Source organism: Oryza glaberrima, chromosome 5 (assembly GCF_000147395.1).
Source record: "Oryza glaberrima chromosome 5, OglaRS2, whole genome shotgun sequence".
Lineage (NCBI taxonomy): Eukaryota > Viridiplantae > Streptophyta > Magnoliopsida > Poales > Poaceae > Oryza > Oryza glaberrima.
This window is the reverse complement of record NC_068330.1, coordinates 17,657,756-17,713,732: the sequence shown is the minus strand read 5'-3', so window position 1 is coordinate 17,713,732 and position 55,977 is coordinate 17,657,756. Positions and strand designations below refer to the sequence as shown.

The 55,977-nt window shown below is 42.8% G+C and overlaps 3 protein-coding genes, 2 long non-coding RNA genes and 1 pseudogene across 7 annotated transcripts; 3 read left to right on the top strand and 3 right to left on the bottom strand.

The window, feature by feature from the left end:
- Positions 1–20,661: 20,661 nt before the first annotated feature.
- Positions 20,662–26,373, bottom strand: LOC127774225 (obtusifoliol 14-alpha demethylase-like; annotated as a pseudogene).
- Positions 26,374–33,472: 7,099 nt separating this feature from the next.
- LOC127773122 (obtusifoliol 14-alpha demethylase-like) lies at positions 33,473–36,603 on the bottom strand. The gene is made up of 4 exons (XM_052299149.1): positions 36,458–36,603; positions 35,537–36,052; positions 34,746–35,086; positions 33,473–34,453 (listed from the first exon to the last, which is right to left on the bottom strand). The coding sequence occupies exons 2-4, from the start codon at positions 36,038–36,040 to the stop codon at positions 33,754–33,756; spliced, it is 1,545 nt and encodes a 514-aa protein (XP_052155109.1). The 5' UTR covers positions 36,041–36,052; positions 36,458–36,603; the 3' UTR covers positions 33,473–33,753.
- A 3,554-nt stretch (positions 36,604–40,157) lies between these two features.
- Positions 40,158–41,823, top strand: LOC127773126 (uncharacterized). 2 transcript variants are annotated; one of them, XR_008017513.1, is made up of 3 exons: positions 40,158–40,570; positions 41,403–41,583; positions 41,688–41,814. It is a non-coding gene; the product is annotated as an uncharacterized LOC127773126 (long non-coding RNA). The 2 variants fall into 2 exon arrangements; XR_008017512.1 differs by having other exon boundaries at positions 40,271–40,570; positions 41,403–41,573; positions 41,688–41,823.
- LOC127773119 (beta-hexosaminidase 3-like) lies at positions 41,055–46,189 on the bottom strand. Of its 2 annotated transcripts, none has more exons than XM_052299144.1 (15): positions 45,860–46,189; positions 45,699–45,773; positions 45,464–45,499; positions 45,246–45,357; positions 44,506–44,576; positions 44,247–44,377; positions 43,880–43,945; positions 43,560–43,660; positions 43,296–43,355; positions 43,170–43,203; positions 42,716–42,814; positions 42,588–42,647; positions 41,682–41,932; positions 41,368–41,559; positions 41,055–41,334 (listed from the first exon to the last, which is right to left on the bottom strand). In XM_052299144.1, the coding sequence occupies exons 1-14, from the start codon at positions 46,187–46,189 to the stop codon at positions 41,387–41,389; spliced, it is 1,599 nt and encodes a 532-aa protein (XP_052155104.1). In that variant the 3' UTR covers positions 41,055–41,334; positions 41,368–41,386. The 2 variants fall into 2 exon arrangements, with proteins under 2 accessions (XP_052155104.1, XP_052155103.1); XM_052299143.1 differs by having other exon boundaries at positions 41,055–41,281; positions 41,391–41,559.
- LOC127773125 (uncharacterized) lies at positions 44,371–45,861 on the top strand. The gene is made up of 4 exons (XR_008017511.1): positions 44,371–45,018; positions 45,234–45,325; positions 45,432–45,520; positions 45,728–45,861. It is a non-coding gene; the product is annotated as an uncharacterized LOC127773125 (long non-coding RNA).
- A 6,956-nt stretch (positions 46,190–53,145) lies between the features above and the next one.
- LOC127773124 (NAC domain-containing protein 67-like) lies at positions 53,146–54,585 on the top strand. Its single transcript, XM_052299152.1, has 3 exons — positions 53,146–53,314; positions 53,422–53,735; positions 54,050–54,585. Exons 1-3 carry the CDS (start codon positions 53,146–53,148, stop codon positions 54,491–54,493), a joined length of 927 nt encoding a protein of 308 aa, XP_052155112.1. The 3' UTR covers positions 54,494–54,585.
- Positions 54,586–55,977: the final 1,392 nt, after the last annotated feature.

Below are 55,977 nucleotides of genomic sequence, written 5' to 3'. Positions count from 1 at the left end.
TTTCTGTGCTTCATCTGAACCCCAATTCCATAGCCTTCCTTAGCATTTTTTTCACACCTCTGTGAGGCCTACATTAGGGTAGAGCCGTTTCTTGACCTCTTCCGTTTCTACTACGAGTTGCGCTGGATGGAACCTAAAAAGGTATCCGGGTGTGTTGGTTTCCGACTTCGGGATGGCCTGAAGTCGCGATACATCCCCTTCCAGTGCCCCTCTTCTCATAGTAAATGGCGGGCGAGGTGGTTCTATCTTCAAATAGAGAATTCGGATCCAGTCTTCGTTGTCCCTGAGGAACAACCAGACAAGATTCTGTCTTGGACCGCCAAACCCGCCTTGACCCCATCCCTTCAGTCTTTTATCGATATCATCGATGACCTCCGAGTACGAGGGTTGTCGGGGTATGAAGTCGCTACCGACTTCGTTGGTAGACGGACCCAGCCGCTCCAAGCTCGAGCCCATCCCGCCTTTGACTACTCTGGGCCAGAGGATGTGACCCGAGTTTCTCCTCGGGGTATTTTTCTTGCATTCTGGGTTCCCTCCCTTACCCGCACATTCCTCCTGACTTATCGAAATCTGGTTCCCGATCTACAGGTTTGAACAGCGAGACCATGGAGCACCGTGTCGGCCAGGTGATGGTCAGCGGCCCCACGACAGCGAGCAACGTCCCCGCCCCTCTTTGTGAGAAAGGGGCGGCTGAGCGCGAAGCTGCAATCAACGTGAGTGTAATCAATGACCCTTTATCTTTTTCTTCCTAGATCGCATCATAACTCATGTGGTGCAGGCTCTCCCTCTGACTGACGTCATTGGGCCGCTCATGGACCACCAGGCTACGGCTTTGTTGAAAGAGGGCGTCGCCCAGGAGGTATCCGACGTGGCCATTGCCGCCGCTGCTGCCACGACCAGTTGCGGCAATGTTCCGAGGAAAGGGAGGAAGTTTTCCTCCGTGCTCGGCAACCGCCAGAAAACGCCCACCCCATCGGTAAGCCTCTTTGGTTATCGATTGCGTAGTCGGAAGATGTCGTCCTCACATCGTACTCGGTTTACTTAGGCCTCGGATGTGTCTCCCCCGCCTCCGCGACGGCAAAGGCTGGTGACACTTGGCGAGAAGTAAGTGGACGAAATTTGAGGTACTTCACTTAATCAAATTCTGGCAGCTCGTTTTGATGGCCAACATGGCAATCTTTCATAGGGCAGCGCAGGCGAAGGCGGCACAAGATGGGTCCGGAGGAAACTCCAGCGTTTCTCCTGCGATGGCCTCGACAGATGTCGTAGTCGTGCCCAGGAGCCGTGAGGTAACGCCCAGCAGCCCTGCCAGCGATCTTGTGCCCGCTCGAGGTCCGCCTGCTGACGTCCTTACCTGGGTGGAGCTCCAAGTTGAGATGGGGCGCATCCTCGAGGCCAGCGCTCGCGGCATAGGTCGCGAGATTGCGGAGGCGAGGGCAGTGGTGGCGTCATCGGCGAAAGAACGCGCCGACAAGCTGGCACGTGACTTGGCGGAGGTTCGCAAGGACCTCCAGAAAATGAGGGAGCTGGTGGCCGGCAACGAGCGGCAACGGCAGGGGCTCGAGAACCCCATGTCAGGAACTCGAGAACAACCTGTCGGAGATCCGTGGTTCGCTGTGGGTCACCTACACCGGCCTACCACCAGCTCGCCGGGGAGTGTGGTGTTACCCCGACGAGTTCTCGCTGACGACTTCGCTCGCGGAACTGGCGACGGCGATGGAGGCGATCTCTAGGCATGCGGCCAGAATCGGGGAGGAGAACTCCAACGGGATCTACACCGGGACGTGCCACGTCCTCGCGTGCGTAAGGTTGGCGCACCCTAAACTCGATCACCAGAGGATCTAAGATCAGGGGGCTGCTAACAACGTGCGTAAGGACGTGATGTAGGAAGTCGGTGATCTGGGAGAGTCTGTTCTTCCACTTTTCGAAGAGTAGGACTTCAGTTCGCTTGTACTCTTTAACCAATCATGCTCTGTAAAACTTTCGTCGGTTCCAACTGCCTTTGTGTGTGCAGTTATCACCTTAGTTTTCTTTAGCATTTTGATTCCGAGTACTTTGCTATTGTGTGTAGAGATGTCGATGTCGAGGATGTCCAGCAGCGCGGGCAGCCTGAGTTGCCTGTACTCGTGCCGGCACTTGCGCTTGAGCTGTATGTGCCACAGGACGACGTGGACCAGAATCTGCCCGTGGAAACTGGCATGGCGACGACTTCCTTAGGTTGGTCCTTTTTGTTTCCACCCCCTTCGCTCTTCTATCTGGATTGACTTAGTTTACCATGTTCTCGAGAGAGGCAGACATCTTGAATTAGTCGTTTCCATGCTGAGCAGACCTCGAGAGTGCGCTTGCCGACCGAGATCGTCGCATCCAATACTGAAGGACGAAGTTTGAGGTGGCAGAACTCGAGAGGACTATGTTAGAAGTGAAGAAGGATCGGGCCGTGGAAGCACTTCGAGGTCGCGAGGTGTGGTTCAACTTGTACCTCCGGAGTTGTTGTAAAGTCATGGCGGGAGTTTGCAAGGAACTCCGAATACCTCGCGGGTATCCCGAGGAATCTGTGGCCGGATACATCTCGTGGCTGAATGGGGCCTGCGCCCAGCTTGAAGGTATCGGCAAGCATATCGACGAGGCCTTGAAGCAGGACTGTCGTCGGTCGAGCCGATATGCGGGAGGGCACGTGCTAGCCTGTATACGAGATCATCATCCGCAGCTGCACCTCGAGTTCCTCCACGAAGGGTTTGCACGTTCTCGGAGAACTCCCGCGGAGATAGACCAGCTGGCGAAGTCGATGGCGCCGCTTGTGGAGAAAGTCTTCCAGTCGATGGACTAGCGTTAGCCTTCTTGGTAGACTCCGTATCCTGTGACAAGTATCTCAGGGTAGAGTGTAATATATTTTGAATTTTTTGTGGGCTATAAGAAATACTTGTGAAATAGAAAAGAAATCTATCTAACTAAGCTTTCTTACTCTAGATGGAGTGTGTACGAGTGTCTTCTCACTTCGCGACTTCGATCAGTCACTTGAGTCATAAACTCTCCCTAGCCCCTAGCCTTATCATCGGAGAATTCTTCTCGGAAGATAAGGCTCTTGGACCTTTAACCTGCCTTAGTTGAACGAGCACTGATCCTAGCCCCCAGCCGTGAAGTTGGAAAGTCCATTTCCGATTAGACGGCTTGATTAATACGCATGGCGAGAACTCTTACACAACCAGGTCTTACATGGTCTTTCGTCTCTACAGGATCCGACAAGGCCTTATCAGCTCTGGGCGTCCCCAGCCGAAGTTCCCTTAAGTTCCTCGGAGGCCTTGTCAAGACGGCGTAAAGGGATATGAGGATAGGTTTCAACGCTAGGTTTCATCTGGGTAAGGGATCATCGGGAAGGGACACTTTGATTGAAATATATACCTAAAAATAGGCTTTATTGAAGTTGTAAGATGTCTTACAAGTATGGATACTATTGACTTATACATAGAATTTGCGCAATTGGTCAATGTTCCAAGAATTTGCTAACTCGCGACCATCGCCGTCTGCAATCTTGAATGCGCCTGGCTGCAAGACTTGTGTGATCGTGTACGGTCCTTCCCATTTGGGTGAGAGTTTGTTTCGCCATGCTTGGCTTTGAACTCGCCGGAGGACGTAGTCGCTGATCGAAAGTATACGTGCTCGGATGCGCTTCTCGTGATACCGGCGAAGGGCCTGTTGGTAGCTAGCTGCCCTGACGGCAACTCGTTCTCGGTGTTCCTCGAGTAGGTTCACGTCGTCGTTTCGCTGTTAATCTTGATCCTCGTCGGAGTACTTCTGTACTCGTATACTCTGATATCGTAGCTCGGTGGGGAGCATGGCCTCTGAGCCGTACATGAGGAAGAAGGGTGTCTCCTTGTTGGACGTTGTCGGTATGGTACGCACGGCCCATAGTACCGATGGGAGTTATTCGACCCATTTCTTAACATGTGACATAAGCCTGTCGTATACACGGGTTTTGATTCCTTGTAGTACTATGTCGTTTGCTCTCTCGACCTGTCCATTGCTCTAAGGGTGAGAAACTAAGGCGAAGCAGATCTTGACTCCCAGCCTGATGCAGTAATCCTGGAAGTCGGCACTGATGAACTGGGAGCTATTGTCTGTTATGATGCGGTGAGGCAATCCGTATCTGCAGAATATCCCTTTAATGAATTTGATGGCGTTTTCGGACTTGATCTCCCTCGTGGGTGTCGCTTCGATCCACTTAGTGAATTTGTCGATCGCCACGAATAGGAACCTGTAGCCGCCCTGTCCTCGTGGGAATGGTCCGAGTATGTCAAGCCCCTAGCACGAGAACAGCCAAGTAAGAGGGATAGTCTGGAGCGCTTGCGCTGGTAGCTTTGTGTGTTTACTATGAAATTGACAGGCTTCACACCGCTGAACCATGTCGCAAACGTCTTTAAGGGCGGTTGGCCAGAAAAACCCTTGTCGAAAAGCTTTTCCGACCAATGTATGGCCGGCGGCATATGACCCGCATATCCCTTCATGTATGTTGAGAAGGAGATGTCTGCCATCGTCGGACGAGACGTATTTGAGAAGTACCCCGTTTGGCGCCTTCTTGTATAGATCGTCGCCGATCATACAGTAGATTTTTGCTTGACGGGTTATTTTCTCGGCTTCTGTATCCTCCTCGGGCAACTCGTCGCTGCTTATGAATTTAATGAGTGGGGTCCGCCAGTCGTCCGTGGTCTCGATGTTGGCAACGGCGCGCTCTACCTCTGTAGCCCCCGAGCTGATGTCGGGGCCGACTGGGCTATCTTCGTCATTTGCCTCTTTCATTGATGGCTTTGTCAGGATGTCCAGAAAGGTGCTGGGTTCGAGTGGCTCTCGTCTGGACGCACGCCGTGCTAGATCGTCCGGCTCGATGTTGTCCTTGCGATATACGTGTCGGACCTCGATCCTATCAAATCTTTTTTCTAGCTTCCTGACTTCTGCGAGATACTTGGACAACTCGGGGCTAGAGCACTTATAGTCTTTGTGCACCTGGTTTGTGACTAGTTCGGAATCCCCTTTTACGATCAGTCGCTTGACTCCAAGTGCAGCTGCAGCTCTTATCCCAGCTAGTAGTCCTTCGTACTCGGCTGTGTTGTTGGTCGCCCTGAAGTTAAGGTGAATTGCATGCTTGAACTGATCTCCCGAAGGTGATGTCAAGATGAACCCCGCACTTGCTCCTTGGTTGTTGAGTACACCATCGAACGCCATTGTCCATGTTTCGTTGTCGGTTTGATTGTCTAACCTGTTTTCAGGCATAGTCCAATCGGCTACGAAGTCGGCAAGAACCTTGGACTTGATGGCTGTTCGTGATAAAAAGTGGACATCAAACTGGCTTAGCTCGACTACCCATTTCGCAATGCGGCCGACAATGTCTTTGTTTCTCACGACTTCGCCAAGAGGGAAGGAGGAGACAACTGTGACCCTGTGGGCTTGGAAGTAGTGGCGTAGCTTTCTTGATGTCATGATTACTGCATAGAGCAGTTTTTGGATCTGTAGGTATCTTATCTTCGCGTCGTGGAGAGCTTCGTTGACGTAGTAGACTAGTCTTTGCACCTTTTCTCTCTCGACAACAATGACAGTACTCACAGAATAGGGCGTGGCGGCAATATAGAGGAATAATTCTTCATTAGGTTGGGGAGAAACAAGTACAGGGGGATTTGACAGGTAGCGCTTGAGTGCGATAAACGCCTCTTCTGCTTCCTGTGTCCATACATATTTGTCTTGTTATTTCAGTAGAGCGAGGAAAGGCTGTCCTCGTTCTCCCATCCTAGCGATGAACCTGCTTAGTGCCGCCATGCATCTGGTTAGCTTCTGTACTTCCTTGAGTCTTGTGGGCGACTTCATGTTCTCGATTGCCTTGATCTTCTCGGGGTTTGCTTCAGTTCCTCTGCTAGAGACGAGGAACCCGAGCAGCTTGCCCGATGGTACTCCGAACGTGCACTTCTCAGGATTGAGCATGAGGCGATATCGTCGGAGGTTGTCGAAGGTTTCCCATAGATCGTCAATCAATGAGTCGCCTGTCTTGGTATTGACAACAATGTCATCGACGTAGGCCTCGACATTGTTTCCAAGCTGATCGTTAAGTGCCCCTTGGACCGTGCGCTGGAAAGTGTTTCTTGCGATTATCAGTCCAAACGGCATCTTAACGTAGCAGAATACACTGAACGGCGTGATGAATGTTGTCTTCTCCTCATCCTCTTTTGCCATGCTGATTTGGTGGTAGCCGGAGTAAGCGTCAAGGAAGTTTAACAACTCGCAACCAGCTGTTGAGTCCACCAGTTGGTCTATTCGAGGGAGAGGGAAGTGATCCTTGGGGCACGCCTTGTTGAGGCACATCCTCCACTTCCCGTTGGCCTTCTGCACCATGACTGGGTTGGCTAGCCACTCTAGATGGAGTACCTCTCTGATGAAACCAGCTTTGAGAAGTTTGTCGAGCTCTTCTCGTATGGCATGTTTCCGATCTGGTGCAAATCTCCACAGTTTTTGTTTTACTGGCTTGGCATCGGGTTGCACCATGAGTTTGTGCTCAATCACCTCCCTGGGGACCCCCGGCATGTCGGACGGCTGCCAAGCGAATACGTCAGCATTGTCGCGGAGGAAGGTGATGAGCGTGAGTTCCTATTTCTCATTCAGTGATGCCCCGATCTTGACTGTCTTGACGGGGTTGGCACTGGAGAGTAGAACGATTTTGATTGCGCCGTCTGGTTTCGGCGTCTTGGTTGTTTTGCTCACTTTCTTGGGTGGCTCGGCTGTGGCGGGTGGGCTAGGAGTGTGCTCGACCATGTCGAGGCTCCGCTTGTCGCATTGGACCGCCAGCTTTGCATTCCCTTGAATAGTGACTGTTCCCTTCGGCCCGGGCATCTTGAGCACTTGATACGCGTAGTGAGATGCGGCCATGAACTTCGCGAGTGCAGTTCTCCCGATGATGGCATTATATGCTGTGTCAAACTCAGCAACATCAAATGTGATCTGCTCTGTTCGGAAGTTGCTTGCTTGGCCGAAAGTCACAGGAAGCGTGATCTTGCCCAATGGCTTGGACGATGACTGAGGAGTGATTCCGTGGAAGGGTTAATCGGTGGGTGTCAACTCGCTTCGTGGAATCCCCATTGCGTCCAAGGTGCTGGCGAAGAGAAGATTGATGGAGCTGCCTCCATCAACGAGAACTCGCGCTACCTTGATATTCCGAATAGTGGGTTCGACCACGATCGGATATCGTCCTGGGATAACAGCAGCCTTGGGGTGGTCCTCATCTGAAAACTCGATCTTCTGTTCAGACCACTTCATCTTGGGTGCAGCCCCCTGCCATGTCGAACAAACTTCACGCTGAACGCGCTGATGAAGCCTAGAGGGGGGGGGGTGAATAGGCTGTCCCTGAAAGCTTAAAAACAAATCGTAGCGGTAAAATTCAAACAGACCCGGAACTTCCTGGTAAGGAACTCCGGAACTTCCGGCCTCCCAGGCCCGGAACTTCCGGTATTCTAAGACAGGAACTTCCGGGTAACAGAACAGAGATGAAATTCAAATTTCAAAACAAGAGACTAAGCCAATCTTCACAAGATGGTGCACAGGTATTCTAAGCAGAGGATATATCACAGAATCATCCACAGAAACATCACAGAAAGTGACAAGTGTGATTTTTTCCCGAAGTTTGAATCTTGCGATCCTACTCTCCGTTGAGGAGCTCCAAAGAGCTCGGTCTTGATTAACCCGTTGCCTCACTTGTGCAAAAGCCCCAGAGAAAATCCACAGCCTTCAACACCAAACACCCCTAGGCAAATTTCTAGAATTGAGTGACCACCAAGATCCAACTCAACCTACTTCTAGAAATCCACCACAAGTGTGGGTTGCTCTACTTGGAAAGCCTTTAGAATCTCAGCACAAGAACTTCACTAACTTACCTTGTTCCCTTTCGGAAGAGAGGAAATCCTTCACAAACTTACCCGGGACATCCACAATATGCAACGGATTCTCGCGGGCGACACCTAACTGTCTAGGAGATCATCTCCAAGAGTAATAGGCACCGAGATGACAGCCCACGAGATATTCCGAGTGCTCACCCAAGATCCTAGTCTTCACACATCTCCAAATCTTCTTCTCTCCCTCTCAATCTCTCTTTCTCACAAGAATTAGGCTCTAGATTGAGTGGAGAAGGCAAGAAAAACTTGGGAGAGGCTAGCAATAGCTCTAGGTTTGAAAAGTGAAAGTGGAATGGCCAAGGAACGAGCTGGAAACTAGCTGTATATGTATAACGGCTAGGTGACGTCATCTAGCCGTTACTCACAATTTGAACTGGAAACTAGACAGGAAGTTCCGGACCTGGAAGACCGGAACTTCCGAACTACACTTAGGAAAATCTTTTTCACAAGACCGGAACTTCCGGACCTGGAAGACAGGAAGTTCCGGACTTGCATTTTTGGACAGATGGAGTATTTGCAAAAATGACTCCTAGGGAAACTTGACACTTGGTTCACACTAAGAGCACTTGATATATCTCAGAGCATCACCTGGAACCCCTCTTAATAGTACGGTTTTTCCTAAAAACTCGATTTCAAAAGATAAACTATCCTATGCACTTCTCGAGTTCCGGTCCGCTTTGATTTTGTACCTTTTGGGGGTCTCCAAGCGTCCATCTTCCACACCTTGGACTAATGCACCTAAAAGTCACTCAAGGAACTCATTAGTCCCTTAACCACATTTGTCATTAATCACCAAAACCCACTAGGGGGATTAATGCACTTTCACACGCTCCACTTTCTTCTATTCTCGCTTTGAGGAGTACGCCGTGGAACCTCCAAAGATGTGCGAGACATGAAGATCGGAATCTGGGTACGCCGAGTCCGAGTCCTGAGTGGTTACTTCAGCGGCCTTCTCGACTACACGTACTCACTTGCCCTTCTCCAATGCCAGTTGCTTTTCCAGCGACTTTTTGAAGATGAGGCAATCCTTTAGAGAATGTATGTCCGACTTGTGTATGGGGCACCATATTCTCTTCGTGTCGCTGCCTTGTGGGTCTGGGTGTTTGGGAGGGCGCTCGTATTCTGACGCGAGGACTTCCGCTTGAGCTTTCCTTTTCCCACTATTGTCACTTTTCTTCTTGCTTGGTTCAGGTGCATCCTTGGTTGGTTTCTTCTCTCCCCCTGTCTTCAGCTTGTCATTCTTGCGTCTTAGTGCGTCGTCCGCGTGAGCGCATCGATCGACGACCTCGAACAATCTTCGAGTAGTTGTGATTCGTCTTGTTGCCAACTCCTGGGTAGTATAGCGATCTCTGACACCGGTTTTGAAAGCGCGAATCACAGAGGCGTCCCTCAAAGATTCGCCCGGATTCTATGTTAACGCGTGTAGATCGTCTTCGATCGCGTGGCGCTTGTAAGTTCCTTGGAAGTTGGCGATGAATTGCTGCCACAGATCTGCCCATGAAGAAATCAAGTAGGGCGGGAGGTGCATCAGCCACGAACGCGCAGAACCTTTCAACGCCGTCGGCAAATAGTTTGCTAATGCGTTGTCATCTGCTCCGGCAGCGTATAGTACCATGGAGTAGACCTGAAGGAATTCTTCTGGGTCGGTACTCCCATCATACTTCTCTATTGCCCCGGGTCGGAATCTCTCAGGCCATCGGACATCACGTAGCGAACGGTTGAAAGCTCTACACCCGGCGCTAGGGGCGGTGGGTTGTCGGCGATCGAACGTCCTCTGTGGATGTCTATCGGATGGTGAGGATGAAGAGGAAGATGACGATGACGATGGTTCACCCGGCTCCAGTGTCCGATTCCGAGGACAACGTTCGGGTTCTCGAGAGTCCTGTCATCATCCACCATTGTCGTCCCGGCGCCGATCTCCATTATCATCACCGTCATGTCGGTGTCCTCGACCAGTATCGTCCGGCGTCCGCTGTTCGCGATCATCGCGGTCGTGGCGGTTGTGACGATTATCATGGCGTCGGTTTTCGCTCGAGCAGCCTCCTCGCTCTTCGTTCTCGCGACGTCATGAAGAGACACGATGTCGGGAACGATTCTCGTTGTCTCGCGCGCGTCGTGCTTCTCGGCGGCCATTCAGATGGTCGCGGAGATCGCCGGTGCCGCGAGGTGGAGGGGTAGCTCGTCGAGGCGACGTCAGTTGTTCCGGTGGTTCGCAGTCTGCACCGCCAGCTGTCGGTTGTTCTGGTTGCGCTCTGGTAGCGGCCTCCTCGAACGCGTTACTGAGATTGGCTACCGATTCCCGTAGTCGTTCTGTCCACCGTGCGAGGTCATCGTTAAGTACGGGATCATAGGAGGTTTCTCTCAGTATTGCGTTGATGGTGCCGAAGTGCTGGGCCGGCGTGACCGCTTGATTCTCCGCCTCTGCGTTAGCGTGTGCAGACGTGCTGGTCCCACCGATGGCAAATACGTCGCGTGGTGTACTGGAGGATGATGAGCCATAGTCTTTGAGCAAGTGTAGGACTGACGGCTCGTGGGGATCGATGTCGATCACCCCAACAAATCGATCCGAGATCAGCGTCGCTCCTTGTTCCTTGTCTGCATCCCTAAGAGAGATTCGTGACTGCTGGACCTTAGAAAGTGGCGTCTTCATGGCGCGGAGAAGGACCTTACAGCTTGAGAAGTCGTGATTCTTCGTCTTGTGAATAGGACAATAGACATCACGAGTTGGAGAAGTACGCTGGATTCCACGCTCTTTGCAGGCACGAATCTCAGCTTGTACGTTGAGAAAAACCCAGCAAGCTTGCAAGGTGTGTTTCCTGGTCTTGTGGATAGGACACCAGGGCTTTGTTACCTCGGAAGTTGTCCTTGTCGGCTCGTGGTTCTTGTCGGAAGGACAAGGTTTGGCCGCACTAGGATCCTTCTCGGGCTCGTATGACATCGACGTTCCGTTCTCCGCTACGGCGGGAGGATCCTTCGACATGGAGTCGTCCGGGGTTATAGCCACGGCGTTCTCGCTTCCGGTCATTGATGGACCAGCCGAGATCGGTACCGTGGTATAAATCGGGAAGACGATTTCGCCGACTTGAGTCCACACCAGCATTTTTAAAGTAGGGACTCCTTGGATGAGGCCGGTGTTGACGCTGTTGTCAGCGAAACTTGATGTCATAGTAGTAGAACCTTGAGCACCAAGGCCCCCCTACCTGGCGCACCACTGTCGACAGGGGATACCCGTAGACCGGATATAGAGGGTATTGGGGTACGCTGGTATGAGGATCTACGTAGTACGATGTCACGCCCGGAATTTCTATCCAAAATTCCAAACGCTTACATGTGCGCGAACCCTCGTCCAGGAATCAGCCGAGGCACACAATAACAAATTGATAATAGAGTACAATTATTACTCTAATTAATAAGCGAATAAAATGTCATTACAGAGGTAGATAGTTCCTCTCAATCAATAAAGATCTAAGCAGCGGAAAAATAAGATAAACGGCGCAGACGATTCCACTCCACAGGCAGCTTGATCAGGGCTACACCTAATCCTCCACACCATCAGCATCACTGTAGAACTCCTCCTCTGATGAATGATTGCAAGGTGAGTATATGACATACTCAGCAAGCCACGCAGCAAATATGCAAGTGCACAGGATAACAAAGGATGGCATAATAGGGTTTCATTTGCATAAACAGCATTTAATAAACATTTCAGAATTTAGTAAAACAGTTGAGTAATAATTAAACAATATTAATCCAACGCTATACAACATACCCTGTTGCATAGGCCCAACCATTCTGAACAACCAATCCCGGCTGCACAGTTCTATCTCCAAACCAGGAATATTCCATTCCAAACCAGGAGCTAATCAAATTATTACCAGTCATAGTATCTTTTATTATGATGAGAGGTGTGAGACTAATCACGAAAGACATTGTTAGACCCGCCCATAACCGCGGGCACGGCTATTCGAATAGTTTTACTCTGGCCAGAGGTGTACCACTGTACCCACAAGACACAGCCCCACGACATGTCACCATGCGCCTTGATACCACCACGGTACCTCAGAAAGGAGCTGTGACAGTACCCCTCGCACAACACAATCCACCACAGCGCACCGTTCCTGGATCATAATCACCCCCTTATAAACAAGGCATGGACTCCCCAGCGACCCCCGTGGGCTTATCTCCGCCACTTCTTAGTCTGGTGCCCCGCAATGAACTATGCTATACAAAAGGTAAAGCCGTTGCCCACGCTGGCTTGTGGTTGGCACGGTTAATGTTTCACAACCGAAACTCGTGAACCGGTCCTTAATTGTCATGAGCACGACCATCAAAACCATGTGCTCACAACCCACCATTAACAGGTTTTAGTTGGCAAATTAATTAATTAACCAATCATGATTAACCATCATGAGTTATCATTAAGCCATCATTAAATAATAGTGAGTCATAAGTTATCCCAATAGTGTGCTAATGTTTCTAAGCATGGCTAAGCAATCACATCTAATATCTAGCTGAACCAATATATAAAGCTCAACTAGTCAATTTATAAGAACCCAAGGTATCGAGGAATAAAGTAATCAAGAACAAAAGGGCTATAACAAACAATAGGTTAATTCCACCCAATGACATTCGAAAATAAATGCAATAGTTGAATAGAAACAATAGCTTTAAATGGGATCAACATGCTCAAAGGGGTTGTTTGGGATCTGTGTGACTTGCCTTGCTGGCCTTGGAACTCTTCAAATTCTTCTCCTGCGAAAACGGACTCTCCGGAAACGTCGGAATCTAAACAGAAAGGAGCAAAACACCAAAACAGCACATAAACAAGCATGAACAGTACATGTGGATATTTTTAACATGTAGATCTCAATTTTAGAAAAATTTAGAGACTTGAACCAACTAAATCCGAGCTAAGATGAATTAGTTATGAATTTTTAAAGATTAAATCGAATTAAAACACTTATATGGATTTTAATTGAATTATGACGCAATAATGAATTATTTTTGAAAAGGAAAAGAGGATTTATTGCGTCAGCGGCTAGGGTTAGCGGTGGACCGGGTGCACGGCGACGGTTCACGAGAACGGACGGCCGAGATCGATTCATCCAAAACGAACGGCCGAGATCAACCGGTCCACGGCCGGACCACGGCGGACGGCATCGATGGCGTCAGCGGTGACGTCACCTCCGGCGGCGACCGAACCGCGCGAGCTCGCCGGCGAACGACGGCGCGGCGGCGCGAACGGAAAGCCTCTACGGGTTGCGGGCGACACGGCGAACTCACCGGCGACCAAAACGACGGCGGACGATGACCGGACGACGTCGGCGACGAGGAAGAAGCGGCGGCAACCTTCGGCTTGACGACGGCGACGGAGTTCCGGCGGTCGACAGCGACGACGGAGGGGCGGACGAGGACGGCGACGCAACGGCGACCACGACGGCGGCCTTCCCGAGCGACGGCGACGACTGGAGCGACGGCGGCGCACGGCTGGAGCGGCGGCGACGACGGCGGCGCGAGGGCTCACGGCGCTAGGGCTCTACGGACGACGAGAGGCGAAGGCGAGGGTGGCGACGGGTAGCGGAGACACCGGGGATCCTTTTATAGGGGCAAGAACACGGCGGCGAAGGCCCACGGCGGCCGGCGACGAGAAGGAAAGTCTAGGGTTCGGAGGAGAGAGACCGATCCGATTCGAGATCGAATCCACGGATTTCCAAAGCGATTAAGACGATGATTCCAAAAGAGAAAAGATAGAGGAGATCGAGAAGATCATTTCCCCTCTATCGATTTCATCGGAAACGGAAAGGATCGGCCGGATTTGGAAAGAGACGGCGGCGGCGCGACGCTAGGGTTTCGGGCGGCGGCGGCGCGAGGAAGACGACGACCCTGACAGGCGGGCCCCACCTGTCAGCGAGCGGACGCGCGCGCGAGCGGCGGCTGCGGACTGGGCCGACTTGGGCCGAGGAGGAGAGAGAGGGTTTTGGGCCGACTTTCGGCCCAAAGCCAAAAGAGGCTTTTTAAAACTTTTTCCAATTTAAATTATTCATGAAATGCAATTCCATTTATTGAAAATACTTCCTTAGCTCAAATAAATCCCAGAAAAATCTAGGAATTATAGAATTAAGCAAAGTATTTAATAAAATTTTATCTGGCCCCATTTTATATTGGAATTTATTATTTAAAATTAGATCTTCTCTTCTAGGCTTTTAAAATCAATTCTAATAATTCCAATTAAACAACAATTTATATATTTGAAATTCTTAGGGTGTGACATACGACATCAAGCAAACAGGAAACATGGATTATACTGGTTCAGGCCCCTTGATAGGTAATAGCCCTAATCCAGTTGGTATGGGATTATATAGTGGAAACCACAAGTTACAAAAGGAATAACAGAACTCGATGACACCGACGAGATCGTAGTCGAGTTGGTTCGACTAGATCACCCGGCAACTTGGCTCCTGTAGGCTCCGGCTTCGTAGGCTGTGGTGGTTGTCTTGGCTATGAGATTCGATGCCTTAGGTCCTCCCGGAGGGTCCCTTTTATATCGCAAGCCAGGTAGTTTCCAATTAGAACTCGGAGACATCGGACCTTGCACAGTATAGTGACGACCCAGTCCTATACGGGTAGGAATCTTTCCATCGGTGGACTTCGTGATGAATTTCCTTAGCGTATACAGAGAACGTCCGTACACGCGCAGATATACCATATTGCCGCATAGCGTATATCCAAAGATAGAGGGTATGCTGTCACAGCCTGAATTTTCGTTTTAGGATTTATAAATTATTTAATAAATTATTAATAGATTTTATATTAAATGTTCATTAATTTACAAGTGAAGTTAAATGTGGGAAATAAAATTTCCTAAATATAAAGCATGGATGAATTTAATTTTTATTAAATTCTCTATGATTAAGTATACTCTCTGAAATTTTCTCGGATTTTTCAGAGCTCAATTCTTAAATGATACAAAGAATATTTCAGTAATTAGTTAATCAATGAATTAATCAATTAATGATCTAATTATAATTATGTTAAATGTTTTGCTTGCTTAAAAATCCTGAAGTTATAAATTGTTGTTTAAAAGGAATTATTAGAAATAATCTTAAAAACCTAAAAGAGAAGATTTTTTTTAATTTGTTAAATCTCAATATAAAAGTGGGCTAGATAAAATTTTGTTAAATACTTCTCTTGTTTCTATAGTTCGTAGATTTTTTTGGGATTTATTTGAGCCAAGGAAGTATTTTTAATAAATGGAATTGCATTTCACGAATAATTTAAATTGAAAAAGGTTTTAAAAATCTCCCTTTTGGCTTTGGGCCGAAAGTCGGCCCAAGTCTCTCTCTCCCTCTCCCCGGCCTGCGCGTGCTCGGCCCAAGCCGGCCCAGTCCGCCGCCCCTCCCTCCTCTCTCTCTCGGTGCCGCTGACAGGTGGGGCCCACCTGTCAGGACCTTCTTCCTCCTCGCGCCGTCGCCCGGCCGAGCCCTAGCCGAGCCGCGCCGCCGATCTCCTTCCAAATCCGGCCGCCCCTTTCCTTCTCCGGTCAAATCATTTGAGGGGAAATAATCCCCTTGATCTCCTCTATCTTTTCCTCTATAGAAACTTCGGCTAATTTCGTTTGGAAATCGTCGGATTCAATGCCGATTCGGTTAGCTTCTCTTTCCAACCCTAAAACTTTCCTTCTCACCGCCGGTCGCCATGGGCCTCCGTCGCCACCTCCTAGCCCCTATAAAAGGATCTCCGGGGCCTCCTCTCTCCGCCGCCACCTTTGCCTTAGCCCGCCGTCGCGTGTAGTGCCGCCTCCGTGTAGCCCTAGCCGCCGCCGTCGTTGTTGTCAGTTCAGCCGTGCCGCGCCGCCGTTCCAGTCGCTCGGGAAGGCCGTCATCAGCATCGCGAGGTCGCCGTCGTCCTCGTCCCGTCCTCCGTTGCCGCTGTTTCCCGCCGGAGCATCGCCGTCACCGTCGACCCGAAGACCGCCGCTGCTTCAACCTCGCCGCCGTCGTCATCCGTCGTCGTTTGCCGTCGTCCAAGTGCTCGGTGAGTTCGCCGCGTCACCCTCTACGCATTGGTGTCTTCCGTTTGCGCCGCCTCGCCGTCGTTCGCCATCGAGCTTGAGGTGCCGAGCCGCCGCCGGCGATGACGTCATCGTCGATGTCAGCGCTTCGTGAGCCGTAGACCGGCGGTAGATCGATTCGATCTCGACCGTCCGTTTTGGATAGGATCGATCTCGGCCGTTCGTTTCCTTAGACCGTCCCGTGTACCCGGTCCACCATGAACCCGACCCGCTGACGCAATAATTCCCTTTTTCCTTTTCAAAAATAATTCATTATTGCGTCATAATTCAATTAAAATCCATATAAATGCTTTAATCCGGTTTAATCTTTAAGAATTCATAACTAATTCATTGTAACTCGGTTTAATGTGGTTCAAGTTGTAAAAGTTGTATAAAATAAAGATCTACATATTAAAATTATCCATAAATTGAATTAAATTTATTATTCTTTTTTTAAATGGGCTTTAATTAGATTTAATCTTGTAAAATTCGTAATAAATTCATATGAAGTCAGATTGAGGCCGTTCAAGTCTCATAATTCATCTAAAATTATGATCTACATGTTTGTTTACTTTATATGTATTGTTTATTTGGTTTTTATTAGTCCTTTTCCTCGTTTTGCGTGTTAGCTTGTCGTTTCCGTCGTTTCGAAGGTTCGCGAGTGCGCCGGAAGTGTTCAAGAAGATTAATTGAAAACCCGTTATTGCAAGGCAAGTCACACAGATCCCAAACACAGTTCCTTTGAGCATGTTGATCCTATATTTAAATTCTCTATTTATTTCAACTGTGCATTTATTTTCGAATGTCACCGGGTGGTGTGAACCTGTTCCTTTGTTATAGCCTGTTTGCATTGATTACTCTATTCCTTGATACCTTGGGTTATTATAATTTGACTAGTTGAGCTTTATATATTGGTTCAGCTAGATGTTAGACATAATTGCTTAGCCATGCTTAGAAACATTAGCACACAATTGGGATAACTAATGTTTCACTATTCCTTAATGATGGATATTTAATGATAGCTCACGATGGTCAATCGTGATTGGTTAATTAATGTGCCAACTAAAACTTGATAATGGTGGGTTGTGAGCACATGGTTTTGATGGTAGTGCTCATGACAATTAAGGACCGGTTCACAATTTTCGGTTGTGAAACATTTACCGTGCCAACCACAAGCCAGAATGGGCAACGGCTGGACACTTTGTATAACAAGGCTCACTGCGGAGCACCAGACTGAGAAGTGGCGGAGATAAGCCCACGGGGGTCGCTGGGGAGTCCATGCCTTGTTTATAAGGGGATGATTATGATCCAGGAACGGTGCACTGCTTTGGGTTGAGTTATGCGAGGGGTCTTGTCACAATCACTCGTCATGGTGACGTGTCTGCGCGGACACGGTGACATGACGGTGGGTTGTGTCTTGTGGGTACAGTGGTACACCTCTGGCCAGAGTAAAACTATTCGAATAGCCGTGCCCGCGGTTATGGGCGGGTCGAACAATGTCTTTCGTGATTAGTCCCACACTCCTCATTAAAAATAATGTGGTAATTGATGGTAATTAATTTAGCTCCTGGTTTGGAATGGTACATTCCTGGTTTGGAGATAGATCTGTGCAGCCGGGTATGGTTGTTCAGAATGGTTGGACCTGTGCAGCATGGGTGTGCTATTCAGTGTTGATTAATATTGATGATTAATTACTCTACTGTTTTACAATTCTCAAATATTTGCTAAATGCTGCTTTTGCAAATGAGCCCTATATTATGCCATCCTTTGGTATCCTTGTGCACTTGCATATTTGCTGTGTGGCTTGCTGAGTATGTCATATGCTCACCTTGCAATAATCAATCAAACCTCAGTTGAAGACAAGTTGCGAAGGAGAAGACGTTTGGCTTATACCCCAGTTGAGCTGCCTGTGGGAGTGGAGCCGGAGCTTCGCTAGATTTTATTTTCCGCTGCAGTTTTCTTCATGGTGAGGACTAAGTGCCTCTTAAGTAAGTATTTATCGTTTTAGTTAATTTGATGAATCTGTATATTAAATTGTCAGTTTGTGTACCTCGGCTGATTCCTGGACGAGGATTTTATGCACAAATAAGTTCGGAAATTACTAGTGAATTTATTTCTGGGCGTGACATATGCCTTATCCATAACCCTAACACATATAATAGAGCATATGTTTTCTCAATGTATTATTTAAATATATTAAAATAACAATATAATTTTAAATTTTGTACTAACTTTACAAAACTACTAATGTGTAATATTCATATTGAATTTTATATAAGTGTTAGTCATTAATTATTTTTAATATCAAATTTTAGTTATTTGTAAATTATATTCCTATATAGACTCTAGACTCGTCTTTCAATATTTCTGCTTTTTAATTCCGAGTTTTTGTTATTTGTATTTCTATATAGACTCTAGGCTCTTCTTGCAATATTATTTATTTTTAATTCTGAATTTTTATTATTTTTAATTATATTTCTATATGGACTCTAAACTCATCTTTCAATATTCTTTAATTTTTAATTTCGAATTTCACTTACTTCTAAATTGTATTCCTATATTGACTTTAGACTCTTCTGTTCATGTTTTTTCTAATTTCGAATTTTAGTTATTTGTAAATTGTATTTTTATACGGACTCTAAACTCTACTTTTAATTTTATTATGTTTATTGCGAATTTTAGTTAGTTTTGAATTCCTATATATATTCTATACTCTACTTTTAATATTCCTTGTTTTTAATTCCGAATTTCTATTATTTCTTAATTGTATTTCTATATGGACTCTATACTCTACTTCTAATATTCCTTATTTTTTTAATTCCGAATTTCAGTTATTTATAAATTGTATTTCTATATGGATTCCAATATTACTTAGTTTTTAATTCCGAATATCAACTATTTCTAAATTGTATTTTTATATGGACTCTGTTTTTATTTTTCTCCGATTAATATGAGAATTTCTAGGCCGTGAGAACGAACGTGGAGGCTCATTTTTCTATTCCTTTAATAAGTTAATAGATGTTTTAAAGAAATGCAACATTCAACAAAATTAATTGCGACACCAATATGCAATATGTGAAACATCGAAGAAACACTACTATAACACTGTGAAACATCAAAGAAATGCAATATAACATTAAGAAAAATTATTGCCTATGCACACCAACAACAAGGCAGTGCACACCAAGCAAGCATGACATCCAGTCAAATAGGGTAAGACACACAAACACAGTAAAGTGCAACAAAATAAGCTAGGATTTTGAAAAAAAACATCCTCAAAAGACCTCCAGCAGAGTTCTCATAGGCCCCAAGACTCGGCAATGCAGCCGCACAAGGTTCTACGTCTGCCGCTGGAACTCACACCCCTGTATCTACTACAGCTATGTATCCATCGGAGCTCACTGTTGCCTCGCTCATCGCCGACAGATCGTGTGTTGGTGTCTCATGGGGAGGATGGTTCCGGTGCTGGTGATGCAACCGGATGGTAGATCTGAAGTGGAAATGAGAAGGGAGGATGAAGCGAACACCCACCATGTGCAAGGAGGGAAGATGCGGTGCTGGACGAATGATGGCCAAGGGGGATTGAGATCCTCTGCATTGAAGAAGAAAATGAAAATGTAGAGGCGCTACAATATCTTGCATTGACTCATGTTTTGATTCGTTGGGTCTTCATCGAATGGTACAAACTGTTCTTTTTTTAAGAATGCGGTACAAACGGTTTGCTACAATACTTTTCCTTGTATTATAGATGTAATTTACATCCTATGTTCAATAGGGGATGGATGGATGGTATGCTTTGTGTGTAGAAACGTAATAATGTTTTGATTTGAGAATTTGGATTTCATTTGAGACAACTAATTTTCTTTCCAGTTGTAACTAAGTATGGTTTTTTTTCCCTTCCTTGGGTGAGTTCATGCATACTTCTACGGGAGAATAGGTGGGACCGTGGGAGGACTAATAGTTTTTATTTCCAATGATAAATAATATATGTTTTTTAGTTAGTATACGTACACAGAAGTTTGTTTTCCCATTTTTCTACTATTTACAGATATTTTTGTATTCGGTGGGAAGTTAGGTGGGAGGCATTATTTTTTATTAGTAGATCTAATCTAATGGTTTAAAATAATGGATCACCAATTTAATTGAAAATTCAGGGCTGGATGTTTTTCTTTTTTCTCACAATTTCTAAAATTTTCTCTGATTTATTAGAATGTCATGTGGCAATCTAGAAGCGTTTGTAGCAGTGCCACGTGGAGCGTTTGTAGGAAGTTTTATTGACTAGTATATAATAGATCAACATCCGAACTATAACGGTATGCATGCTAACATCTTTTATTTTGTTTACCGACATATACATATGTACACATTATTCAAATGATACAATATTATGTTTGTAATATAACACAAACACATCCATAAAAGATTTACTTTTAGCATTTGAGTCTGCATAGAGCACACCAACACTATCACTAACACCATCCATAATCCAAACATATCAATGAGAACTGAGCATTGCTCAGTTTATGTGCTGGGGGGATGTTCACCCAGCCAGCCAACCTAGCTATAGCTAGGTTCAGGTAGCCTCTACTTGGGTTCAAATCCCGAACTTATGTGTGTTTCTCATGGGGATTTTGTGTGCCCCGTTCTTCTTAATTCACAGATAGCCAGCTGCGCTCCTCCTGGCTATTAACATTTTTCCAGCAAAGTGGTAGGAAGCAATTGCCTTCTCTTGTAACTTACCATCAGTTCCCCATGGGGCTCAGGCACAAACTTGGTAAAGTCAGATTTAGGCAATGGAGACAACAATCTGAGCTCAAAGTTTCTCAGCAAATGACTCCAAATCGCTTTAATCTGCATGTAAGCATAGCCCTCACCAACACAACCGGTCCTCCCGCCGCCAAAAGAAGCGTAAGAGAATTTCCCGCCAACCTTGTCCTCCTCTCTCCCTGCAGGACCAAACCTGTCTGGATCATACAGATGACCATCCTTGTAGATATAAGGTACCTGGTTGCTGATCACTATAGGGCTTGCAATGGTGTGCCCTGCAGGGACAGCATACTCATGGCCTTCTCTCGTCCGGACGGTGAACTGCTTGTGCGCCGTCCTGACTAGCATGGGTACAGGAGGGTGCAGCCGTAGGGTCTCCCTAATGCAGCTGTGCAGCGTGCGCATCTCCATCAAAGAACCGTAGCGATCATCCGTGATTCTGCCGCCGCCGTTGATGTTGCTGTGTTCTCTGGCGATCTTATCCTGCTCGTCGACAGCCGCGGTGAGGAACCTCTCGTGGCTGAGCAGGCGAGCACCGGTCCACACGCTGGTGTAGGCGCTCGTGTGCTTCGCGGCGAAGAGCAGGCAGATCATGAGCGCGGCGACCTACGCCTCCGTCGTGGCGCGACCGTCCGCCTTGTACCTAGAGTCGATCAGGCTTTGGAGCACGTCCTTGTCGACATTGTCTCCCTCCCGCTGCTTGCGAGATCTCACTATGTCGGAGAAGATGGCGTGGAGCCTCTTGCGCGCCATGTCGCGGCGGCGGTTGGAAGGGATGAGTGAGGTGTAGGGGAAGAAGACGCTCATCAGGTTCACGCCGCCCTCGATATCGCGGAACAGGTTGCAGACCTCGTCGAACATCGTCCCCATCACCTCCTTGCCGAGGAGGCATCTGCCAGAGATCAACAGGAGTAGTTGCTCCAGTTCACGTCTTAGGTCAACGGTGCCATGTTGCCCCCATTTCGCAAAGTAATCCTGTACAATGCATAGATGATGCCATATTGTAAGTTACTCAAGTTTCTGATGACTGGGTGCTGTATTTTTAGATGTTGGTATAATTAATCATCTCAAAAGTATCACCCAATAAGATATTACTCCTTCTCGTTCAATGGTTCAATGATTCTTGATATTTTGGATAACGACATGGTTTATATAATATATTTTCACTATGATTTTCTATTACAATATATAAAAAGTAAATATTTATCTAAAAAAACTTTTTAAGACTAATCTATACATCATGTTCTAGTGTCCTTAAGTTAAATATATGTATAGTCTCTTTAAATAAATATTTTAAAAGTTATAAATAGTCAAAATTCTAACTATTTGATCCCAATCTTATCCAAAACGTTAAGAATTAAAAACCGGAGAGAGTATGAAGTACTCACTCCAACCTTTAGATTAACTTTTCAAAAGTATCATTTTAGAATCCATGCCATTAACCTAAGTTAGCATCATTATTGTTTAGAATATAGTAGATTTGGGCCTTCAAAGATGACATAATCAGATTCATTACAATAAAACTAGGAAGGTAGCACGCGCATTCACGCGGGCATGCGTCGAACGCTAAGTTTGAGACACGTTTGCCACGATTTCTCCATAATTTTTTCATCGGTATTAATTAATTGTTTTTATAATTTTCTAACCTATTAGCTTTATATTATATCATATTTAAGTAATATTTATAATCAATTATTTACAATCTTCTTCATCATTTGAAAAGAAGGTAGACTTACTTTCTTTAGAAAACATGTCAACGAAAGTAAAAGTAAGGTATTTTTTTAATTGCATATATATTATCATAGTTTATTATGGGATGAATTGGGGACTATTAGGAGGACGGTGAGAAGAGTTAGGGAGACAAAGGGAAGATAGGGAAGAACAAAAGAATATATGGGATTCGTGAGGGTATCATTGCGCGGAAGTTTTAAGTCTATTTTTTATTTAGTGGAGACACATTTTTTATTAAGTAATTGGTACACTTAAATTATAGTATCAAATTTTAGTTGTATATATACATTTTCATCTTTTAAATTTGATGCGTGTAGTTGGTTATTTGACACTACATAAAAAATTATAGACACCATGAAAATACGTAGAGCATCGTCATCATTGTTATCATGGATCTAATTTAGCTACATGATGTGTAGAAAATTAGCTCATGTGGCATATCATTTCTATAGTCAAAATATAGTTAACATGGGTCTTAAATTATTAATTTAATCACAAATAATATAAATATACAAACCAGTTGGAAATTAGATGCACAGTTATTTTGAAGTAGTTAACCACGATATACTCTTGCACTATGTAAGTACACTTTATTTGTTGACTAACTTACGTACGTACACTGAGAGAGTACACTGAGAGAGAGAATGTTCGTTATTTCTATATCGCTCCAAGGCCGAACATAGGCATGTTATTTTACAAATCTAATCTTACTGTGCGACATACATACTGGATCCAACAGCTTTAGTTGAAATCGACGAACAGATCTTTTTATTTTTTTTCTGATAACTTGAGAGTTATGATCTATCTAATTAATAATTTCTATAAAAAACCGACATATACGACCCTAATTCTATGGAAATATTATTTTTGAATGTTTTCACATTATGTATCATGTATGCTTATCGCTCCTCAAATACCATCCAAATAATTTTGAATCATCCAAAACAAATTGTGAGAATATACATGAAATTTAAATTTAATTTGATAAGCATGAAAAACATAACTAAATTTCATTGTTTTCATTTATATATATATATATATATATATATATATATATATATAGATTCAAATTAGCGTTGAATATTTGTCCAGTGATATTTGACACCATACAAATATAAAATATGATGTGAAATTATTTAAAAATATCATAACATCATTTATTACATGTCGACGCATATGTCATGATGTATTTAGCACTATAGTAAAGCCATTATGAGTCATTTAATTAAAGGAATACAACATGATGGTAAATTGTTCAGTAAAAAAAACATGATGGTAAATTGCATGTATAATTTAAAAGTTATGAACGTTTCAAGACCGGTGATATATTATGTCATAATCTATGTCGTCAAGTTTGCTACTTTTATTTGCATAACATGTAAAATGTTAGAACATAGTTCCATGTGCAACTTTTTTAATAAAAGCATAGTTCTTAACATATTTTCTTAAGAGAAATTATCTGGCACTCTTTTCAATCATATTGATGAAATTAATTACAATCTGCCTAAAAATTAACAGACTCAATGGTAGCGAGAAACACATGGAAAAAATTCACTCGAGTAATAATCTCACTAACATGAGTTAGTGGGTTTTGATATTATTATGGATCTAATAATTTTTAGATACTTTTTGCTATTTATATCGTAACCCCGCACTATATTAAGAAAATGTAAAGATAAGCTATATCAAAGAATACTCACGGCGTGTGTCACGTGGTTATTATAGATCTAATTTAGCAATACATGTTGGTGAGCAAATGGTTGTCAATACTAATTGATGCGTGAGAAGGACATGCAAAAGGATATAATGTGACATTTTTTATTAGAATATAGGCTATTTCACTAAGAAAGGCTATAATAAAATATTTCGACAGCGAATATGACGCACATGTAGGTGCACTTTCAATAGGATTATATAAACGTGTGTTAGAAGGTGCATTTGCAGGGATGTGAGTGTGAAGTTGCGTATGTAGTGGTGTGTGTGTGCGTGTTCGTCTACTTTATAAAATAAATAAATACAATATTCCATATGTGAACATTTTTTAATTAAAATGCAGTTAGTATAAAAATATAGTTAATATAGGATGCAATATATTTTCTTCTGTTTTATATTGAAGATAGATCCTATTTTAAATAGTGAATTATGGTTTAAATAATCACTATGGTAGAAAATAAAGAGAGTAAAAGAAACCATAGAGGAGGGTGCGGACCATGAATTGATCATGTGTATGTATACAAACATATTACAGGTTTGAATCTAAAATTACGAGGGAAGGATGGATTTACTTTTTCCCAACTGTATCTACAAGTTTTATTTTCTGCTTTTTTTCAGCGTATAGTGAGTACCACGTATACTTATGTTACTTATGTTTGGAAGGACAGATGGTAGATACGCATACAAACATAACAACTTTTGGCTATGTTCACAGGTCTAGGTTCTAATCCTCGCTTCCCACACATACGATTTCCGCTACTACTAAACGGTGTATTTTGTTTGCAAAAAATTTTTATAGAAATGTGGCTGTAAAAAGTGTTTTTTAAACTAATACTTAGGCTGTGTTTAGATTCCAACTTTTTTCTTCAAACTTCCAACTTTTCTGTCACATCAAATATTTGGACACATGTATGGAGCATCAAATGTGGACAAAAAGAAAAACTAATTGCACAGTCCGACTATAAATCGCGAGATTACATTTAAAGAAATAATTAATCCGTCATTAGCATATGTGGGTTACTGTAGCACTTATGGCTAATCATGACGTAATTAGGCTCAGAAGATTCGTCTCGCAGTTTACGGTCGGAATCTGTAATTTTTTTTGTTATTAGTCTATATTTAATACTTCAAATATGTGTCCGTATATGTCAAAAAAAAAATTGGCCAAACTTTTACAGCATCGAAACATGGCCTTATTTTTTTTAAAAAAAAAGCTAATTAATACTTAGCATCGAAACATGTGCATAATAATAAGTAACCCCGTATTCCATATTAGGACGGAAGGATTAACATTTTTTTTCCTAATCGTACACGTGTACAGAGGTAGTATGTATGTTTATTTCCTACTTTCGTCCAGTGAACAGTGCGTATATACGTATTTTCCTTGACGTATATCTGCTGATGACATTTTTGACCGGCACAATACCCTCGCACCTGTCATACATAGGCGGAAGAGAAGGGGTGGGTTATTTTTTAAAATCTAATCTAATGGTCCACAATAACGGGTCCACCAATTTAAATGAGAATTAAGGGTTGGATGTATTTCTATCACGTGGTGGTTTAGGAGCGTTTTTAGATTGTCACGTGGCGGCCTAAGAGCGTTTGTAGGAAGTTTAATAGACTTTTAGTATATAATAGATATTTCATAAACATTACAATCGTACACCTGTTGTTTTTTTGGATTTATGCAAAAGTAGTCAAAATCTAGTGCTTGCTCACCTCAACTTCTTGAACCATGGGATCAACATGGATCCTCAGCCTGGCTGGCTTCAGAGCATCAACAAAGAAGCGAGCCTGTTCATTCCTGGTGGCGCTGTCTACTCCATGGGCGATCTCTTTGCCAAACATAGGCACCGTGAACTCCAACAGGTTGCCATGGCTGATCTCTGATTCCAAACCTTGGAAGAAATGGGCTGAGACCTCTGGTCCGACCAAGAAGGTCATCTTCAGTAATCCAGCCAAATTTATGGTGAACACGCTGCCAAACTTCGTGTACAGTTCATGCAATATGGCTGGCAAACCACTCCTGAAAAGAGTAGGCAAGAGTCGTAGGAGGGCAATTGAATTCACAACAGGTGGAGGAGGTGGTATTTTGCAGGTAGGATCAGTGGCACTTCTTCTCCTTCCTCCTCTTGCAATCTTGGTGACGGCTGCAGTGATGGCCAGAATAATAGCCATGGCGAGCCACGTGACGCAGTGGATGGGATTACGAGAGAACCATTAGCAGTTTGAAAAACGTCCGTGCGGAAAATAAGATAATGGAAGTTAGGAACTTGCCCTACCAAATGAACTCTAACTGTAGTTACTACCTCCGTCCTAAGACTCTATTTCTGGGGCACGCATGGTTAGCAATAAACACTTTTTATATAGTAGCTTCTAACATTGTGAATGGCGAGGATGGGAGGCTTAACCATACACAAACTTTTTGTTAGACCGATAATTTCACACTTTATTCTTGTCTTATGGATCCGCGGTCTATCCTCCCTACCTTTCTATAGCCTACAAACAGGTTATATGAATAAGGAAGGTGCAGCGTCTATATTTATATTTACTCATGTGTTAGACTTATGATTTCATCCTTTATTCATATCTATCTCGTTCCAATTCTGTTTTTTAAGTCGGTTGTACGGATAAGGATGTAAAGTCCTTTGCATGGATAAGAATGTTGTGCCTATATATATTTATGCTTTGGTATCAATCTACTATCACATTAAGTCAATCCATTAAGTTAATCTTTGCTTTCACTTTTTTGAAATAATAGAAATGGTTCATATCTCTTGCCTGTGCTAATAAGGCACAAGAGCTGTGCCCAAAAAAAGCAACAATTGGTTCTTCCACGGGGAAAAAATATTCTAACCCATATCTATGCATTATGCTATATTTCAGTTCATCTTGCCAACGAATTCATGGGATAGAAATCCATGCTGCATACTCACACATTCAAAAGGAACACAAAACTGATGTTACCTAATTCTCACGATCAATGGAACAACGGATGCAGATAGAGATCACTCAAATATATATTTCAGTAACCATTAGTAAAGCTATTAACCAATGAATTAGCTCCTCTAGTTAGCTCAATTAAGAATAGAGCATACCTGAATACAAAGTCATTCTTCTCCTCGCAGAACTGTACACTGCATATGTGTAAGCAGAAATAGCCTCCTCTCAACTATATATACTGCCCCTCCAGTTTCCAGGATGCATATCCTAAAAGAAAGAAAAGAAAAGTTTCCAGGATGTATGCATCAACCTAAGTCAACAGCAACCAAACTATTAGCTTGCATGTGCCACGCGATCGCCTAAATAAAACAGGCTACAATAGCTCGAATTTTTTTAAAAAACAAAAAATTAAACATGCTGTAGTATTGATGATTCAGATCTGTTATCTAGTCCCCGACGAAGAACCAAACTATTCGCTTGCCAAAAACATGTTTACATAAATAAAACAAGCTGCAGTATCGTTTAAATTTTTTTTAAGAATGAAGTGTATCGGCGCGCGATCCTTGCATGTGTGTATTACTTAGGTCTCAAACTTTCAAAATGTATTTTTGATTCTCGAACTCGTTCTGGGTGCCCTAAGGTTCAAATGGGTTTAAACCCATTTTGTGTACTGATGTGGTAGGTAGTACCCACTTTGATTCTTTTTGTTTTTCTCTCTTCTCCTTCTATCCTTTTTTCGCTTTCTTTTCTTTTTTCCTACAAGCTCGAGCAGGAGTCTGGAGCAGGGTTTTCAATTTTGATTTCGGCCATTTCGGTTCTACCAAATTTTCAGTATTTTTGGTACTTATTGGACCGAATATTTTTGAAATTTTAACATAATTTAATTGAATTTGACAAATTTTAACCAAATTCAAAAAAAAGAGAAAAACTGAAAATTTTGGCCGAGATAATCACTTGGCGGGGGTCAGTAATTTTGGAAATTTCGAACCAAAATTACAATCACTGGTCTGCAGAAGTTTGACGCATGCAAGATTTGACTAGTTCATACTTACCGGAGTTTGTACCATACGAGCCTTGTCATCGTTGACGACGGGGACGACGCCCTCCAGTCCATGCTCTACGGCGGCCGGCGAGTCGTTGGTAGGGGCCGGCGCAGCTAGCCCAGGCGAATAACTGGTAGCGGACCAACGATGGCTCCAGTAGAGGAGAATAGATATTTTTATTTTTATTTTTCCTATGTGACTGACAAGTGAGTCCCGCTCACACAAATGCATCACTGTGATATTCCGGAGGCGGCTACGTGTGCAAATCGTCGGACGGTGTTGCACCATGTTGTTGAGGGATGTTTCACATGTTTCATCTCTTGATAAAAATTGCTTTAATGAAAATGTTCCAGATGTTTCACTAGCAGAGAAAAATGTTTCAGTGCTTGTGCAAAATTGTTTCAATTCTTGAGCAAAATTATTTCAACCAAATCAATAGTGGAACATACTGATTGCAACAAAAAAACCAATGTGTGCAACATTGAATCAAAATAGAATGAAACAAAGGTGGTGTTCTTTTCTCCTGAAGATAAAAATGAATATGAAGATTAAGTTTTTTACGCAAAACGAGGTGATATTAACGTAAGATTGATTGAGTTTTAATTATTACAAACTTAAAAAATAGATTAATATGATATTTTAGAGCAACTTTGATATAGAAAGTTTTCGCACGAAACGTATCGCGTTTAACAGTTTGAAAAACGTGCCACAAAAATCTTAATATTCATCCAACTCTTGTTGGAGAAAAGAACATGACCTAAGGTCTAGATCAGAGTGCAACAAAAATACAAATAAGCTGCAACATCACTAAAATTCGCAACAAAACCCACCTTTGTCTTCTTCTATTCCGGTCACCGAAATAAAGCGAACGACATAGGGAGACAAGCGAGGTGAGGTGAAGGTGTAGATGACAACAAGGGCAAACAACGATATCAGGAGGGCGACCTCACCAGGGCCAGTCATATCGGCATCCGGTCCAACGCCACCTTCGCGTCGTGAGCTCACAGCTGCTTCGCCGGTGGCAAAGGTCTAGCGCCTCATCTTGTCCTCCCTTTCGCGTCAGCCTGATCCATCGTCGCCAGCAAGGTCGTCGGCATCCTCCCCCCTCACCGCTTCGCGTTGCCCCGCCACCGCCAGCGTGGTCGGCGGCGTCCTCCTCCCTCTTAGCGTCGCGTTGCCCGCCACCACCAGCGTGTCGCCAGCGACCTCCTCCCTCTTCCCATCTCGGTGGTCGCTGGCGACATGCTCCGGTGTCTCTCTCTCTCTCTCTGATGGTTACGAGAAATGAGAGGATAAGGTTGTGGGAATGACGGGTAGAATCAATAGTGGGCCCCACCTTTCGTTTCTGTTCCGTCCGATATTTTTTGCTCCATCAGACGGTAGATGCAAAGCATTTTCGTGATATTCCACATTAGCGAAGAAGGGAGTTTTAGCCCGTTTGGATTTGGATGGAACTCAAGACAAAGTTTAGAGACCCGAAAATATATTTTGAACGTTTAGGGACGTAGATGATACACCTGTGACCGGCTGGACCGCTCATACACTTCACTCCTTTAATTCTCAGGTGTGACTTTGATCGTGAACTTTTATCGGAATAAGTTTATAAAAACTTATTAATTATTTTAAGAGATTATGAATGGATTTTTTAAAGATAAATATACGCATATTTTTTTAAAAAAATTAATCTAAGTATTTAGAATTCATTGATGGTTAGAGTTCTAAAAGTTTGATAAAAAAAATCTAAATACTCCCTCTATCTTAAAATATGTTATTTTTCTTTCATAAAATGTAAGGGATTTTGTGCATTTGACTTTATGGACAAAATATGTTATATTTTGTGATATAGGTGGTAGCAACTTATAACATTTAAAATTTGTCATAGTAGTTCTTTTTTCATCTATTTATTCATTTCAACCGATCATAATCATGCATCTCATATTTAATTGTTTACATACTCCCTCCGTACTCATAAAGGAAGTCGTTTAGGACAATGTTTAAGTCAAACCTTGGGAATATAAATCATGAATAACTCTCAAGTTGTTGAGTTTGAAAATATAAAAATTATATGAATAGATTTGTTTTGAAAAATACTTTCATAAAAGTATACATATATCACTTTTCAATAAATATTTTTATAGAAACAAGAAGTTAAAGTTGTGTTTTGGAGACCGTGTCGCTGTCCTAAACGACTTCCTTTATGAGTACGGAGGGAGTACTTTCTAGTTTATTTAAGCAAGATTAAGGTTAAGGGAAATGATTTGTTTCACTTATTTTGTTAGCTAAATTCTGAATCGTTGGATTCCAGTCCTATGTATCTGATTGCCTGAAAATGCTTGAATTTTCGTGCATTGAGATCAGTGTCTGAAATACTTATATATTTTGTACAAATCCTATAATAAATACTTGAGAACGGATGTGGTACAACGTTTAATTTTTCTGCATTCCGCACGGAAAGGCTTTTCTAATCGGTAGCTGCTATCGGTGCCTTTCAGTCTGATTAGTGTAAGATATATTTAGAAATACGGGAAAACCAGATCGGGACGCTAAGGTAGTCAACGTGCCCTGTATGGATTCGTTATGATCACCGTTTTTTCCTAGAGTGTATTTGGTGCTCATTTATTTTTTTTAATATAATGGAATAAAATTTCTGGCCATTGCTTAAAAGAAGCTACAATCACTTATTATAAAATTCTCTCAAATAGAGCAAACACTTAGACAACAATAAGAACTAAAATAATAAAGCCAACAGACAAGAAGAAAACAATTATTGAAGTCTATTTGTGAACCTCCATCCCTAGTTGGTGAAAATCTACATTACCGTATTTGGTACTCATTTATGACCACAAAGAACGGGTGTGGCTAATGGGCGGGTGATCGCCCATAGTGATCACCCCCATCCCCCTATACGCTCCTATCCTCCTTCCTCCCCCCTTCTTCTCTTTCTACTACACCATAAATTTTTTAGAAAATAGAAAAAATTAAGTTGGAAAAATTTATGTATAGAAATACTATATACATAAAATATTTGAATTCAAATTCAAATTTGAAATGGATATGTAAACTTTTGACTTATAAACTTTGGGTCTATAAACTAATATTTGAATTCAAATTCAAATTTGAAACGGGTGTGTAAACTTTTAACTTATAAACTCTAAGTCTATAAACTTTAGGTGTATAAACTTTAGATGTATAGAAATACTATATATAAAAAATATTTGAATTCAAATTTAAATTTTAATCGGATATATAAACTTTTGATTTATAAATTTTGGGTCTCTAAACTTTAGATGTGTAAATTTGAGGTGTACAAACTTTAGGTGCATAAATTTACTAAAATAGGAAAGTAATGCGGTGTAAAAAAGGAAACCGCGTGGAGGAAGGAAGGTGATCGCTAGGGGCGATCGATCGCCCGTTAGTCTTTTCGACAAAGAACTATCGAGGTGGATCTTACGACGAATTAAAGAAAAAATTCTCACCGGTCATAAATTTTTTTGTTTAACATAAAACTTTGTGAACCGACAATTTTATATTTAAAATAAGTTTATAAAATCTGAGGTATTATTATATTGCAATATTTTTTCAAGGCAACTTTTATGCATTCTTGTTTCTTATGTGAGCATTTTGAGTTTGATCAAATCTTGTTTTAAAGGTTACACATTTTTGTTAGAAACACGGTATAAAATATAGGTACGCACAAACACACGTACACATTTACCTTTAGGACCACACACCTACAGGTGGTAATGGGCCTAATTTTAGTCTATGAGGGCTGGGTTTAATCTGTGATGGACTCAATTTCTATACATTTTTAGCCTAAGAATATTTGATGGATAGGTTGGTTATGAAAAAACTCGTTGGTCTTGACTCATTACCACCTCTGCCCATATCCTAGCGCTATGAGTATCTCCAAGAGACTGGACCGTCATATCTTGAGATTGACGAAGTTACCATAGATGTCTTATTGCCTAGTATTACTTTAGCTGCACAGGTAGTCTGATCGATAAACGCAGCTATGATGTGGACGACGGAACCGAGGATGGCTGTAGAATATGATGCCCAGGCACAAACCCGAAAGGGGCCTCCCTAGATTGGAGGTTGAGGAAGCGTTGACCAATTGTGAAAACTTCAGCCATACCTTGAAGAACCATCGTTGGAGACAAGGATGAAGACTAACGCGGTCGCTACTAGATAACCGGAGATGAACATCACGGCCAGCACAACCTTCATTCAAGCAGATCCTCCATGAATTCCGACCATTAATTAATACGTTGTCCAAACGATGAATAATGAATTGAGTATTAATTATTATAAAATTGAAAATGGATTTATTTTGTAAGTATTTTTTTACTTTAAAAAAGAAACCACTGTTTAACAGCTCGGGAAACTAATAGTGTGCTAAAAAAAATTGAGATAGTAGCTCACTCTAATTATTAAGCTGAATCAAGCATGCCCCAAATCTTACACATGACTCTTGTGCCAAGACTAAAACACAGGAAACAAATCTCAAAGGATAAAACTACCACATGAAAATGACAATAAATGTTGTTGAAACACTTTCTTTGAACAGAGAATTGCTGAGTTACATTGATCACAGCCTTTTCCTTTGACTGCTCCTCACAGCAGTTAAATGGATGTCTGAAATGATTCTCGGTCCAATATGAATAATATTTGAGGACTTTTACAGTACAATATACTGCTAGTATATATGATCTAACAGTGTAGATTGATTTGATTTTTTTAGTTAATTAGATTGCAGTATAAAGTTTGAAAGGGTAATTTTGTCTTTTCTTTGTTATTCTATCATCAAATCGTGCTATCGTCACGTGCTTCGTCATCAAATAGCGCTCAAGATGCTCCTCTCCTAGCGCATGATAAGATCCAGAACCGGGTACTCCTAATTAGATTCAATCTAAAACAAAAATTACTAAAGTGTTGTTTCATTTTCTATCAAATTCTTAACATGCCCTTCTATATACTCCTAATATATACTAATGGTATATTGTACCGTAAAAGTTCTTTAATATTTAACTGCTTTCAATAATCTACTGCTTTGTACAGAAGCTTGGGCACTCCCCTTTCCTCATCCACGCTTTTTTTTTTCTCCACATGTACAATTTACAATCGCAAATGCAGACATGCCGACTGCTTTTGTCCACATGTTTGGTTCAGGCTGCTTCCCTTGGTTCGAAACACGAACTCAGTGTGTTTCTTTGAAATTTAAATGTCTGTGCTTTGCTATGAATTAATTTGAATTATATGCATGCACTCGTCCCTGTAGATAAACTTGATTTTAGGGATGAAATAGATAGCCACAATGTGTAGAATGACTATCTTGTAATATAAAAGTACATAAGGATTAGTTGGTAAGAAAATATAACATAGACTTGGTGGTGTGGCAGTCTGGCAGATTCACTACCACCACCATTGCCTTCTTTTAGAAGAGTATAGCTAGCCAGCTCCTCTGAGTTATATTTCCTTTTCTTTTCCTAACATACATATTGGCACATATCTATACTTTCTATATATATTAATAGTACATAACTTCACCGTATCTAGTAAGTACATAACTTCACCTTATCGGTTAAGAGGTAGGAAGCAATTGCCTTCTCTTGTAACTTACCATCACTTTCCCTTGGGGCTCAGGCACAAGCTTACTCCAGTCCGTCTTAGGAAATGGAGACAACAATTTGAGCTCAAAGTTTCTCAGCAAATGGCTCCAGATCGCCTTAATCTGCATGTAAGCATAGTTCTCGCCGACGCAGCTGTTCCTTCCACCGCCGAAAGATGTGTAAGAGAATTTCCCGCCGACCTTGTCCTCCTCTCTTCTAGGACCAAACCTGTCTGGATCATACAGGTGAGCATCCTTGTAGATGTAAGGCACACGGTTGCTGATCACTATAGGGCTAGCCATGGTGTGCCCTGCCGGGACACAGTATTCATGGCCTTCTCTCGTCCGGACGGTGAACTGCCTGAGGGCTGTCCTGACGATCATCGGCGCCGGAGGGTGCAGCCGGAGCGTCTCCTTGATGCAGATGTGCAGCATGTGCATCTCCATCAGGAAACCATAGTGATCTGTGACGATTCTGCCATTGATGATGCCGTGTTTTCTGACGATCTGATCCTGCTCGTCGACGGCCGCGGCCAGGAACTTCTCGTGGGTGAGCAGGCGAGCGCCGGTCCAGACGCTGGTGTGGGTGCTCGTGTGCTTCGCGGCGAAGAGAACGCCGGTGATGAGGCCAGCGACCTCCGCCTCTGTCGTGGCGCGACCATCGGCCTTGTACCTGGAACAAAATTTTAAATAGTGGTTTAAGGCATTTAGCGGTTAGTTTCTCAAACAGCTATAGCGGCAACTATAGTAGGCTAAATGGAGCTATAGCGGCTAATTTGTACTTCCTCCATTTCATAGCATTGCCCACATTTATATATATGTTAATGAATCTAGATATGACAATGCTAGAAAATCTTATAATATAAAACGGAGGGAGTACATGAGAGCAAATAGATAGAACCCTTCTCAAACAGCTATAGCGAGAGAGATAGTGGTAGTTATGGAGGGAGATTTAAAACCCTGACCTGGAATCGATAAAACTCTGGAGCACGTCCTTGTCATTGACCTCCTCCTGATCTCCCTGCTGCTGCTTGCGGGATCTCACGATGTCGGAGAAGATGGCGTGGAGTCTCTCGCGCGCCATGTCGCGGCGGCGGTTGGAAGGGATGAGTGGGGTGTAGGGGAAGAAGACGCTCATCAGGTTCACGCCACCCTCGATATCGCGGAACAGGTTGCAGACCTCGTCGAACTTCGTCCCCATCACCTCCTTGCCGAGGAGGCATCGGCCTGAGATCAACAGTAGTAGTTGCTCTAGTTCATGTTTCAGATCGACCGTGCCGTGTTGCCCCCATTTCGCAAAGTAGTCCTGCAGAACATGTAGGTGATGCCAAATTGTAAGTTACTGAAGCTTGTAATGACTGGGTGCCGTATGTACAAATCTTGATCTAATTAATCATCTCAAAAGTGTCATCCAACTGTAGTCAGGTTTCCCAAACCGTCGGGGTCGGAGTTACCGCGCATAAAAAAAAATCACTTAAGGCCTATTTGGCAGAACTCTCCAACTCCGCATTATAATTAAAGTGATCATGTGTAAGCTAATCTTCAGATCTTATAAAATTAGAAACTTACACCTCCAACTAACTCACAAGTAAGTGTCGTTCTAGAATCCGTGCAACTAACCCAACCTGACTTTGACCAACATTGGAATATAATAGATTTTGGGCATACGAAAGTAACACAATAGACCAGATTTATCTTAAATTTGGAGGCAAACATAATCATAACACTTGCTAATTACAATTGCACTGTTGCTTACCTCAACCTCTTGAACCATGGGATCAACATGGATCCTCAACCTGGCCGGCTTCAGTGCCTCAGCAAAGAATCGACCCTGCTCGATCCGGGTGGCGTTGTCTACGCCATGGCCGACCTCTTTGCCGAACATAGGCACCGTGAACTCGAACAGGTCGCCATGGCTGACCTCCGATTCCAACCCTTGGAAGAAATGAGCCGAGACCTCCGGTCCGACCAAGAACGTCGCCTTCAGCAATCCGGCCACGCTTACGGTGAACACGCTGCCAAACTTCGCGTACAGCTGCTGCATCGTGGCTGGCACATCGCCTCTGAAGAGAGCAGGCAGGAGCCCTAGGAGAGCGATGCAATTCACAACGGGTGGAGGAGGTGGCGTTTTGCAGGTAAGATCAGAGGATTCAGATAGGCATCTTCTTCTTCCTCCTCCTAATGCAATCTTGGTGAGAGCTGCAGTGATGGCAAGAATGGCCATGGCAAGCCACATGGCACTGCTACTAGTTAACTCCATGTTTGTTGTAGCCTGAAGGTAAAACATGGAGACAATTAAGTAGCCTGGAAATGCGACAAGAAGATGAAAATGACTCTGAACTCTCATCTTGGTTTTAAGTGTAGTTTCCAACCAATTGTGCATGTGCGATGATGGGAAGCTTAGTAAGCAGGCACAAGAAAGAGAGAGAGAGAGAGCATCAATTGGCTCTTTTCGCAGAAGAAAATGAGAATCTAATCCATATGACAAATTTCTGTTCATCATGTAAATAATTCATGGGATAAAAACCATGCTGCATTCAAATCGAAAACTAGGTGTAATCTGACCAAAATCCACGGCTTAATGGATGCAGAATGATGAAAACTCCAGTATAAAGTTCGACAGCTAATAACCAAAGAATCGGGTCATCTAATTAGCGAAATTGAGAACAGAGCATACCTGAACTGAATACAAAGCTATTCTTCAACCTGGCAGAACTGTGGTCTTCATGTAAGCTAGCAGAAATAGCCTCCTCTGAACTATATAATCTGCAGTGATGGAAACAGCACCTTCAGGAAGCATCTAATCAAAGATGAAGTGGATTGTCAATCTCTTGTAATAGCCTACTAGTATAAGTCAACAGAAACCAAACTAAGTATTAGCTTGCGTGACACATGCCCACATAAATAATACAGGCTCCTAACCTGCTACTGTGTAGTACATTGTATGATTGACTATTGATCAATTTAGAATTGGGAAATCATGTTTTGTTTATGGTTATGAAACTTCTGGAATAATTTGATAACGTAGATAATTATGTGAGATATCACTACGCTAACATACAAGTTTAAATTTGACCTCAACAAGTTGAAAAAAAAATCAAATCTGACTGAATAGTACTTATACTACTCAGGGTGTAATTTGTTTTCTTATCAAATTTGAAGTTGATTTTTTGCAAGATGATAGATAAATTATGTACCAATATTGTCCCTTTTTTATAGATTTTTTATAACTATTTAAATAGTATTTGAGATAACAAACAAGAGAGTAGACATACGCTTAGGTGAAAAAACAGAACCAGTTCCATTTAGAGTTAGCTAGTCGCCGAAGGATAATCAAAATATATATGTCCAACTGATTGAATTAGAAAATATGCCAATATGGACAATTTAGGTGGGTATAGCCTCGCTGCTCATGTCACAAATATGTCGTTTGCTATTTTTTCGGTCTTCGGGGATGTAACTCTGACGACCATACTTTTTATATACAATAAGTTTATGAGGTTACAAAAGTAATTCAAGACAAGAATATGCATACCAATTTTAAGTTTTCAAATTAAGTATTTTAGAATTCTTTTATGGTTGGGAGTTTCAAAAGTTGCATAGAAATCAACAACATATTTGATATATATGTAATGCGCATATTTGATCATTACCGTGGAAGGTACCGGGTATTCACACGGCCTTCATGTTCGACTAGATATAGGAGGTATGTCAGATCCATGTACTATGTAATAGAAGAGTATGACTTGATCGTAATGTTGCCTTGTGTTATATGACAAGACCTATAATATCGATCGAGTATTATCATGTGATAAATTGGAAAACTGATGTCATGTCCGATTAGGTTTTCCTCTTTGTAATCCTGCCCCCAACCTATATAAGATTGACAGGAAGCCCTCCAAAGACAGATGGCGAGATAAGTCACGATTAGATCATCAGATCCATACAATTCCCGGTGGATACAATCCCCAAATAGGATTAGGGTCTTATTACCTTCGTTTCAGGTTATAAAACTTTCTAGCATTATCCATATTCACATAGTGTCTAGACTTATTAACATATATATGAATATGGGCAATGTTAGAAAGTCTTATGTCCGATTAGGTTTTCCTTTTTTAATCCTGCATCCGTCTAATTTCGGTCTTGTGCGCTACATTTTTCTCTTACCGATTTTCAGAATTGACAATTGTCTTTTTCTAATCATATACAGGCAGCGTTCGCAACCGTGCTGCAAAACAAGGTCTCCAACTATTACCTGCTGGCTGCCTTGGGTGTAGCCGTGCAGGTGTGCACCACATTGGAAATGGTCGTATAAAAGCCACCACCTCCTATAATATTCTTGCGTGATTGATTAGTGTGCGGTAGATGCGGAAAATACGGAAACCAGATCGAGACGCCAAGAAGTCAACGTGTCCTGCTAATGGATTAGTTATGGTCACTATTACTTTTTGACAAAATTTTGTGAAACTATATCAAACTATTACAAAAGTACATATTCATTATAATATACTCCTATCATGTCTTATGACTACACACAACATGTCTTATGAAAAAGTATGGTACTCCTAGCAGTGATAAATATTTGTCATTCTATTCTAATCAAAACAAATATTTGACGTTCTAGACAATATTTGATACAATTTTGGGAATTTGATTATTAATTTCTGTATATTTAGAATAAATGTATAAATTACAATTTTATAAAATCTAATAACTTTAAGATGGTATGATAGTGCTTTTCATGGAAAAAGTTATATATAGCATTTCAAGTAAGTATTTGAGAATTATTGATGATCAAAGTTTTAAAAGTTTGTATCACTTTTTACGCGTCCCTAACGCACGCTAGGAATGAGATTGAAGGCACTAGACCTCAGTGCACGGGAAACGTGCAGTCCCACTGAACGCGCACGCGTGTGTACCCTATTACCTAGCCAGGACCAACCGTAGTCAGTCCCGGGGAAAGAGGGGAAAATCCCCCCAGGCGAGCACGAGTGTCGAACCTGGGGTTTGAACGCTCGCGGGCTGCGTGCCCACCGGCGACGCTTGCCACCCGAGCAAGCGCTCGGTCTTTGAACATCAAATATTTATTGTCTGCCGCAGATGCCATTCGATGCTAAGGAGAAGGTCGAGTTCAAATCACCGCAGGTCTAGGGCCCAGGGCTGTCAACGCTACAAACACCGACATCGGCGATGCTTGTCGACGCCATACACCTTCCTAGATGCGATGTCACTGACGCCTCATCCCTCACCTTTGTGCCTTGGGATAGTCTCCGGGTCAAAACCTAGTACGGATGTTTGGAGTATTGATGACGATATTGTAGATGTGATCTTCTTAGGCAATCCCAACCCTCCATGTCATCTAGTTTCTATAGCATTATATATATTGACACATAAACAAAAATCCTATGTGGCAAGAGAGTTAATGATGAGAGAGGTAAAAAGATGAAGAAACAATTTCTCATGCAAGAAACCATTTCTACACAAGAACCAAGAATAAAATTAAGGGGATAGGTGGATAAAATGAGAGAGAAGAGAGGGGATTGGATGAGAATTTAATTTGAAGACATCATCCATTAAAAACATAGTTTCTACACATGGTGTCTATATGACATGACAAGTATGGAAACTACTAGATAATTTCTGAGTTGGGGATGGCCTTAAAGACGTCGTATTGGAAGTTCCGTAATGGTGGGTATTAGCGTTGGATCAGCTCTGATTGTAATGGTGGCGTCTAAGATCTGGACGTATGAGTGAATTTAGAGATTACAGTTCAGTTACCTTCTGACGTTATCTTCTGCTTTGATTTTACGTCACATACACATGGTGATGCTTCAATTGATGGAATGGAGATGGAAAATCGAATTATCGATCTCGACCTGACATAACATACATTGGTCGTCCTGTAAGGCCCTGTTTCTTTCAGTTTGAGATTATTATAATCCAGATTATTAAGTGTAAGCTGAAAGAAACAGACAACTTATTGAAGTAGCTTATTATAATCTGGAGCCCAACTTATTATAATCTGATAAGCTCATTTAGGTGAGCTTTTTCTAGATTATTGGGTGAAAAATTACCCACCATGCCACCCCACTTCCTTTTTAGACTTGCAAACCCAATAATCTAGGCTCTAATAATTTAGGAAAGAAACAACTAACCGCTTATTCTACTACAGATTATAATAATCTAGTTTATAGTAATCTGACTCAATAATCTAGATTATAATAATCGCAAGCCGTAAGAAACCGGGCCTAATCCGATTTTTGATGGAGATTATGCTTGTGGGCGCGCATGGTGGCCCACAAACTGGGCCCTGCTCCTTATTGTGGCCTTTGTGGGTACGAATTCGGCGGCCCAAAAACCTCTGTGGGCTAAGGCCTACCCAAACCCGTACTTGTGCGGCCCAGGTTGGGTCTACGGGTCCACATGGACCGTCGGATCATAACATCTCGTGATGCGGATCGAGCTATAATTTTACGGAAGAGCCCCTGCTTTAACCTGTATTTACCGTTTAAGCCCCTCCCCTTACTAATCACGGCAAAAACCCCTGCCGCCGTCGACGCCTTCCCGCCGCCGCCCGACCTCGCCGTCGCCGCCGATCTCGCCGGCCACCTAGGTGGTCATGTAACTGATTCCGCGCTCTATCTTCCTCGCCTGTCTCCGCAGGCATGCTACACGGGCGCAAATGCGTGAGCCGGCTGGCCGCTGGCGGCGTGGTGGAGGCATCGCCGGCGGCCACCGTGGAGAGGCCAGCCTCGTACCTCCGCCAGCTAGCAGTGTTCCAGACCAGCAGGTTTATCTCTCGTTTTAAGCCTCCTCATTAGCCTTCACTTCTTCATCGGTTTTCCCACATCTCTGATTTAGGAGTAGCTTTTGTAGGTTTGCTCCTTGCAGTCCTCTCCCTGAACATATTTTTTGATTGATCTGCGCTAGATCTAGATGCAGTACGAATGTTTACTTTTGAGTTTTTTTGGATAATGAAAATGGATTATATCTCTGGTTTCTATTGTAAGACAGGTAGCCATAACTTTGTTAAAGAAAAAGGTAAAAATAAAAATGGATGAAAATAGAACATAAGATGATGGGATATTTATTATTGATTAGCGTTAAACCATGTAGATTTTTTAGCTAGCAATTCTAATAGAATTACAGCACCCATAGTGGAATACAAGACCATTGGTTACCAATTCCAAGAGTTTACTCTTAAATTCTGAAGTAACAGATAGGTATATTCATGTGCAGGAGAAATTATCAGTATCTGAACTGCAACAGTATGCTAAGTTGCTAACATGTTTGGTTTTGTTTATGGAATGGGACAAAATCTTTGCACATGCCAATTCTACACCAAGGGTAAAACAGGATAGCATATCTCACAGGGATACAATTACTACATGAAAATGAGAATGCAATATTATTGAAACACTCTCTTGTAACTCAGAGTTCAGTTACATTGGCCCCAGCCTTTTCCTTTGACTGCTTCTGCTTACAGCGGTTAAATGGGTGTCTGAAATGATTTTCAGTCCAATATGAATAATAATAATAATAATAATAATAATAATAATAATAATAATAATAATAATAATAATAATATTTATCTGCTTTGGATATCCTACTGCTTTATACAGGAGCTTGGCTCTGCTGGCGCGGAACGTCCATAACCAGTTACCGGTCCAGCAGCGATCCCTCTATGATTCAGCAAGCACCTGAAGCGTGCCAGTCTTGCGCTGAGCGCTGCTATTTCCCACTCCTTTGAAAGCTTCTCAAACGGAGTCCACAACCGCTCTTCAAATTAACAAGTGAGTTTTGGTGAGATAAGAAAAACTTTTCTGTTATTTTGGGATAAAAGTTTACGAATTCTAGCTAATCGAGTATATAAGAGTGAGAAGTCATGTATCTGATTATACCTGCAGCTGCTGCAGCACGTGGCCAAATGGTTTGCTGAATGTCAGACGCATCTATGTGTTCAGCCCACATGCATACCTCACCACCAAGAACCAACTTCTGCTGTGCCGGGTTCTTGATATTTCTCAGTGGTTCATTCATATAAAATCCATCCCATGTAACTTCCAAGTGATCTAGGTACCACTTATCCTGGTTGCTCACAATGCATCTCAAACCAGCAGCAACAACTTTCTCTGCAACTCCACCTCCAAGCCTGTTATAATTTGTGGTGAAAAATACTAGCTGTTAATTTCCAATAGCTGCACAAACAGATGATTTCTGGCTGGGTCCTCCTAATTAGGAGAAGAAACTGCACTATATAATGGTATTGAAACTTTTCTTGCAATCCTTTCACCTTTTCTTAATAAATGTTTGCAATCCCATTACTTCAATAAATTTCCTTTTTTGATGGAAACTTCAATAAATTTCCTTGTTTAAACTACAAACATTCCTCTAGTTTTATATTACTTGTTGGACAGTGCAAAATACAGATACTACCATAAATTGTTCTCTATGAATGGGCATTTACTGACGTGTAAACAAACTATGCAAACTAATTTGTTCAAAGAGAAATTTAGTGCCATCACAATGATGTATAAATTGACAAATACCATCCAATGTAAGCATAACATATGGTCGCAGGACCAAATATTAGAAATATCTAATGACATATTCCAGCTTGGTGATCTTTGCCTTCTTCAAATGAGAATGTGCTATATTTGAGATTTGGCAAATGTGGTCATTGTTTCTTATAATCGGCATGACAATATAATTTGGCAAGAGCATACAACTTTGTTTTATTTTCTTTTCCTAACAAGGATGCTGATAATTTTTTATATAATGACAATCAAGAGGCAGTTAGGAAATACCAGTTATGCACCACAGTTCTGCGGTCTAGTTTGTCTCCAAAGTTGTTAAAGGTTTCTTCCCTACAAGGACAAGAAAGTGTATCAACAGCTATTTGAAAGATCTAGATCTGCAAAACCAAGTCACATACCAGTTAATAACTTCGTAGCCATGTGATTTTGCTATCTTTTGAGCTCTCAATACAAAATATCTGTAGGCATCAGATTCTTTCATACCATGTTGGGCCAACCTGCACACCAGGAAAAATACTTCAGATTAGATCAAATGATTGATCATCTCTGCTACAAAAGGATCTGGTGATGGTGGTGAGTCGGCCATCACCAACACATCTACAATTGGTGGGATCTTCTGCAGGTAGAAAAATAGATGATAATGCATATGTCATGGTTATTTATGGGTTGATGCTTGGTTCCAAAATGTTTTGGCCTCAGAAACATATATAATTTTCATGTTTAGTTCTTTTTTTTTTAATCTGTTCCAAGGCTCGGGTATTTTGCTACAATAAAGAGAAAATATTGTCAATAAGTGCATATCAAGTATGTTGTTGCTCTTATTCTTTATACTAGTTCTAGATAAGAGCATACCATGCTTTAACGCGTGGTGTGGAAGTCCAGCAACCTGAAATTCATAGTGAGTAATTATTAGATTACTAAACTACTATATGATATGAGATCTGCTGCTCTGCAGGGGAGATACTTTTGCAGACTTACTTGTATTGACCTCATCACCTCCCAAATGGACAAACTTGAACTTAAAAACCTTGCTGAAATCTGAAAGAGCATCAAAAGTTATTAGTGAATATTATACAAGATCATCAAATTTTTTTTACAATATATTCATTATTCGGTTCGTTGAACTGCTTTTTTTTCCTTTTGTTGGTAAGTATAATATAAACGGCTGTTTCTTTCTCTTTCAAAGTAATAAAAGTGCCACTCAAAATATAACGCGATTTCTGTTGGTAAACCATGAATTACCTGAAAGAATTCCATTAATCACTTGGAATGTAGATTCGCTGCTGACATCAAGTGGTTCTTTACAAGTAGCTGATGGCCACAACGACGGATAACCAACACCCCTAAAACAAAAAGAAATGCGCAATTTATTTACAACCTTTTGATATTCCTACTGTCATATCTAGTTAAATAACTTCATCCGTAAGGCACTGTGCTTTCTGGATTTAAAAGGTATACCATGAGTACAACAAAAACAAAGGATTCAGGTTTTCATCAGTAAAACCTGAATAGTCATGGAGCATATGCTAGAGAAGAACAGCATTGGCATATTAAATACTTACCATGAGAGAGCATGGCCAGGAACATCAATCTCAGCTAAGACATTGACACCTCGTCGTTCAGCATACCTGCAGATTATTGATAAGTTATCTTACCTTGGTTAAATACAACAGCATAGCTAACTGATCTCTAAATTGTTCACATCATTCTCCAAAGAAGGAATGGGTTTTAGAGTTTTGTTTTTTATTTTCTGCTGAGTTCCCTTTGCAATATTTATATAAATTACTTAACGTGGTTTTACTGCATGCTCTTAGCTCCTGTTACTTCATAGTGAAGGTAAATAAATTCCTATGTCCAGCCATAACCTTAGAGTGATATTTGCTAAACTCTGCTCTTTTCACATGAAAAATGAAAGACAGAAAAACTCACTGAACAATGTCGATAGCATCATCCATTGTATATCTCTCTGAGTAAGAGTATGCACCATTCCATAATTTTGGGTATGAAGGTATTTCTATAGGAAATGACTGTTCATCCACGATATGCCAATGAAGAACATTCTGCATGATGATAGAGTAAGCAGATTATATGATGCAACTAAAACTAAAGGAATATCTGGAGAAGGGCCATTGCAATGGAGAGAATTATCAATCAAGATACTGGTTTCTTGTGAAAAGATCAAACCTACCAACTTGCTGTAGGTCATTGAATCGATTACGCTTTTTATTACTGGGACAGGAAGGTAATGCCTTGAAGTATCTGTAGGATGCCAGTGCATTGAGTTAAAAAAAGATCAGGTATTATCTTTCCTCAAACTATTTGAGGACAATAGTAGATGCATAAAATAAATCCTTTAAAAGAAAGAGATATCAGACGCTATTTTTACATGCACAATATTTACTGTTCTTCATATAAGCCTAGTATGGAACATGTGGAGTAAGTATGAGCTCCCATCTTAGAATTATTCATGATGGTGGTTAACAACACCAAAAAGGAAAAAGGACTTGTGAACAAATGGAAAAGAGATTATGAAGAAATGGAATATATTTTGGTTCAAAACTTCTGATAGCTGTAAGGGTTTATATTAATGGAACAATAGGGATGGTCCCTGCTAGAAGTTCTGAAAAAAAAAGGACAATTCAAAGCATTATGTACAAGAGCAAATACAAGATAAAGGAGTTCAACGGAGGAAGGTTACAAGGTACTATTTCTCCCATGGATCAATGCTAGCTTTCAGTTCTAGTTTCAGGCTTATGATATGGTCAGTAGATTGTGAGTATGTTACTTTTACAATTTTACTTATGGGGGTGAGCAACATTAACTATCTGGATGCTACTGTTACAGTCAAGTATATTTATTACAATACCCTAAAGGCCTTGATACAACTGTTGTTGACAAAACCAATGCAATATTCAGAATATATCTCACCAATAAGAAGCCCTCGATAAGGAAATCTGGGCATGTCCGTGATGCTCCAAGGGGCAGACTGAAGTTCAATTAACCTTGAGGTGAAATCAAAGTTACACAATTGGCTAAACGTCTGCAACGATAGAAGGTACACTGTTAGATTGTCTGAAAGTGATCGTGTTGTCTTTTTTATCTATGATCATGCAGATGCATTGAGTGTATAAACCATGCCAAGTTACCTCCAAGGCATGAAGTGCTCCAAAAACTGTCTGGGCCTGCAATAAAGACACAGTGAGGTAACAGCAAAAAAAAAAAAGTGTCACAATTCCTAGAACTAAGCAACACGATTTCATTATTTTCCGTGAATTCTCAGAGGAAGAATGTCTGCAGTTAAAGTGTCAGCATCTGATGTCATATTCTGTCAACCTTTCATGTTGCCAGCACAGTTAGCAGAGCTTTTTTTTTATCACTAACCTCAATTTGAGCATAAATTGGATTTCCAGTTGCAGGCACTGACAAATTGTATGATTCATCCACCCCAAAATTGAGCTGCAGAGGAAAAAATCAACCAAATGCAGGTCACAAGAAGGTAAAAAAAAAGAAAAGGGTAGCACCACAAGTTCACAAGGCTTTACCTCATCGCCGGGCAAATGCACGACGACATTCACACCGGCGAGCAGCGGCAAGCCCTGGGAGCTGCCATTGATGACGTGGTCCAGCTCTATCAGCGTCACCATCCTCTGGAACGCGTCCTTCAGGATGGCCTCCCCGTCGGCGTACTTGCTCCCCTCCGCCGTCATCCTGAGCTCCCTGCTGACGTGCAGCGTCTGCCCGCCTTTGCTCGCCGTCGCCGGCATTGGCCACACCTCGACGACGCTCCCCTCATCGGCGGCGACGGCGCAGGACACCACCGCCGCCACCACCGCCACCACCAGCAACCTCAGAGCCATCGCCGGCGCCATCATATCCCTGCAAGAAACCCGACAGGTACGGCTTCATACCTACTATATGTAGCAGAATCTGCAAGAAACGCATGGAGAATTTTAAGAGATTATATTAACTGCGACGAGGATCTCGCACCTACTTGAATGCAGCTTCAAAAACCGTCGCCGTCAGTAACGCCGGCGACCAGACCACGCCGGAGCAAGAAGATGAAAAAAAACGCCGTTGCCGATTGATCTGGGGATGTGCCGAAGTGGAAGAGCTTAATAATGTGCACGCCAGCGACTAGGTGGGGGCAAGAAAAGGCCGCAACTTTTAGCGCCCTTTTGCCTCTGCCTTCCCGCCTTTTGCAAGAAAAACAAGAAGAAGAAGATTATAGTGCATCCTGCTCCTGCTGCTGCTGCTGCTGCTGCTGCCTTTATGAATTGTGCCAAACTATGCAGTGCACAGGTGGATAGCAGTGGCAGTAGAGAACATCAGTAACAATGGTGGCTAATGCAGCCACAACACAAGCATGTGATGTGATGGTGTGGTATTAGTGTAGGGAGAGATCTGTGCTTGGATGTGGAGGAAGGGTACTCTCTCCGTCCTAAAATATAATATTTTTATTTATGAATGTCTAAATTCATAGCTAAAAATTGCTATATTTTGAGACAGAGGTAGTAGTTAATTAGGTTGGTAGGATAGGGTAGGGGAGAGAAATGTGGATGTTTTGGATGAGTGATGATATTGTTAACAATGGAGTCTTTTTTGCTGAAATGATCAGAGGAGAAGAACTAAGGGAATGGAAGGGAGTGTGCCTAGCTGCCATTATCAGGTAGGTAAAAGTAGTTTACTGACAAATGCCGAGCGTTGGAGTATCACTTAAGATTGTGTCTTGTGTAGTTGTGTGTGCTTAAAGCATTGAGCTTCCGTCTCTTTGAACGTGTGTTAAAATAGCGTACCAGTAGATTACATGTGTGTAGGTAGTGTACGTGGGTGATGTGTAAGTGCATGTCTCATTAGGAAAAATGATAAAAATAGATTATAGGGACAGAGAAAAAATGATAACAACGAATGTTGCTGGATTTGTTTTTCCTTTTTTTTCAGGATTTTGGTTGGCAGGAGCTCTATTTACGGTGTGCAGCAGTAACAGAAGGGGGAGCATCTGTTGGCGTAATTGGTTTGGTAGATCACATGTACATGTCCTTTTCTCCCTGTCCAGTGCATGACTACTGACACGTGATGGTCCTTGATCTCGTGACTCGCTGGGTCTCGTGGTCTGCCTCGGATTATGCTTACTCCATTCTGGTTTACTCCCTCGATCCCATAGAAAACCAACCAAATACCGAATACCGAATATGATACATTCTACTGTAACGAATCTAGACATACATTTGTCTAGATTCATTGTCTTAGAATATATCATACCCAGTTCTAGATTCTTTTTTTTTAAGGACGGAGGGAATACCTAACTCTTAATAAATAATAAAATCAGACCAATCTTTTTCCATGTGCCAGTGAGAGAATGCTTCATGGCAGGGATGGGAGACTGATCTTCTATTTGCTTAGGATGATCATCCGCATGTGTAATCTGCAGACCTGCAGAAAACAAATTCATTAATAATCAGGCAGGGGGTGCAACCTGCATTTGAGTGACCATCCTAAACTGGAAGGTTGATCTTGCTGTAACCAGCATGTTAGGCACTACTGAACTCATAATTAAGGACTACTGTTCGAGAGTAGTTTTCACATCTCGTGCTAGATTAGTTCCGCAGGAGATTCTACCAGGTTTCTCCTACCGTCGGTTGCCATGATGACTGGGCTTACTTATGATACAATAAAAGCTCAATAACAATTTCAAATAAAAAAGTTAAATATTTAAATATTTTTTTACCGTGTTAACTGGAATTACCATCGGAGGTGCTGTAACCCTTTCGATGTACAGTAATTAAAACCCTGGGGCTTTGCGCGATCCCGAAGAGCAACAATCAGTTGCCTTTCCGTAACGCTGCTGGAATCTCCGGTTTTGGTCAGTACAGAGCTTAGCCTGTCCAGTTAATGTTGCGTGCGACTGCGTGCGGTGCGGCCATGTGCAGCTGCGGCTCGTCGTAATCAAGTCCATCAGGACCATTAGATCTTATCCGTTCTTATTTTAGAGAAAGAGAGAGAGCTTGGGCTACTGATCCAGGCTATATATGATTAGGGCATGGCTAACTCAGGGTACCCTCTCAAGTGCCATGTAGGATGGGACAATACTCCCAGAAAGCTAATTTCTTATAGTGCTAGTTACTTTAAGTGGTAGTCTTACATTTTTATTTCAGCTTCTAGTGTTTTTCATTTTAGTCCTCATAATTTTTCAATTTATATAGAAGTTCAAATTTTATACTAAACACCTCAAAATCTAGAAATTAATATAAAATCTCTCCTCCACCCTCTTCTCCCCAGTTCCCATTGAAACCCAATCCCCCTCCCCACATCTCTTCCACTTCACGCCTCTCCAGCTCGAGTTCTCCTCCCACTACCTCTCCTCTCCTCTCCCCTCTCCGGCGGAGTGGACCGACGCGGCGATGGCAGATCGAAGCGGTGGCGGTAGCCGGGATCGACGCGGCCCTTCTCTCCAGTCCACCCCCTCTCCATATTCTTCCCGACGTGGGGTGGCGGCTTGGGGTGAGGCATCTCTCTAACACGGCTCCTCGCCCGTTCCTTGGCCAAAAGCTGACGAAACTATGCGGCCCTCTACTGGGGTCGCGGCTCTCTGTCGGGGTGCGGTCCTGGCCAAGCTGTTAGGAACCTAATTCCTCCAATTCAATAGCAAGGATCCACCATACAAGCAACCATTGTTTTGGGGTGAAAAAGAAAAGAAGAAATTAGGGAATATAAGTTCTGGAAGCTTCTAGAACTAGGAGAGATAGCTAGAGGTACGAAGAGAGGCAGAGGAGAGAGATCGCCAAGGTTCCAGCCCGGAACCAGGACGCCGCCGCCGCCGTGGCCCAAGCCGCCGATGCCTGTGTTCTGTTCGATGCCTTCCAACAATGCTGCTGCTGCTTTTGTATGCTGCCCCTTCTGCTTGCTTGGGCCTCGCTTGGACTTGGCTAGCTTGGCCCATATACAGCCCAATTACGTTCCGTTAATCAGATCCTCTGACGTCGGCCTTCTCGACGTTACCCTGCAGTCACGCGATATCAACCATTCATCCGTGATCCTACGATGGTTCCCGTTATGGCTCGCGCGTGCGCCTCTCATTCTGGCTCCCCCCGTTATGGCTCATGTGTGTGGCTTCGCGGCTCTCCTTCCGGATGGCAGATCCGCTGCAATTCCTCCCCAGGCACCGGACCCTTGGCCGTCGGCCGCCGGATTCATCGTCGCCCAGCCTCCTCCCTCCTTCCCCGCCGCAGCCGCTGGTTCTGCTCCATGAGGACCGTCGCAGTGGCTTGCCGCCCTCGGGGCCGCGAGAGCCGACGGCGGCGGCGCGGACGGCGAGCCGCCCAGCGCCAGCAGCCGCGTTAGCCACCGGCGGTGGTGGCATGGACGATGGGCCGCCCAGCGCCAGCAGCCCGCCACCGGCACGGCGGCGTGCGGCCACGCGCCCCTGCATCTCATTTATACTGGATCGATTTCCCTATTAAACTAAATCCTCGACCTGAAGTCCATTTACAGATGAATGAATGTATGTTATCTCATATCATTTGGTTCGTTGGAATTTGTTGTTCGTTGTTGTAGTGACACATCTATGTTCTGATTATCAGGGAGCAACAGCTTGCTGTGCGTCCCAGATCAGAGGAGCCTAGGAGGGTCTTGCTGTGATGTGCAATCTGAATGTCTGCTCTGCTCTGCCTCAGGGTCTTGCCAACAGGTGTTGCAGGCCGACAAAGTTGAAGAAATAGTAGGCTAGGAGCAGCAAAAATCATGCAAACTGCATAGATGACATTGTGTTGTAAATTTTCTTGGAATTGAATAAACAGTAATGCTGATTGTTGCAAGTTCAGATATGCACAAATGGTCTGTTCAGAGATTTCAAGTTCTTTGATGTATTCCAACACAGTCTAATGAGGGAAGGTGGAAGATAATCAACTCAGAGCACACATAGCAGGGTTTGATGAAGGCAATCAAATCATGAAGAAGAAAAACGAGATTAACACACCTGTGCTTGATCAACAACCAACCAGCCCGATCGCCGCCCCCCACGGCTCGTCCTCAGCAACGCCGCCGCCGCCGGTTCGTCCTCGCGCCAAAAACGCGAGGCGTGTGCCGCCAAAGGTGTTGTTTCGCGGTAAAAAATGAGGACTCCGGTTCTCCTATTGGGCTGAGGCCCAGCGTCACGCGTTCTCGTGTGTTCCAAGCTAGAAAGAGAGCCCGCTAGAACGAGATGGAGAGGCGCATGCGCGATCCTACGCCGCGGGAGCCAGATGGAGAGGCGCATGCGCGAGCCACCGTAGGATCGCGGATGGATGGTTGATATCGTGTGACTGCAGAGTAACGTCGAGAAGGCCGACGTCAGAGGATCTGATTCCTTCCGGAAGGATCCCTTGATGGGGTTCAGCTGGACAATGCCGACAGGCCCTACACGTTAGTGCACCGCGTGTAGGCGCTGCTCGGCGAGCACCAAGGCACCAAAAGCATTATGTATCGTTGAGAGCTGTGTTCACATCAAATACATTATATATGACTACTTTCCCAGCCCATGTTTCAGTAGTTTGATGTCTCTAATTCAATTGACATTTCTTGAGACAAAATAAAATTGGAGGAGACACAAGATATATAGTGTGATGGAATGTGTATGTCTAAATTTATGTAGTACATCAGCCACTAATAAGGTTTTTTTAAAAAAAAATTGTGTATGTTTTTTTTTCTGCCTGATAAGAAAAAAATATTACCCCATTTTTACTACCATTAAGCATTACTAGCTTTTATCACGACACAATTCTTCGATTACTCCATACCGGTATAGCCTCTCTCTTAAAGGTGCGTTGGCTCATTTACATGGCCTCTTTGGATCGAGATTTTCTTTTGGGGTGTATTTTTGTGAATAATGTTACGATAGCAGCATCAGCATGCGCAGAACGTCATGGGAAATGCTGCTATTGTCAACTATTTGGACAGCCCATGCAATATATATACTATTATGAAAGATATACTATTATGAAAGACACTGGTGATTGTGGTTTTGCCAACTTTTATACTTTTTGCAAATTAGTTCCTGATGTTTCTTGATATTATATAATAGTATAATGTTTGTTTGAATCAAGTGAATATTATGTATTCAAATAAGCAAACAAGTTCATGATATATTATTAATATTTTCTTTTACTCGTAGCAAAGTGTGGGCATTTTGCTAGTTTGTGGGTAATAATGCTTATAAAAGAAAAAAAATCAGTCTGCAATGAAAATGCTCCTTTGGTTTTTAATAGTTAACATTTGGACATATGCTTAATCATTCATCTTATTAAAAAATATAATATGTAATTATGATTTATTTTATCATTCAAGTTATTTAAAGTATGACTTAATTTTTTTTATATTTGCATAGATTATTTTTAGTAAGAGGAATGTACGTAAAAAAGCTAACGGCATCATATATTGAAAATCTGTTAACCGAAGAGAGTAAGATTGAACCTTCGAAATGGTTATAAGAAATGTTGATGTCTTAAAACATTTATCTTGAGATTATTTATTTATGCACTAAAAATACTCACACACTACAACAAAAACCTCATATAGAGACACTTTATAGAGGCACTTTAAAAATTGCCTAGAAAACTTTTACTCTGGAGACATTTTCAGCTCAGTTTATTAGATTCTATTTTGTAGAGGCATTCTTTCGGCACTGTAAATTGCGCCTGATATGTAAAGGCATTTTCTTGGGATATTTCAAACTATGTAGAGACACTTTTTGGATGATAATGTGTACTAAATGAATAGATATAAGCAACTAAGGGCACAAACATACAAGTAATTAATGACATGGAGTTGAGTTGGTTAGTGCATTGAAGATAAAAATGATTCGTCCAAGAGACCATGAGTTCAATGCATGACAAAACGCAAAGGAACTATTTTATTCTTATTTTTTGGACTGGTTTCATATGTTTGTGGTACAATTTAATGTTTCTAGAAAATGCCTCTACCATCTTATAGGCATTTTATAAAATATCTCTTCGTTTGTAGAGATAATTCACCATAAGACACCTATTAGATATTTTTTAAAATACCTCTACAGTATTGTAAAGGCAATTTTCTTGTAGTGACAACACTAGTGTCTGTAGTCACCTTTGTTCTAGTTTTTAGCATTTTTGTCGTTATGGTTAACTCCTCCATTATCAAGGCATTTTGTGAAGACCATTCATCATGGCATAATAGATTATCATAAGGTTTTTCTTTAGATGAAAATCACATGGAAAATAGGTTGTGGTGGCGCCAGGGTACTATGAGGCTTGTCCATCTAGGGATGCTTCTTTTGTGTGATATCTTTACATGTCGGTCTAGAGAGTCGCCTTGTCAACATATGGCAGATGCAGCTGGTGCTGCGCGGTGCTAGGATATTATCTATGCTGCTTTGCACTTCTTTTCCTACTTGCCCCTACACATGGTAGAGAATACGGTTTGAACTTTTTTTTCACGATTTCCTCAAATAATCCAATAAGACATGGCATGACCATCAAGTATACCAAACAATATCTAAAACAAAGCATCAAATGCAATGATGCAAAACTTTACATATCACCTCTATCTGTTGCATACCACTTGTACAACTAAGACGCACACCAAAAAGAGAGAAATTGATGAGATAATGAGTCAGTCCTCTTGTCGATACTCCGCCGGTATGTGGGGTCCAGGCAAAGATGAGTCAGGTGGGGCCCAACTCGATGTCGCACGTGTACTTCCTTTTTCACCAACCCCACCGAGAAGTTGCTATAAAAGGACCAACAATCTTTGCACACTATCCTCCATAAGAGAAACTAGGATCTTCAAGTATAGCTAGCATTGCGCCCTCATTTCATCCATGGCAATGCAGCTGTCCTTGCCTGTCTTGCCAACGGGTTTTCGTTTCCATCCAACCGATGAGGAACTAGTCATCAACTACCTCCAGAGGCGTGCTACCGGGCTATCGTGCCCCATCCCCATAATCGCAGATGTCGAAATATACAACTTCAACCCGTGGGAGCTTCCATGTAAGCCATATGTGTAGTCTAGTGTGCATTAATATTTATGCTTGATTATAGAATGGATGAACTTACCAACTACTATACACAATGTGTTAATGATATTGGTGTTGCAGCCATGGCTCTATTTGGGGAACATGAGTGGTACTTTTTTACACTACGTGACCACAGGTACCCCAATAGTGTGCGCCCTAGTCGCTCAGCGGCGTCAGGCTTTTGGAAGGCCACCGGCACTGACAAGCCCGTCCAAGTTGCTAACATGCAAAGCACTCCTATAGCTATGAAGAAGGCACTTGTATTCTATGTTGGCCGCCCGCCCATGGAAACCAAGACTACATGGATCATGCATGAGTACCGTCTCACAAACACGGGAGGGTCCACTGCCTCCCACCCATCCTTGTCTTCATCCACCGCACACCCTTCTGTGAAGGTACAAACAACACAAACTATATTGAGAAATTATTTTTATTTCTTGAGAGAATGGTCCTTTGTTTTTAGTGTGTTGTCTGTTTAGTTATGAAATTCTTTGACAAGGTAATACATGACAAAATTCGACTTCTGTAACTTGTAGAAAAAACTAACTACACTCCTCCTTGCAAAAGAAAAAACAGAGTACATATTCCATTCCTAGTCGATCTCGATCGTTAGTTCATCAATATGCAAGGCTTAATATCTCCCCCTTTTTTACTGATCTTACCAATAGATTAACCATGTTATCATGGATCTATATGCGTATATATGCAGCTAGACGAGTGGGTGCTATGCAAGATCTTCAACAAGTCCCCAGAGCCGGACAACACCGCACCACCATCAAACGTCGTCTCACGGTTACAGTGCTCGCCGCCGCTGCCGCCGCCGGCGGCACCGCCCGGCAACTACCCGCCGCTGCCGGTGGGTGCGACGAACGACGGCGGCGTGTTCGCCGGCGCCGGCGACATGCTCTTCACCATCCAAGAGCACCAGGAGGGAACACCATCGATGCTGCCGCCGATCCCTAACCTTGAGCCACCGGCGGCAACAATTGGGAATTCCTCTCTCAATGGCACTGCTGCTGCTGCTGCTGATGGCCATGGCCGCCTTGAGGAAGAGGACACCAGCGCCTACACCTTCACCGACCAGGAAATGGAGCAGATGCTCATGGACCTGATGGACCAGGATTTCTTTGGCAATGATCAACCCCAGGAGTGAACTGTGTGGTGGAGTGATTTTCATATCATTCCATAGCTCTGATCTGTGCTGGAGAGTGAATTTAGTATTTATTGTACCAGATAGAATAAAACCAGAAAAGAAATAAAAGAAGGCCAAAGAAAAAAGCAAAAATAAAATTGTATAATTACTAGGTTTGGATGCCGTCTGTAGAACCTTGTGTGCTATGTAACTTTTTTCTTTGTATTTTGGCATTTTCATCATATTGTGTCATAAATAAAGCAGGGCTTTCTTTTGTAGTTTGCCATCTCAATCTTGCACCGTGATGTTATAAAAAAACAAAATTAATTATTGTGCTACACGGTACTTTTGGCTGTGTTCGGCAGCAATCTTTCCCAACTCATCTTCATCGTCTTTTGCACGCACCCTTTTTAAATAGCTAAACAGTTACGAAAGTTGTTTTAAAAATTATATTAATTCATTTTTTAAAAAGTAGATAACACTTAATGAAGTGTGCGCTAATTATTTACTTCGTTTTACGTGCACGACAGATTAGTTCCAAACCTCACAATCTGAACACATCCTAAAACGTTTCGGGAAGAACGCATGCTAGCTGAGCAAAGGCTCTGTTTGAAACTTGCCGCCCGCAACCTTAGCTCTATAACTTGGCCGGTAGGAGGGCGAGGCTTTTGGGCCTATTTAGCACAGCTAGAGTTCAGCCAAACAGTTTCAGCTCTATCTAAAAGAGAGCGGAGCTGGGGTGGTGCTCTCTCACAAAATGAATTAGAGAGGTGGAGCTGGGTTTAGGCAGCTCTATAACTCCACTCCAGACTCAACTTCTGAAGCTAAATTTAAGAGTTGGGGCTCTATCTGCTACTCTTAATTTCCTAGACAATGATATGTTTGGGGAGGTTGCAGCGGAGCAGCACTTGTCGCTGGCGAGGAGCCCAGTTGCAACGAATGGGCCTTAGGTTGGGCCTTATTATGGGCTGTATGGGATCCTCCCTCTTGGGCCTAGTTTAGATGGGCCTCAAGATCCACATCTATGGCCTGAAGAACTTTTTGTCAAATTATGGCCCATCCAAAGAAGCTTTAGGAAATGTAATTAGTTCATTTTAGGTTCCTCATGTTGACGTCAACTTTGAAATTCATCCCTGAACCTCAATTTGCTAAACCAGTGTACTTGAGATTCCAAAGCAGTATAGTGCTCAGTTCCGACTGACGTGGTGGCTGAGTCAGCGTGAGATCCACATGTCAAGGCACTTCAATCTAATATAAAAAAACAAAAAAGGTGGACATATTAATGACACATTCTCCCCTTCTCCCTCTCTTTGTATGCCAGCCCAACCACTCCCCATTTTGCCGGCCATGTCGTTCCTCTCGACGTTGTTGTACGACCTCTCTGCCAGCGCTGAGCCCACCCTCGACCTGCACTCTCACCCTTCCTTCTCCAGTCCTCCTGATCCCGCTCACCAGTTGACCTAACAGCAGGCGGGTCGAAGGCCATCAAGGAGTTGCATCGACGT

Coding starts and splice junctions, on each gene's coding strand:
- LOC127773124 (XM_052299152.1), top strand. CDS start 53,146: ATGGCAATGCAGCTGTCCTTGCCTGTCTTGCCAACGGGTTTTCGTTTC. Junction 53,315..53,421: donor CAACCCGTGGGAGCTTCCAT/GTAAGCCATATG, acceptor TTGGTGTTGCAG/CCATGGCTCTATTTGGGGAA. Junction 53,736..54,049: donor CCGCACACCCTTCTGTGAAG/GTACAAACAACA, acceptor GTATATATGCAG/CTAGACGAGTGGGTGCTATG.
- LOC127773122 (XM_052299149.1), bottom strand. CDS start 36,040: ATGGAGTTAACTAGTAGCAGTGCCATGTGGCTTGCCATGGCCATTCTT. Junction 35,087..35,536: donor CCATGGTTCAAGAGGTTGAG/GTAAGCAACAGT, acceptor CATGTTCTGCAG/GACTACTTTGCGAAATGGGG. Junction 34,454..34,745: donor CAGAGTTTTATCGATTCCAG/GTCAGGGTTTTA, acceptor ATTTTGTTCCAG/GTACAAGGCCGATGGTCGCG.
- LOC127773119 (XM_052299143.1), bottom strand. CDS start 46,189: ATGATGGCGCCGGCGATGGCTCTGAGGTTGCTGGTGGTGGCGGTGGTG. Junction 43,661..43,879: donor CCTGGCCATGCTCTCTCATG/GTAAGTATTTAA, acceptor TTTTTGTTTTAG/GGGTGTTGGTTATCCGTCGT. Junction 41,933..42,587: donor AGAACTGTGGTGCATAACTG/GTATTTCCTAAC, acceptor AAATTATAACAG/GCTTGGAGGTGGAGTTGCAG.